The 72,089-nt window shown below is 46.0% G+C and overlaps 1 pseudogene; it reads left to right on the forward strand.

Moving 5' to 3' along the window:
- Positions 1-14,517: 14,517 nt before the first annotated feature.
- Positions 14,518-51,333, forward strand: LOC105739497 (annotated as a pseudogene).
- Positions 51,334-72,089: the final 20,756 nt, after the last annotated feature.

Consider the following 72,089-nt stretch of genomic DNA (forward strand, 5'->3'; position numbering starts at 1 on the left):
GCCACCACGCCCAGCCTCATCTTCTCTTATAAGAGCAGCAGTTATATTGGATTGGGGCCTACTGCAATGATCTCATTTAACTTTAATTACCTCTTTACAGACCCTATCTCCAAATAAAGCCATATCCTGTGGTATTATCCGGTAAGGCTTCAACATATGAATTTTGGGCAGATAGAGCACTCTGGCCAGGGCACCTGGAGACCCAGAGACTACAGAGTCATGCGACCTTTCGGGGCCTTCATTTCCTCATCTGCAAAATGGGAGAGGCAATCCCTGGTCTGCCTCCTTCAAAGGATTGGGTACGGATGGGATAAAAGAAGCAGAGTGGCATTGCTAGGGCCTGACAGGTGTGAGAAGGTTCACACTTCTTCTGGGGAATCTTTTGCAAGAAGGCCAAGATTTTGGGCGGTGACTGCTCCAGGCAGGCCAATCCCATGGGGCCTCTATGCACTGACAACCCTTAGGTTCTTACGCAACATGTATTCAGAGGAGAGTCTGATGTTGTGCACAGAATGAGTTGGTGGTGGTCCCACTCACCCCCATCTCATCCACCCTAGGCACATACTGCCCTCTGTGCTTACCGGAGTTTGTCCCTTCAAATGGCAAAAATACACCTTTTGGTTTTGAAGGGCAGAGGTTGCTACCTTCCAGCTGCGGTTTTCATTGTCTAGGGAGCAACCATTCCCATTGTTCACAATGAATGATGATGATTTGCTTAGAGTCAGCCTCCCGCAGTGGGAGTTGGGGAGACGGCCCTGTTCATGCTGCAGCTCCCCCGTCCAGGAGGGAGCCAGCGCTCGGGGTTCGTTAGGTGAAGGAATGAATTTCAATGAGACTGGCTCCATTTTGTCTGGGAGAGAGCTGGGAGCAGAAAGAAAGCGGTGAAAGCCCCTGGCCCCTGGGAGACCTGCCATGGGAGACGTGGGGCACGGGGCCTTTCCAGGGTGTGCAGGCAGAAGCTGCTTCCGGTCTGCCTGTGCGGTTTGTTGGGGTTCGTAGTGTTTTCTGTTGTGCTGTGCTTTGTCCGTAGTTGTTGGTTGTCTCTGGTTATCGTTGTCAAACCTGAAAGCCCTTAGGAACTCACTTCTCCTGATTCCATTGTGTTTTCTGGTCCTTCCTGTGGCTCCATTGAGCTCTAAAAGATCCAGGTCTCTTCTCAAGGGCTGGGGAGGAGGGTCCTCCAAGCTCAACAGTAGGGCTGGGTGGAAGGTTCAGTGAGTTGTCTGAGAATTTGGATCAGGACAAGGCCTTGGTCATCTGTTTTTCTTTTCTTTCTTTCTTTTTTTTTTTTTTGAGATGTAGTCTCGTACTGTCACCCGGGCTGGAGTTCAATGGCACGATCTCAGCTCACTGCAACCTCCACCTCCCAGGTTCATGTGATTCTCCTGCCTCAGCTTCCTGAGTAGCTGGGATTACAGGTGCACATCACCACATCTGGCTAATTTTTTGAATTTTTAGTAGAGATGGGGTTTCACTATGTTGTCCAGACTGGTCTCAAACTCCTGACGTCATGATCTACCCGCCTCAGCCTCTCAAAGTGCTGGGATTATAGGCGTGAGCCACCGCACCTGCCACCTTGGTCATCTTCAAGGCACCCCTCTGGACACAGGGCACCTGGCCACCCCCAGGCACCCCTGGCCCAGATGGGAGAATAGACCTGCCCTTAGGTTTGTGAGATTAGGAGCTGCCCTTAGGAGAAAAGTCTCCTCCGGGAGAAGGAGGCAAAACACATTTTAATTGAAACAGATTTCACTCAGTTGCTACATCGCTCCTTGTTTGGCTTCTAATGCTTAAGGATGTCTGTGATTTAATGAGGCCATTCTCCCATGGGACCGAGCTCCCTGGGTCTGTCGGATAGTGAAGTGGAGTAATTGTGGATTTTTGTTCTTTAGTCTTTTTATTGATGTTTCAAGTGCATGTAAGGAAAACGACTCCAAAGCGCTGACTTCAGTCCCTGGGACTCCCTCACTGCAGGATGAAGCTGGAGGAGGCTGCAGAGGAGGCAGCCTGACGTCAAGGTAACAGCCACAGTGGCAATAGTGGCTGCTAGGATTTTTGATGTGCCAGGAATTATGCTAAGTGCTTCAGGAATGTGAATGTCATTGAATTCTCCTAGTAGTCCCATGAAACAGAGACTATTATTATCATCCCTATTTTATCCATGAGGAAACCGAGGTACAGAGAAGTAGCTTGCCAGGGGGAGGAGCTGTCCCTTCAGCCAGGGTGAGGGGCTTCAGAAAAGACACAGACCTTTCAAGTCCACATCAGAGGCCCAGGTGGTCTGATGGTTCTAACTGTGCGACCCTGGGCCCTTGGAGGAGTCACTTCTTCCTCTGTCAGATGAGGACCCCGATTCCTCTCTGATCCAAGGCTGTGAGAGGATCACGTGAGATCCTGGTTATGAAGGTCTCACGCTGCACAGGCACTGTATCGCGACAGCTGCTGTGGTTGAGGATGAGTGGCATCAGGGCAGCACCTGGGTGTGGCCCCCCGCCTGTTCCTCCTGGTGGAACCCATTTCCCATGGGGGCCCCACAACCTGTTCCTCCTGGTGGAACTCGTCTACCACGGGGGGGCCCCCACCTGTTCCTCCTGGTGGAGCCGAGGCCCCCACCTGTTCCTCCTGGTGGAACTGTCTCCCATGGGGGGGCCCCCACCTGTTCCTCCTGGTGGAACTGTCTCCCATGGGATGGCCCCCTGTTCCTCCCAAGTGCCTGGGGCTGTATCATGTGTGCCAGTCACCATCATCCTGCAGCTGGGGCCCAGTGTCCTCACAGAGCTCTAGAGTCCCTGGGCTGCTCAGGGAGTGTGGGGAGAGCCGGGAGTGGTCAGAGCAGAAGAGCTGGCTGGGTGGGAGTCAGGAGCCCTGCACAGAGGTGTAGAAGGGGAGCAGGAGCTGCCAGGTAGCCTAGGGATGTGATTCTCAACTGGGGACAATTTTGCCTCCCAGAGGCAATGTTGGGGGACATCTTTGGTTGTCACAACTGGCATGGGGGGATGTGTTGTTACTGGCGTGAGTGGGTGAGGCCAGGAATACTGCTAAACATTTCACACTGGACAGGACAGTGCCCCATGGCAAATAATTATCTGGCCTCAAACGTCATTAGCGACAAGGTGGGAGGCCCTGGCCAGGGTGAGCACTGATCACTTGAAGGGCCTTGGCATGTGTGGAGGAGTGAACGTAGCAGGGACATATGGGACCCAATGACCAGACGGTGTGAGGGTCTCTCAGAAGATGTCGGCTGGACAGAGAACATCCGGGGCTCATCACCGCCCATTCTCAGGCCTTAGTACCACATCGAATTTCGAAGCAAACCCAGGGAGAATTGAGAGGATGGGGACCCATCTGGAAGTTTCAACTATCCAGTGAAAAGGGGGCTTGCAACAGAAATTAAGTTAAACAAAAGTTCAGTTCAGTTGTGGATCTGAGAAACAGATCTGTCATTGCAGTTAGCCCTGGTGAACTATGTGCATCACCCCATGTAATCTCATGAACTAAGTTGGAGTATTTTCCTCTTTTCGTCTGGGGGTGAACTGAGGCTCAGAGAAGGGAAGTAATGTGCCCAAGGTCTCAGCTGTTTAGCGGTGAAGCCGGGATTTGAACCCAGCTTTGTCTGAGTGCAGTGCCCCCATGCAGGTGTTTCCAGGCACAGATGAACCTGTGAAAGGCCTTTGACGGAAGTGCCAGCCTCAACCTCTGAGCCTGAGCGAATCCAGGCCCATCCCTGGGCCAGGCAGCCAGGCCCATTCACAGCTCACGGTCCTAGCTCGAACACTCTCCAGGGGGAAGTCACAGGGCAGCAGCAGTTTCCTAAACTCATCCTTTGCCTTGTTTCTGAGCCTGGCCCTTATCTCCTCCAAGGAGACACAAAAGCACAGCCTCATCACCAGGTATCGGTGCCTTCCCTTGCCTGAGACTTGGGTGTTTCTGGGGATGAGGCTATGGCTGGGGGCAGTAGCCTCAGATCCACTCTCTGGCCTGGGCTTCTCCCACAAGGCCCTGAGACATCCTCATACCCCTCCCTGGAGCCAAATGGGCACTGTGACATGGCCTGCAAAGAGGCAGCTGCCCCCGCTGCAGTGGGAGATAATAGGCTCCTGAGGCCTGGCTGGCCACATGTCCTTCAAGTTCCGTGGTGATGATGGCCCAAACTCTACCCCCTCTCTTGCCCTGGCCAGCTAGGGTCCCCCCTACCCTTTAACCAGGGTCCTCATCAGCTGCACCGTGCCCTGTTGACACCTCTCTTCCACTGTCCACCCTCCACCCTCCACCCTCACCAGGTCCATCTATTTGCCCACCCTTAATTCTGTAAGCCACATGGTGATGCTTCCAAAGAGCCTCCTGGCAGCTGGGATCAAAGTGCCCCAGGGCGGGCAGCATTGCATCGAGACACAGGAACAACCTCCCAAGCGGCATGCGCAGGAGCTCAGCACTTGCTGGGGGCCTCAGCAAGTCATTTCAGTACCAGCCGCAACAGGTGGTCTTGGCCCGAGTCGCCTGCTGCAGCTGGAAGGAGCCATCACTGCCCCTCCTGGCTCTGTCCTCTGAGGCTTTGCAGCCATCACCCAGCACGCCAGGGCATCTGCCTGACACCCAGTTCCAGAAAGTCTGGTTTTCTTCCCAAAGCCAGAGACCGTGTGCTTCATCCAGGAGGTGGCTAAAATGCCTTAGGGTGGGGGTGGGTGGGTCAAGAGGCTTGTAGGAGAATGAAAGTGAGGGCAGGGTTGCCAATGCTCACAGCTTCCTGCACAGCCCCGCCTTCCATGAACGACGGCCAGGTGGGTGACCTGCTCCAGGTCCCTGGGAGGGCTGGCTGGGGTGGGGCGAGGTGACTGGCCACTGGTCTTGCAGCCAGAGCCTAAGGCGTCTGGGGAGGCTGACCACTTGCAGCCTGGAGAGAGCACAGCTGTCTTCTGCTCGGGGGTTTGTGACACAAAGCAACGGGAGTGGCTGAATATGTAACAGCAAAGGAGACCGCAGCCATGGAGTCAGGGTCAGGGCACTGCGGTCCTCATTCTAACCAATGCCACTGACAAGCAGCGTGACCTTGGGCAAGTCACTCTACCTCTCTGAGCCTCAGTTTCCTTTCCTGCAAAATGTCGATAATAAAAATATAGTTCCTACCTGGAAGGTTGTTTCTGTGCATAAATGTTATCAGCTGTCAGAATAATAAAATTCATGGTGAGATCTCATCTCTGCAAAAATAAAGTAAAAAAATTAGCCGGGTGTGGTGGCATGTGCCTGTAGTCCCAGCAACTTGGGAAGCTGAGGTGGGAGGATTGCTTGAGCCCAGGAGGTCGAGGCTGCAATGTGCTGTGATTGCACCACTGCACTCCAGCCTGGATGACAGAGCAAGACTCTATCTCGAAAAATTAAAAAATAAGAAAATGAACAGTAACGCACTGCTATCTGCATTGGTTTGCCCTTATGACCTCTCTGACTTCCTCCCTGTTTGGCTCAGCAATTCCATTCCAGCAGTGTTTCCTGCATGAGGAGCACCTGCTGTGAGAGCCACAGTCACCCTCAAGCCTGGGTGAGCCTGGGTCAGGGCTGAGCTGAGCACAGCTTCCGCCTTGGGCTGGGAATTGAGCTCTTCCAGACAGGAGAACAAGGCCTCTGAGCACGGAGAGCCACCAGCATCACCTCACCTGGGTTTGGGGACTTTACAGACCCCTTTTTGGGGGGCGGTCCTTGGACTCCTCTGCAGGTTACAAACTTCCCACACACTCACCTGGCCAGACTTTTCCATCGGCTGGCCCTTTGGTGTCTGATTCTTCTTTTAGGACACAGATGGTGCTGGGGGTTCATGAGCACCATTGCAAGCCCAAAGGGAACCTCTCCTTTCTTCACGCCTTCCAATCTGGCACTGTATGCAGACCGTGGTCAGTGGGGACTGACCCAGGGGCTCAGTCCAAAATGGTTTTATTTTATTTTTAAATAAAAATAAATGAGAAGCTCTGGCTGAAATGCTGTTTTTCTCTTCTTGTTCTTTCCCTTCTCTTTTCCCCATCCTTCCAGGCTGCTCCATCCCAGATCAAGTGAATCAGAACCTCTGGGGGATGGGACCAGGTCTGTTTGGTGTGTTTTTTTTTTGTTTTTTTTTTGTTTTTGTTGTTGTTGTTGTTGTTGTTTGTTTGTTTTTAGGTATCCTGGGTAATTTTTTTTTCTGGTTGTAAATATGAAGACTTTAAAAAAATTTTATTTTACTTTAAGTTCTGGGACACATGTGCAGAACATGCAGGTTTATTACATAGGTAAACATGTGCCATGGTGGTTTGCTGCACTTATCAACCCGTCACCTAGGTATTAAGCCCCGCATGCATTAGCTATTTGTCCTGATGCTCTCCCTCCCCTCACCCCACCCCCAACAGGCCCAGGTGTGTGATGTTCCCCTCCCTGTATCTATGTGTTCTCATTGTTCAGCTCCTACTTATGAGTGAGAACATGCAGTGTTTGGTTTTCCGTACCTGTGTTAGTTTGTTGAGGATGATGGCTTCCAGCTTCATCCATGTCCCTGCAAAGGACATGATCTCATTCATTTTTATGGCTGTATAGTATTCCATGGTGTATATGTACCACATTTTTTCATCCAGTCTGTCATTGATATATCCCTGGTAATTATTATGGGCAGCCAGTGCTGAAACCGCTGCTTTGGGGAAATTGTTGTCATTAGGACCAGAAATGTCACAGAGGCCACAATGAAGGGGAACAGTAGTTAGCAACAGTGATATCACTAGGACATGGCATGGCTCTCTTCTACATTTGCTCCTACCTCAAGCCCTAACCTCAGAGTCACAGAATAGCTGCAGCAGCTCTATCCCTCATATCCCCTCAGCTTTGAGGCCTGGAAAGAGGGGGAGGTTCTCTCCTAGGATGTCCGGTGGATGACCCACTGCATCCCATTGGTGCTTGCCTTTCCTGTCTGTGGTTGGCTTGCCACTGCTTGTTTCCATTTGACACATAAGCTTTCTCCAGCAGGTGGACTGGTATGAATTCAATTTAATGGGGAGTGGTAATGGGGGATGTGTGAGGTGCTGTGAGAGTACTGAGTGGGGTTACTGGCGGGAGGAAGGGTCAGTGACAGCTAAAGGGAAGCCCAGTGGAGGAGCTAGGATGTATAACAGCTAGGGGTGAGAACTGGAAAGACTCAGGAGCCACACAGATCCCGTGGCCATCAGCAGAGCCTGGGGAGGGAATACATGCACAAGTTAAAAATTACATAGTGTCCTACAAGGGTTATAATGTAAAATCTGCAAGGCAATGTCCCCCAGCCCCCAATCCTGCTGCTCAGTGTTCAGCACTTTTCTGGAAATGTCTTCTGGTTTCTACTTACATATACCAATGTTGATGCTGCTTTTCCTTGAATTTTCTGTTGTAGGCATTGTCTGATGACTTCCTATTCTGAAAGATGGGGATTTCACATTCTTGTACCTCTCCACCCCAGTAGGTAGAATAATGGCTCCCCAAATTCATCCATGCCCAAACCCCCAAGACCTGTGAATATGTTACCTTCTGTGGCAAAAGAGACTTTGCAGATGTGATTAAAATTAAGGACCTTGAAAGGAGAGAGTAGCCTGGATTATCCAGGTGGGCCCGATCTAATCACATAAGTCCTTAAAAGCAAAAGGCAGATGAGGGAGCCAGAGATGCCAGAAAGAAGAGGGAGGAAAGAGTCTAAGTGTGAGAGGAACTCAACCCACTGTTAATGACTCTGAGGATGGAAGAAGAGGCTGTGAGTCAAGGACTGCAGGTGGCTTCCAGGAGTTGGAAACGGCCCCTGGCCAAGAGCCCACCAGGGAATGTGACTACAGTCAGTCCTACCCCTCCCTGCAAGGAACTGAATTCTGCCAATTCTGTGAATGAGCAAGCAAGTGGATCCATCTGCCCCAGGGCCTCCAGAAACGAACCCAGCCCTGCCGGCACCTCAATTTTAGCCCAGGGAGACCCTTGTCTGACTTCTGATCTGTAAGTGTAAGATTACAAATTTGCGTTAAGTAATCAAGTTTGTGCTAATTTGTGTTATTTATTTATTTTTTGAGACGGAGTCTCGCACTCTCACCCAGGCTGGAGTGCAGTGGCACCATCTCGGCTCACTGCAAGCTCTGCCTCTCAGGTTCACGCCATTCTCCTGCCTCAGCTTCCCGAGTAGCTGGGACTACAGGTGCCCGCCACCACGCCCGGCTAATTTTTTTTTTTTTTTTGTATTTTTAGTAGAGACGGGGTTTCACTGTGTTAGCCAGGATGGTCTTGATCTCCTGACCTCGTGATCTGCCTGCCTTGGCCTCCCAAAGTGCTGGGATTACAGGCATGAGCCACCGCGCCCGGCTGAGTTTGTGCTAATTTGTTATAGCAGACGTAAGAACCTGGGCTATACCTCCCACCACGACATACATACTTTCCCTGTGCCCTCTCCTTTTGATATATTTATAACTTTAAATCAAATTTCAATGTTTACATTAATAAGGTTAAACAAATATTGTTCCCAACTGATGCATGTAGTATATGTACTATGGTTACATTTCTTTTTTATACCTTTTATTTTCCCTCTTGGAGTTGATAATTGCCCTTTTGTTTGCTTCATCTTTTGGGTACTTATGAATTCAGCCCTAAGTGTTTGGTCAGACTCTATCCATCAGGTGCTTAGTTGCGCAAGAAAAAGAAAAAAAAATGCACTCTAGCTAGAAGGAGAATTCATTACAGAACGTTCACTAGCTCCAGAATCCCCAGGAGGAAGGAGAGGCAGCCTTGGAGACTGCACAACGAAAGACAGTCCTCAGACTGAACTACTGGCTGTCAGGGAGATGAATACTGCCACCCATGCTGTCCCTGAAGGTTAGATGCCTCCCCCTCTAAGTTTTCTTGAAAATGGCTTCCCATTGATACTTGCTTCTTTACATTGTTTTATCCACAAATGAAATCTTACATGGATGCAACTGATTGCTGGAGCTAAGGTCACATGTTCACACCTAGCTGCAAGGGAGGCTGGGAAACTTCAGTTTCATCTGAAAGTTGTTCTCTAGGTCTGCTGCACAGAAGTCATCTGGGTCTACTACACAGAAGTCATCTGGGATCTCCCTGCATCTCTCTGGATATTTTCTTTGCTTCTCTCCTGGGCTGGACCCTCTTCCTGGGTTCCATGTCTTCCTCTTCTTCATTTTGGTGTAACATCTCCTCCAATAACATTCTGAGACAGGGATAAGAGATAACATTTTGGATTTTTCAAGTCTGAAAATGTCCATACTATTCTTACAAGTAATTGATAATGCAATTTAGCTAGATACAAGGTTCTACATGGGAAATGCTTTTTCTTCCGAAATTTGAATTGTTCTATTGTCTTTTGGCTTCTAATGGGGAGAGACTCAATGCCGTTATAATCTCGGTCCTTTGCATGTAGATATTTCCCCTCTTTCCTGTGAGAAGCTTGTAGAATTTTGTCTCAGTCTGAAATTTAATCATCACATGCCTTCATGTAGGTGTGCTTTCATCCATTACGCTGGTACCTGGTAAGCCTTTTCAATCGGAAGCTCAAGGCCTTCGTCTTGAATTATTTCTTTGATGTTTTCTTCCTCTGTTTTTTCTGTTCTCTCTTTCCAGGGTGCCTATTATTTTCATGCTGGACTTCTTGAAGTTGTCCCCTCATTTTCTCTATTTTTCTTTACCTTTTGCTCTGCTTATCTTTAACTTCTAAGACTTCTATTGAGTTTATTTCTGCTATCTTAAGGTTATTTTTGGTTCACTAAACGTTTCTTTTTTAAAAAAACAGTGTCTTGTTCAGATTTCCTGGAGTTAATATTTTTGCTATTCTCTTTGAAAATCAAAAACTGAAAAATTAGTGGTTCCTCCTCCTCCAAAGATTTTCCCTCCCTGCAGTTTGTTTTCTTCAAGTTGTTTTTATATACTTGATTTCTTTTTTTGTCTGTCTTTTATGTACAAAGTTTTTGCTATCCTGGCAACCCTTGCCTATCCAGCCATATTTAAAATTATGTACTAAGATGCTGACTGGGCACTCTGATTGCAGGAGTGGGCTTATCAAGTGCAGGCCTCACTGGATGGCAGTGATGTTCAATTTTTGCTGCATGTTGTAATCACCTGGGGAGCTTCTATTTTTTTAGGAGAGGGAGCTTTTCAAACCAGGATGTCTGGGCCCTCCCCAGATTAATTAAATCAGAATCTCTGGAGGGTGGGGCACTGGGATTGGTAGTTTTTAAAGCTCCCCAGGTGGTTCTAATTGCAGTCAGTTGAGAACGTTGCTCCAGGGTGATTGAATTCAGCTGTTTTGAGAAACCACCATAGCAGCAGAAACATAAGTAGATTCTGGAAACTTGTAGTCGTACCTGTCAAGTATGGTATACTGATTCCCACCCTCTAAAATAAAAAATGTGGGAAATAATACAGAGTGGGTGTAAGAAATTGTGTTTTCTCTGACAGGAGTTAATTCCAGGTTAAAAGAAAAGCAGAGAAAACTTTTTTTTTGTCTTCACCTCTATCATTCATCCTTAGAAGACAAAAAACAAATGTCAGCACCCATAGCTCTTTTCTTTTGAGTTGGTCATATTCCCCCATGAAGAATTTTCCAGTCTCCTCCTTCCTTGGCCAGCATTCTGAGATCTGAGTGGGGGAAGGAGACGATGGGTCTTGATATCCAATATGTAAGCTTTAATTTAATTTCCTGTTTTCCGTGCAGTTCCTCCCTCCCCACGGGTCCCTGGTGTCCCCCATTTCAGAGACAGCTGCGTTACTTTCTCTAGAGAATCAGGATCCAGTCTCCCGCTGGGGCAGGAGTTGCGTTTGGCCAACCATGAGGAGTGGGAGAAGTAATTAGGGTCTGCCTGCTTGCACAGACTTTCAGCTACTCTTCCTGCTTTCAATCTCACTTTCACCCCTGCCACCATGGGCAGCCGGCACTGCCCATCTCTCCATCATGGTGGGATTTCTTGGTGTAAATCAAGCTGAGTCTCAGCTTCGCCACTCAGCTTTCTTGGTTCATCAGTTACCAGATTCCAAAACGTTGTTCCTGCTGTTTCTCATCCTTTTTGTTCTCATGTGTTTATTCCTTTAAAGAATCCCTTTATTGTGTTAACGGGACTCAGGGAGGATGGATGTGTTTCGGCCGTTATCTTTCATCACATGTGTTCACCATTACCATATAAAGAATTTGTCCTATCACTTTGTGTGGACACGTGAGTTATTTCAATTTTGGGAAAAGGCTCTTTAACAATTGCAGAGTTAACTGTTCAGATGTAATTTATTTTCTGTGAGGCACAGGTTTCACTGTGAACCTTCCAGGTCATGGCTGATGTCTGAAGACTGTATTGAACATTGATGGGACACACTTTTTTTTTTAATTTTAAGTTCTGGGATACATGTGCTGAACGTGCAAGTTTGTTACATGGTATATGTATGCCATGGTGGTTTGCTGCGCCCATCAACTCATCATCTAGGATTTAAGCTGCACATGCATTAGGTTTTCGGATGGGACACACTTTCTAAGAACCAACTTGGTTCTTGTTTAGCTCAGACGTGTAATGGAATGTATCAGAGACGCCGCTGAGTGGTGAGCTTGGGGATTTCTGTCACACTTCTTCCTCTGTGTTGGTTTCAAGTCAAAATGGCTGCTGGTATGTGTTTTACGGACTTTTTTTTTTTTTTTTTTTTTTTTGTCCCCCAGGAGAGCTAGAGTTATTTGGTTTTGTTTGGATGTAAACATTTCTTCCTCTATTGACCAGTGCCAGGATTTATAAAGTTGAACTCTGAACCATGGACTCAGAAATTTATTTAACTGAAATAAAAGAAGACAGAGTCTCCGGGCAGTGGATTTCCAGGGAGGTGTCTTGAAATAGGGATCTGTATGGTTCTATTTTCCACCAAGTGGTTCAGGCAGGAGGAGGGGTAACCGGAGGGGCCGGGGGTCCTTGGGGAAGCTGTTGCCTGTGTGGTTCCCTGGTCTGCCGGTCAAGGAGGGGGTAGGCACAGCTGTGGCCACGTTGAAGACCAGGTTTCTTGAGTAAGACCCCAGACAGCAGGTGGGGAGTGAGACGCCCAGAAATCCGGACTCTTGGCAGGTGGCCAAGCACAGTGAACTTTTCATGAACCGTTCCAGTGTCTCATCCTCCCTAAGGTAGAGGCAACTCTGAGGAAGGGGAAGGAGGCCATGTCACAAGAAAGAACCCAGACTTTGCTAGTTAAGAGGGCCCTTGTCTTACTAACTGGGCACACTTTCCTGTAAAGTACGATCTGTAAAGTACTATATGGCAAACATTTTTAGGTTTTGTGGGCCTTAAGGTCTGTGCTGCATTTTCCTTTCTTTCTTTTCTCTTCTCTTTGGTCTTCCTTTTCCTCCCTTTCTACAACATTTCCCCCCTCGCCCTCTCTCCTTTCATCAGAGACAGGGTCTTGCTATGTTGCCCAGGCTGGTTTCAAACTCCTGGGCTCAAGCAATCCTCCCGCCTTGGCCTCCCAAAGTGCTGGGATTACAGGTGTGAGCCACTGAGCCCGGCCTTTTCTTTTTGTTTTATACAACCCTTTAAAACCATTCTTGGCTTGCTGGCCATATAAAGAGGCTGCAGGCTGGATTTGGCCCGAGGGCTGTAGTTAGCCAATCCCTGTACCACACCACCCGGTTTATTTCCCTCCCAGCGCCTCTCACAGTCTGAAGTCTTACTCTGTTTATTTTCTGTTTCTTCTGCCATAATGTGAACTCCCTAAGGGCTGAGGACTGGGCTGCTTTATTCTCTGCTGTGTCCTTAGGCCTATGGCAGTGCGGGGCAGAGAGTGGCCACTCAAATATTGGCTGAATGAGTGGATATGTTATTAGTTCTACATGAAAATCTCTGGTAGCTCATCTGTGAAACAGGAGACCTTGAAGAAGTCATGTTCTGAGATTTTTTTTTTTTTTTTGAGACAGTCTCGCTCTGTCACCAGGCTGGAGTGCAGTGGTGCCATCTCAGTTCACTGCAACCTCCACCTCCTGGGTTCAAGTGATTCCCTTGCCTCAGCCTCCTGAGTAGCTGGGATTACAGGCACCTGCCACCACGCCTGGCTGACTTTTGTATTTGTAGTAGAGATGGGGTTTCACCGTGTTGGCCAGGGTGGTCTTGAACTCCTGACCTCAAGCGATCCTCCCGTCTCAGCCTCCCAAAATCCTGGGATTACAGGCGTGAACCACCACACCCAGCCTCGTGTGCTGAGATTCTAATTCCCAGAGCAATGTGGGGATTTGGTTCTTCTATAGTTGGGTGTGGATTTCTTAGCCCTCCCGGAGGGCTCCTGTGAGCAGGGGAGAGGAAGAGCAAACAGCCCAGGAGCTGTGGGCTGCCCCTCACCCCTTGCCCCTTCTTTCCACAGCCTCAGGCCCATTCTGCCCATGTGCAAAGAGGGATTTTTCTGTAAAAATGGGTCTTACCCTATCAATCTGCTGTTGATAATTTGCTGCCCCAACTGCTGTACAAACACACATGATAGTCCAATTATTTAAAATCAGGTACAAGCACAGTCACTGGCCAATCAAGGCAGGTGGTGGCTACAAGGCCTCTCCGCCAACTTCTCCAGCCTTGGCCTAGGCTCTCCCCTGCACCTGGGCCTTTGCCACGACAAATGTTTCCACCTTCTTTGAATATCCCATGTCTCTCTTCTTTGTTGATGCCCTTTCTTCCACCTGGAATGTCCTTCCACAAGCTTTTTTTTTTTTTTTTTCTTTTGCCTGGCAAACTCTTATGCATCCTTTGAAGCCCAGCTCAACTGTCAGCTCTTCTGTCCCCCAGGCACTTAGTTGCTCCCTTATCTGTGCTCCCATAGCACTTCAACCCTTCTTGGCCATATACTTCTGTGAGATTATTGTCACTGATTTGGGTTTGTCTCTCTTCTGGGTTTGGTCCTCAATGTCTGACTCCTAAATGTACTCTATAGATGTTTACAGAATGAAAGGGTTGTAGATCAAAAGTACAACAATCGCATGGTAGATTCCAGGGAGCAAGCGTCTGGGCCCAATTGGACACCTCCCTCCTGGGTTTTCTCCCTCCTGGGTTTTCGCATTTGGCTTCATTGCAGTTGCAAGTGGGCATTTTTGTGAGACTCTCACGAGTTGAGAGAATTGGATGGCAGAACCAGGCAGCTGGTCCTTTAAGAACTGGCACCCGTTCTGCCAGTGCCCCAGGCTCACTGCAGCCATCTGGAGGAGGTGGAGCTGCGAGGCTGAGGGCAGGAGGAGGGCTGAGTCCAAATCTGGAGACCCCACTCGGAGGCAGGGGACTCACTGGGGAGCCACCTCACCGCTGTGGGCCTGGCCCCTCCTGTTCCTGCTGAAGTGCCCCACTCTGAGGTTCCCTCTGAGGTCCCTTCCAGAGCAATAGCGTCGGGGACTCTGCAAAACACGTTTGGTTATCAAATCAGATCCTTTCTTGGCTGATTAAAACCCATCACCCATTCCTGAAATGCTGCCTCCCCTGGAAGTCCCCTCCAGCTCCGAGTCAGATTCCCTCTCTGGGACCTCCAAGCTCCGAGCCACATTGTGCACAGGGTATGGCTGTGACCCAGAATAACAGCAGCTGTGCCCAGAGTACGGCTGAGCATGGGCACAGCACTGAGGGTGCACCTGGCAACGTGTGCAGCTCGGTGCTCACAACAGCCTCCTCACCCCAGCGTACAGTGTGGTTCAGAGAGGGGAGGTGGCCAGCTGTCTGTGAGCTCCCCGGGCCACCCCTGAGGTCACCCACAAACAGTCCCTGCACACACTGGCAGCTTCCTATCTCTCTTCTGGGGGTGTCCTCTGGCTGAAGGAGTGTGCTGGCCTCAACAATGGCCTGGTCTGAAGTGCCAAGTGCCAGGGAGTTGACACCCTGGTGCATCCCCTAAATCCCCAACCACTGAGGGCAGGAGGTGGTAGATAAAAGCCACAGTCCCACCTCAGTGGGACAGCTCGGGGGCGCTCCAGCCTTTCTCCAAAGGGTTCCCTGTGGGGTGAGCCAGCCACGGTGGAGGACACTCATGGCTCCCTGCTGATGGTTGCCCCACTTTCCCAGCTGTGCTTCCCGGGGTTAATGTCCCAGAGAAGCCACCTGCACCCACATCCTTGTGCCAGGCTTGACTTTTGGGGAACTCAAACTGAGACCCTTGTCTGAGACCCCACAAGTGCAGGGGGCGATTCGATTTGAGCCAGGTCAGGCTGATGCTTAACCTCTCACATCTGGGTGGTGGCTGGGTCAGGAGAAGCTTGTCAGGTCTAGGTCAGAAGCCCCTGGTCAACAGGGCCACCCCAGCACCGGACTTCAGGGTGGCCTGGGTGGCCTTTCAGTAGGTGTTTGCTGACTGAGGGTGCTTTCCAGGAAGCCAGAGGAGGCCTGAGGATACTCCCTGCCTCTGGCTTCAGGTCAGGCTGTTGGCAGAAGGGGGAGAGATGGGGGTGGGTAGTGGGGAGGGGGCTTGAGGGGGATGCTGTCCCTTGGCCTTGCTTCTGGGCATTCAGGCCAGGTTCCTCTTTCCCAGGCCCACCTTCGGCTCCACCTAGCATTTAGCGACTGCCCTCAGGTTCCACGAACTTGGCCGGGAAAAGGGGGACTTCTGTGGAAGGTGTGACCAGCTCAACCTGCTTGGGAGGCACTGTGCAGATGGGAAGGGGATGTACATCCTGGTCCCTGCCCCGAAGGGCAGAAACTGGCTTGACAAACCAGATAGGCATCCTTGGAACAATTGCGAACCACTTGAGGCCGAGAACATTTCTGTTCTAAATTGAGGGACAGAGACTCTAGGTGTTGATGGCAGCTCAGGAAGGAGGCTGGGGTAGTCCAGGGAGCATTTCTCAAAGAGGGAAAGATTAGGCTCTGGCAGGAAACAGGGGACACCCAAGTAGGGTCTCTGAGGAGAGACTGGGAACCTTTTGCAAAGGCGAGGTGGGGACACAAGAAAACCCACCTAGGATGGGGCAGGACCTCATCGCTAGCAAAGGGAGTGAAGCTCCTATCACCCTGGCCAGAAGGTGCAGGGACATCAGAGCTGGTATCGGAACTGGTATCGGAGCCTGGAGCTGCAGCAGAGTGTCTCCTATTTTGAACTGCTGGCCGGAAGGCAAGGAAGCAGCCCCTGCCAATCTGCAGCCCATCCGGGAGGGAGCAGATTCCCCAGACACCCTCTCCTCCTACACTCCGGCCTCTGGCTGGCACCTTCACTGGACGAGCCCAACCAGGAACTGAGGCCTGGAGACATGTCAGCCCTGGGGCACAGAGCTGAGTAGGGACATGGGGGACTCCGCAGAGAATATCTAGGCAGTGGGGATCCTGGGGGTCTGGCCTGCATTTTCCCATGGCAATGTCTGGTACAGAGGGCAGCAGCCTGATATTGCAACCATATGACCTCCTGTTTAATCAGAAAATGTGCCAGGCCCAGAACTCGGTGTGTGGCTTTATTTTCAACTGGCTGCCTTCCTTTCTCTAATTCTAAGGCAACCGAACAGCCCTGCATTTGGAATAATTGCTCTGTTCGTGCCGTTGCTCATGTTTCCCTGACCTTGAAAGAGCCATTTTCCGGGACCGTTGCTAATGGACCTTCACGCAATTGCAATAAAATATCCTGGTGCTTGGAGGAGAAAGGAGAAGCTGCCTCGAGTGATGCTTCGCTTGCCCTAATGTCTTCCTATGAAATCGCTAACGTGACTCATTCCCAGCCTCCCTCCCCTGGCGCCTTGGCTCTTTTTGTTTTGGCCCCATCCAATGCTGCATTTATAAGTCCTTTGACATTTGTGCAAAGCCCACCTTCCCCCATTGAGTAACATAATGGCCCACATCTGACCCTTGTTTTAATGTCTTTTCCAACTGAACACAAAATGCCAAGAACCGAGGGTGAATTGGCCCCTTCAGTCTACGGAGTGGGAAGGATGCTGCCAGTGGATGCATCTGGAATGTTCAGTAAATTTTCGGAGACCTGAAAGATGCCTTTAGGAGGCTGGATCGCCGGGCTCTGAGATGTGTGCATTCCCTCCCTTTGCAGCACACAGCCCACCTCGGAGCTCTGCCTGTCCAGATGGCCTGATCCTCATGTCCCCACCTGGCCTGCTGACTCCCTCCTGGGTGAAGGGTGGAAATGAATCCTTGTACAGAATAAGCCTCTCCAACCCGACGTAAGAATGAGTAACAGCTTAGCTGGTGGCCTTTGCCCTGGGATGACAGCTCTGGACAGCTGCAGGAGGCTTCGTTGGGATGGGGGTGGCCCATTGTGGGGTGCCTGGCGGGAGTGTCTGAGCCAGGTCTTTAGAAGGTACGAGTGCAGGACACAGTTCTTGTGTGGTCTCAGATCTGTGCTTAGGCAGAGAACTGTGTCCAGAGAGTCGGGCTGTGAAGTGGGGAGCGTCCTGTGAGGGCTGCAGCATTCCCGTGCTGATCCCTCATTTCCAATCTGGACTCTAGAAGACCTTGGTTCTCTTCCTGGCTCTGGCCTTTGCTGGGACCCTGGAGGAGTCTCCTTTCTCCTTTAAGTTTTTCATCAGCAATGCCAGGAGTTAGTAATGACATGAGTCCCTCCTGGCTCAGATAGCCCAGCATCACTGTCACCCTGGGATCCCTTTGCTGACATCCCGGTCCCAGACCAGTAACTGCAGCTCAGAGTACCTGAGGCTCCCCAGCTGTTTCCAAGACTTCCCTGCGCCTCAACCCTTATGACCTTGTTATTCCCCAGAAATTCTGCAGCATGGCAGGCTGGGCTCCCCGCTCCCTGGGGGAGCCTTGTGCTGTGTCACTTCCTCAGACCCCTGCCTGAGCCTGTCCCCTTCTGGGGGACCAGAGTGTACACCTCACCTGAGCTAGCTTTCTGTTGCTGCTATACATATTACCATAAACTCAGTGGCTTAGAACCCCACACTGTATTATCTTACAGTTCTGGAGGGTCAGAAGTTTGACACAAGTCTCACTGGCCTAAAACCAAGGTGCTGGCAGGTCTAACTCCTTCTGGAGGCCCTAGGGGTATATTAGTCTATTCTCATGCTGCTTATAAAGACATACCCAAGACTGGGTAATTTATAAAGAAAAAGAGGTTTAATGGACTTGTAGTTCCATATGGCTGGGGAGGCCTCACAATTATGGTGGAAGGCAAAGGAAGAGCAAAGGGACGTCTTACATGGCAACAGGCAAGATAACTTGTGCAGGGGAAACTCCCATTTATAAAACCACCTCATCTATAAAACCATGAGAACAGCACGTGAAAGGCCCACCCCCATGATTCAATTACCTCCCACTGGGTCCTTCCCACAACATGTGGGGATTATGGGAGCTACAACTCAAGATGAGATTTGGGTGGGGACATAGCCAATCCATATCAAGGGGAGAATCCACTTCCTTGCCTTTTCCAACTTCTAGAGGCTGCCTGTATTCCTTGACTCATGGCCCCTTCCTCCATCTTCAAAGCCAGCTTTGGGTCTCTGTCATCCTTCCTGTATTGCATTTCTAGCTGACTCTGCCACCTCCTCCACTTCTAAGGACTCATGGGTTAGGCTGGGCCCATCTGGATAATGCCACATAATCTCCTCATCTCAAAGCCTTAACTTTCTTCACATCTGCAAGTCCTGTGATCATGTAAGGACACCTTTTCATGGGTTCTAGGGATTAGGCTGGGGATAGTTTTGCGGGGAGCATTCTTCTGCCTACTACCCCACCCAATCTGAGGCTTGGGGTTTGGCCAGGGCACCATGATAGTTTTCCTCTGGGGTCTCAGCTCAGGTGCTAGGAGGGCACCTCCTCTCTGGAACCCTCTGTGATTGTACCAGGCAGAGGCGACTGCCCTTCCTCTGGCAACCACCACCCCCAGCACACTTGTCATGCTTGTGTGACAGTGCCTGTGGGTAGGTCTCCCCTGTTAATTGGGGACAGGTGGGTAGTGTCAGGCCTCTGAGCCCAAGCTAAGCCATCATATCCCCTGTGACCAGCACGTATACATCCAGATGGCCTGAAGCAACTGAAGATCCACAACAAAAGAAGTGAAAATAGCCTTAACTGATGACATTCTACCATTTTAATTTATTTGTGCCCCACCCTAACTGATCAATGTAGTTTGTAATCTCCCCCACCCTTAAGAAGGTTCTTTGTAGTTCTCCCCACTCTTGAGAATGTACTTTGTGAGATCCACCCTCTGCCGGAAAAACATTGCTCCTAACTCCACCACCTATCCCACAACCTATAAGAACTAATGATAATCCCACCACCTTTTGCTGACTCCTTTTTTGAACTCAGCTCGCCTGCACCCAGGTGAAATAAACAGCCTTGTTGCTCACACAAAGCCTGTTTGTTGGTCTCTTCACACGGACACGTGAGACAGGTAGAGACCTTACCTTCTTTCCCTGGGGTGCCCAGTGTCTGCGGGTTGGCAGATGAGCAAGAGGCTGACCTGGGGAACAAGCTCAGAAGCTGTGGGGGAACCGAGAGCTTCTGGGGGTTCAGTGGGAGCAGAGAGGACCTGCCCTAAGCACACCGACATGGACCCTTTTCATGGGTTTGTGGACTGTCTTGGCAACAGTGAAACACAGATCACAGTCCCCATTTCACAGAAGAAAAATCAGCAGCGCGGAGAAGTTAAGGGGCTGCCCAGGCTCCTGGGAGGCGTTTCGGAGCAGAATTCAGACTTGGGCTCCTCACTTGCCTCTCTCCTACTCTCCCCCATTCTCACCCAGTTATTTTTTTTATTCCACAAATGGCCTGTTAAAGGTTGAACTGTGCTCCCCTACCCCACTCCAAATTTACATGTTTTGGTCTAATCCCCAGTACCTCAGAATGTGACTATTTGAAAACAGGGTCATTGCAGATGTAATTAAGATGAGGGCATTCTGCATTAGGGTGAACCTCATAAAAAGGGGAAATCTGGACAGAGACGCACACAGGGAGAAGGCCACACGAAGATGAAGGCAGAAATGAGGTGAATGCCACACATCGCCAGCTCCCCGCAGATGCTAGGAGGGAAGCCTGGAAGGAATTCTCCCCACAGCCCTCAGAAGGAGCCAGTCCTATTGTTAGAGGAAAGGGGGTCCCAATCCAGATCCCAAGAGAGGGTTCTGGGATCTCTCGCAAGAAAGAATTCAGGGCAAGTCTGTAATGTGAGAATAAGTTGATTAGGAAAGTAAAGGATTAAAAGAATGGCTACTCCATAGACAGAGTAGCCTCAAGGGCTGCTGGTTGCCTATTTTTATGGTTATTTCTTGGTGATATGCTGAACAAGGGGTAGATTATTCAGGCCTCCCATTTTTAGACCATATACGGTAACTTTCTGATGTTGCCATGGCATTCGTAAACTGTCATGGCGCTGGTGGGAGTACAGCAAGAACGACCAGAGGTCATCCTCTCGTGGCCGTCTAGGTTTGGGTGGGTTTTGGCCGGCTTCTTTACTGCAACCTGTTTTATCAGCAAGGTCTTTATGACCTGTTTCTTGGGCTGACCTTCTATTTCTTTCTGTGACTTAGAATGCCATACCTCCTGGGAATGCAGCCCAGCAGGTCTCAGCCATATTTTACCCAGCTCCTATTCAAGATGGAGTTACGCTGGTTCAAATGCCTCTGACACTATGACACTCTGCTTTTGGATTTCTCATCTCCTGAATGGAGACAATGAATTTCTGTCGCTTAAGCCACATGGTTTGTGGTCCCTGTCTTACTGCATCACTAGAAAACTGCAACACTGCTCATAAGCCTAGCCCCAGGGGTCTCTAAAGCACACTGAGCTGGTCCCTCCTGTTCTTCCGGCCTCATCTCTGACTATCCCCTCCCTTCTGTGAGCTCCAGCCACACCTGCCTTCCACATGATCAGTTTTTAAACAGCTTTACTGGGGTGTGATAGACTTCAATAAACTGCACATAAAGTGTGTAATTTGAGTTTTGGCACATGTACACAACCATGCAACTGTCACTGCTGTCCAGATAATGAACAGATCAGCCCCCCAAGAGGTTCCCCATGCCCCTGTGCTCACTACTGCCCCACCTCCCACCCCAGGCAACTGTTAGATTAATTTGCGTTTTCTAGACTTTTATATAAATGGAAACTTCCAGTAAGTACTCTTTTTGTTTTGTACAGTGGGCTTTTTCAGTTTGTTGGAACTACTCCCCTGCCCTCCATTCACAGGCTCCTGAGAGCCCTACAGGACCTGAGAACCGGGTGTGGCTTCCTGTCTGTCACCTTCCACTCGCCAGTGATCCTGTTGGGCCCCTGGAGCAGATGCCCTTGAATGCCAGTGTGAGGGCAGGCATTGTGGTGGTGAGTGTCCTTGCGCTTTGTAGGAATGAATCTCAGTGATGGATTAGAGGAGGGGCAGGGTGTCAGGTCGGGGCCATGAGGCAGATGGGAGGGGACTTGTCTTAGGGTCCCTCAAGGCCAAGCAGAGGCAAGGTGTAGGGCGGTGAATGAGGCAGGTGTTCAGTGAACTCTTTCAGAGCGGAATGGGACAGGAACAGCCCATGTTGGGGGGTCAGAGGTCAGAGTGAGGGGGTGCTTGGGGGTCCAGGCTTCAGGAACCTCAGTGGACATTTCTCACCTTTCTCCTCAGCATCCCCTCTCCTCTTCTGACAGGTGAGGCACAATTCCAAATCCTGGTGTTACTAAGGGGGGTTGGTGGCATTCATGAGTCAGTGAGTCATTTTATTTTTTTAAATAAATGAGATTAAAAAATTCTTTTGCAAAGTACAACATTTCTTCTGTACAATTTATTGTAACCAGGGGGCATTTTAAAGGATAGGTGCTCAGAAGCTGAAGCACCAGAGTGTTTTCTAAACCAGAATAAGGCACACTTCCTCCCCATGGCTGCTGCTGACCTGAAAGCTACCAGTCTGGAGAGCTGAGGGCACACCAAGATCAAGGGGCTGGAGCTGTTGCTTAACAACCTGAGGCCACGGGTGGTAAGTTCCCCCATCAGGTGCACTTCTCACTCAGGGTGGGGGTAATTGGCTCCAGATCCCTTTTTAAAGGGGTGCACCTGCTTAGGATAATCAAATGTCTACCTGAAAAGTGCCCTACCAAGTTTTCCATGAATCTTCATGGGGAGGCCTCGTGAGAAATGCTGCAGGTGCAGGTGGCCCAGCTTGGGGATCTGCCAGGATGGTTTTTACGGGTGGAATCACCTGCATCGCTTTCAGATCCCCAAGGCTTGGAGAGAGGATGCCCCTTGCCACAGGTCCTTCTGCCAACTCCCAATAAGAAATGATGTCCCCACGGCTGGGGAAGAGATGGGTTTCACGTCCACCTCCTGCCATCTTGCTCAGGACCACACCCGGCCCCAAGAAGAGGCAGGTGGGGTACTTTTCCAAACTAGTCTGCTTCATGGTGGGGATAAAATAAAGATGCTCTAGGTTTCCCCTCGTGCTCTGTGTGTGTGTGCACATGTGTGTGTGCACACGTGCATGCGTGTTTCCATTTAGAGACTGGGCGAAACTCAAAGTGAACTTTCTTGGAATTTCAGTGGAATTTCTTGGCAGGGCCTTACCTTGGGAAGGAGGAGGCAACCCGGAGGCCTGGGGCCAGGGCTGGGAGGGCGGATGTTCCTGTGGTCTCACCGGCTGCTTCTCCCCTTTCCTGGAAGCCCCAAGCCTGCCTTTGTACTTAGATGGACCTGCTCTGCAGGGCTGAATGTCACTTTGTGTAACTCTTGCTGAATTGCTGGAGGGCTTGGGCTGACTCCTACCCAGTGCTTCCTTGTGCATAGCCAAGTGCTTGATACACATCAGATCCCTTCACCCACACAACAGCCCTGTGTGGAAGGCACTGTTCCTTTCTGCATTTTCCAGATATGGAAGCTGAGGCCCAGAGAGGTTGTTTAACAGCCCAAGGTCACTCAGCTAGGAATAAATGGAGTCAGGATTCAAATCCAGACTTTCCAACTTACAGCTTGGCTGTGGGTCAGAGAGCTTCCTTGATGGCAGCTGGCTTTGGCTTCTTGCTCTGTTCCTCCCCAAGTTCCCGAAAAGGCCCTTGCTGTCTCCTGGCTTCTAAGTTTCTGCACAAGTGCATCCTTGGGCTGAAACAACCACTCCTGTATCCTCTCATGGGTATTCACAAGGCACACTAGCATGTTAAAGTTAGTTCACCTGGCTAACTCCCACTTGTTCTCAGAAATCCTGGCCTAGAGACTGCCTCCTCCAGGAAGCTCTCCCTGAGTACCACCACCTCCAAAGTCCAGGCAGGGTACCCCTACTGGCACTCCCATGGCATCGGGCCTCCTCTTAGCAGGTTGTTGCCAACTGCTGTTGCCGCAGGGGTGCTGCTTGTCCGTCTCCATCAGTGCAAGCTTCTCAAGGGTAGGGTCTGCTCCTGTGTTTGGGGAATGAGTGTCTGGTTAACTCGTGTCTTCTGCTGCAGTGTCTGGGATGATCCACCCTTTGTTTCTGGTTAGCGATGTGGCCGGGTTGCTGGGGCTCCATCCCCCCTCCCTTCCTTGTGCCTCAGTTTCCTATTTGGAATTTCAGGAGACTCACAGTTCCCCCTTGTAGCATTGTTGTGAGGCTTAAAAGAGTGGATACAGGTAGAGCCTGTAGAACAGCCCCGGCCATGTGTGAGCTGCCGTTACTGTGCTGGGTGCTTTTTATGCCAAGGAGGGGTGGGGAGGCTCGGCCCGGGCTGACCTACTTCTCCTCAGGCACTGCTCTCGTGGTGAATGACTCAGCATTTTGAAATCTGACTTCTTTCTTTAGGAGCCAGATCATTCTATTGCCATACCAAAGATATTTGGCAAGGTTAAATGCCAACTATGTGTATGGAGGGTGGCGGGGGGTGGCTGGGGAGGGGAACGGGGACACACGCAGTCCCTGGAATTCAGTGCAACACAGGACTGGAAGTCACACTCTTGCTGCAGATCTGTAAAGCACCAGCTTGCAGCCCCATGAACCTAAAGTGGCCCTGAGATTATCCCACAGGGAGGCAAATGCATCTTCCACGTGGGGAACTCTAGACTCCCTGAACACGGGGCCTTTTCCTCCGTTACCACTGGACTTGCTCTTGCTGGATTTTCCCAGCTCCACTCTGCAGGGGCAAATCCCACCAGAGGCTCTGAGAAGAGGCTTCTGTGGTTACGTACATTTAGGACGAAATAAAAAATCAAAACTAAAAAAACAAAAAAATAAAAGTAGGACAACCACTCCTGTATCCTCTCATGGGTATTCACAAGGCACACTAGCATGTTCAAGGCCCTGAGAAGTCCTGCAAGAAACTGTTTAACTGTTCCCTGATTACTTGACCACTGTATTAGTCTGTTCTTGAATTGCTACAAATACATACCTGAGACTAGGTCATTTATAAGAAAAGAGTTTTTCTTTTTTTTTTTTTTTTTTTCCTGAGAAGGAGTCTCACTGTGTCTCTCAGACTGGAGTGCAGTGGCGTGATCTCAGCTAACTGCAACCTCCACCTCCTGGGTTCAAGCGATTCTTGCCCCTCAGCCTCTCAAGTAGCTGGGATTACAGGTGTGCACCACCATGTCCGGCTAATTTTAGTATTTTTAGTAGAGACGATGTTTTGCCATGTTGGCCAGGCTGGTCTTGAACTCCTGACCTCAGGTGATCCACCCGCCTCAGCCTCCCAAAGTGCTGGGATATCAAGCGTGAGCCACCGCGCCCCGCCGAGAAAAGAGGTTAAATTGGCTCATGATTCTGCAGGCATGTATAGGAAGTGTGGCGGCATCTGCTTCTGGGGAGGCCTCAGGGAGCTTTTACCCACGGCAAAAGACACAATGGGAGCAGGCGTCTTACGTGGCGGGAGCAAAAGCAAGAGAAAGAGAGAGGGGAGGTCATGCACCCCTTTAAACAATCAGATCTTGTAAGAACTCACCATCACGAGAACTGCACTGAGGGGATGGTGCTAAACCATTCATAAGAAATCCTTGCCGGGCGCGGTGGCTCACGCTTGTAATCCCAGCACTTTGGGAGGCCGAGGCGGGCGGATCACGAGGTCAGGAGATCGAGACCATGGTGAAACCCCGTCTCTACTAAAAATACAAAAAATTAGCCGGGCGTGGTGGTGGGTGCCTGTAGTCCCAGCTACTCGGAGAGGCTGAGGCAGGAGAATGGCATGAACCCGGTAGGCGGAGCTAGCAGTGAGCCGAGATCACGCCACTGCACTCCAGCCTGGGTGACAGAGTGAGACTCCATCTCAAAAAAAAAAAAAAAAAAAAATCCACTCCCGTGATCCAGTCACCTCCCACCAGGCCCCACCTCCAACACTGGGGATTATAATTCGACATGAGATTTGGGTGGGGGCTCACATCCAAATCGTGTCGACCACAGAACCCCTTTTCACATATTTTTCCAGGTCAACCATCAACAACCGTCAACATCCTGCAGTTGCAGAACACACTTTGGGAAATCCCCCATAAAAGTGGCTGGCACGTGGTTTCCGTTCAAATGGTTAAATCTACCCTTTGAAACCTGAAAAGAAATCAGTGAAAATCTGTCTTAGTGTCCTAGAGCTAATACCAACCAAGTACTCCAAACTGGGTGGCTTAAAACAGCAGAACTTGATTGCCTCACAGTTCCAAGGGCTACAGGTCCAAAATCAAGGTGTCCGCAGGGCCGTGACCCCTCCGAACCCTGCAGGGGAGGATCCTTCCTGCTTTTCCAGCTTCTGGCGGCTGTGGGCAGTCCTGAGTGTTCCTTGGTGTGTGGAGGCGTCACACAATCTCTGCCTGTGTCTTCACCGGACTGTCTTGTCTCTGTGTGTCTGTCTGTCTTTGTGTGTCTTCTCCTCTTCTTATAAAGACACCAGTCATATTGGATTAGGGGCCCACCCTACTCCAGTGTGACCTCGTCTTAACCTCATTCCATCTGCAACGTCCTTATTTTCAAATAAGATCATATTTCAAGATAGTGGAGGTTAAGATGTATCTTTTTGGGAGACATAATTTGAACCATAACAAAAACCCATCCATAGCAGGTGGCTCTGGGTTGGGAGTTACTGTAATCATCCCAGGGGCTTTCTCTACTTTCCAAGACCTGGCAGTGATGCCACTGTGTCCAGTGAGTGTCTAACACATGCTGACTGCATTACAGACACCATCTGATGGAACCTTACTGCAGTCCTGAGCACTGGGGTCTATCATTCTCCCAGGTTAAATGGCCCAGCAAGTCGGGGTGAGCTGGGGTTTAACCCCAGGGTCTGTGTGCCTGCGCCATCCTGGTTTTTATGCTCTGTGCTGTGTGGCTTCAGATGGGTATGAGCAGTAGGGCTTCAGAGGAAGTCACCACGCTGCTGTCAGATGCCTTTTCCACTGACACCTGGATGTGCCACCCTGGAACTGGAGTTTCCAGCTGGGGTGGGGCCTGAGCTGCTGGAACAGGGAGTCCATATGAACAGTGTGTGCCATATCCACAGGGCATCGTCCCAGGTGACTGTCACAGGAGATCCAGGGTGTTGATGAGAAGGCAGAGCACAGGCCTGGGAATTGGGGAGGGGAACCAGAGGGACTCCCCAGAGGCTAGAGAGCCAAGCAGGGAACCAGGAGCCCAGGGTCCTTGATACGGTCCACAGGTGTCGCAGCAGCTGTTGGTCCCTGGCCATCTCACCTGTGCACTCACCTTTCCATTGTACGCAGGTGAGTCCTTCTTGGAAGCACCTGCTGCTCTGTTGGGCATGTGCTCTGAGACATTAACAGATGAACAATGCCTCCAGGAGCAGCCCTCAACCCAGGGTGGATGAAATTTGGTGTATAACCCTCCACCCCCACCATGTGCCCTTACCCCCAGGTTTCTTCCCTTCAGGCGGGTAACTGAGGAGTGGTCTGTGCCATCTCCTGGAGGTCCCCAGCAGGCTTGGGCCCCTCTTGCCGGGCGATAACCTGCTCCTTGCCTCAGCTGCGCTTCCTGGGAGTAGCTCCCAAATAAACTCCTGGCACTCACAGCCTTATCTTGGGGTCAGACCCCAGGAGGCTGACTGGAGCCTGTTCCTCCCTCCTGCTTCAGGCAGAGTCGGTCCCAGGGTCTGGGGAAGAAAGGAGTGGGAGCTGGTGAAGAAGGGAGGAGAGACTCACCGTTTGCCACCAGGGAAGGCTCAACATTGGAGGTTGTGAGCAACAGAAACTCAACTGGATTTTTGGTTTAAACCCAAAAGGGAAATACTGGCTTATGTAACGGGAAAGTTCTGATGAGGGTGCCAGCTTGAGGCACAGCTGGATCCTAGGGGCTCAAGCAAAGTCATTGCATCTCTTGCCATCACCCAGCTCTGCTTTCCTTGTGGCTGGCTTCACTCTCAGGCAGAGGGGTTGTTCTCCACCTGGTACCCCATACCCCAGCCCCAGGTTTATATTCCACCTGCTTAGCAACCCCAACAGAAAGACTATGCCTCTTTTCCGGTAATTTTAGCACAAGTTCCAGTCCTCACTCTCAAAGTCCTGAGTAAAGGACCCATCTCTGAACCAATCCCAAAGGCCAGGCTGCAGAGGTAGTGGGCTGACTGGCCAAGTGAGGTCCTGGACCTGCCCACCATGGGGGATGGGATCAGCTCCTAAGAACTGAACCCTGGAGTCTGAGAAGGGGGCATTGTCTCTTCCTGAAAGATGGGCTTTGTCGCCTGTGGAAGAGGGCATGGGAGGTGAAAGCAGCTGATGAGGATGGGCAGGTTGGATTGACAAGTGCCAAAGGAGCATAGGACAATCGAGATAGGAAGGCACAAGCCACAGGAAGAGGGGAGGGAAAGGTGCAGAAGGCTTTCTTGTGGGGCCCAGGTTGTTAGATGCCTGCCCTGATGCTCTGTTATGAGAAAGCAAGGCGTTTTTAAAAATTAAGGGGGAAAAAAAGGGTTCGCTTTGTTTTGGGGTTTGTTTTACAACTTTTAATTTTGAAATAATTTTAGATTTACCCAAGAGTTTCAAAGATTATGCAGAGAGTTCCTATTCACCCGCACCCAGTCTCATGTTACCATCTTACATAGTACGCTGCATTAATCAAAACTCAGAAGTGATCATCGGTATATCATTACTATTAACTGACTACAGACTTGATGCAGATTTCTCTAGTTTTCCCCACTAATGTCCATTTCTGTTCCAGGAGCTAATCTGCTAATCTAGGATTGCACATTGTTTTTAGTTGTCATGTCTCCTTAGCTTCTTTCCTTCCTTCCTTTCTTTCTCTTTTCTTTCTTTCCCTTTCTTTCTTTCTTTCTTTCTTTCTTTCTTTCTTTCTTTCTTTCTTTCTTTCTTTCTTTCTTTTTTTAGATGCTGGGAGTGCAGTGGTGCCATCTTGGCTCACTGCGGCCTCAACCTCCTGGCCTCAAGCAATTCTTCCATCTCAGCCTCCCAACGTGTTGGGATTACAGGTGTGAGCCACAACATCTGGCCCTTGTTTCTTAGTTTCCTCTGGTCTGTGATAGTTTCTCCATCTTTCCTTGCCTTTCATTACCTGGATAATTCTGAAGAGGAACAGTCAGGTGTTGAATAGAATGTTTCTCAATTTGAGTTGACCTAATGTTTTCTTTTTCTTTTTTTTTTGAGATGGCCTTGTTGCCAGGCTGGAGTGCAGTGGCGTGATCTTGGCTCACTGCAACCTCTGCCTCCAGGGTTCAAGCGATTCTCCTGCCTCAGCCTCCTGAGTAGTTGGGACTACAGGTGCGTGCCACCACACCCAGCTAATTTTTGTATTTTTAGTAGAGATGGGGTTTCACCATGTTGTCCAGGATGGTCTCCATCTCTTGACCTCATGATCCACCTGCCTTGGCCTCCCAAAGTGCTAGGATTACAGGCATGAGCCACCGTGCCCAGCTGATGTTTTCTGATATGTAGACTGAGGATTGGATTTGGGGAAGAAGCTCACAGAGGGGAAGTGTCTTCAGCTCATCGTATCACAGGGGTATGAGATATCAACATGCCTTATCACTAGTGATGTTAACCAGGGGCTCACCTGGTTCAGGGGCACCTGCCAGATTTCTCTGTGTTTTTCTCTGTCCATACTCTATTTGGAATGCTGGGATGTGGATGAGTTTTGTCCTCCCTAGGAAGGGAGCAGCCAACATTCTCTCTCCCCTCCCCCGTTCTTGCTCTTCTCAGGAACAGGGCTCCACTTACATCTGCCACCAGATGTTGGAGCAGACACTATCCTGTGTTCTCTGTCACTTTCCAGGAAGGCTGGCTGTGGCTTCTTGGCAATGAGGGGCTCTGAATCTCAGCTCTATCCTTCTCCCATGGTGGGGAGAATGGGCTGCACTGTCTGCCTTTTAACAGAGCTGGTGTGTTTCAAATGCAGCTGGTTGGGGCTTGAGCTGTGCACATCTGGCTACTAATTGGAAAACCTGACCCAAAACCAGATGTGGTCTCACCCCAACTTCCTAGCAAAAGTTTGTGTTTTCTCAGTGATGAAGAGGGTTTGCTCAAGGAGCTGGGAATAATGGAGTTACCTAGGAGGGCAGCTGGTGGCCTCTCACTTGCTGGGAGGAGATGGATGTCTCTATTGAAATGAAGGGATGGTGTGGGCGGGGGTACTTCAGGTGACCCCAGTGGAGGGCTCACAGTTAAGGGACAAAGATCAGGGCCCATGACACTAGCCCTGGCCCAACTTGGAAGCCATTTGTGACAGCCTGTTTGTCAGGTCATCCGCTGACCTGCGGCTGCTCTGGAAGTGATACAATTTGCAGATTTAGGTCTTGTTTGCAGTTGTGTTCTGAGGATAAGCAATTGTCAGGCTGAGTAAGACTCTGTGCTTTTAGAAGAAGCACAGCCTGTTACAATAACTGTGGTTGATGACCCTGAAAAATTGGAGGTTTGTGCGATTCAAACCTCTGATGGAATTCAGTCACTTTAGTTCATATCAGCATCGAAGGACAGGCTGAGAAGAGAACACTGGATTTGGGTTTGGGGTCAGCTCAGGTAAGTTCAGGCCTTGGCTGTACCCTTTATTAGTCTAGTGTGACCTCGAGCAAGCCACGTGACCTCCTGAGCCTCACATCTCCTCTGAGAAATGGGGATAACAGTAGCGCAGCCACATAGCCCTGCAGCTCAAGGGACATTTGGCTTTGAGGTAGGAAATTAAAAAAAATTATGCATGGAGGATATTTTCTGTTTGGTGGAAGGAAGAGAAACAAGGCTTCTTCTGAGGTGTGCCTGGGGCAGAGACGCACACTGGGGAGGGATTATGCTGTCTCCCCCAGCCTTTGGATGGAACAACTGGTTTTGAGCCCTTCTAGAAGGAGGAAACAGAGGTAGCTGCTTTGGTGAAACACTTTGAGATTTAAGGCTTAGGCATCCGCTTTGGGGGGGGGACCATGTGTGACCCCGACTGAGAGGGCCCCTATGCCACCGGAGCCTGGATACAGAGGGGCCAAGAGAGCAAGGGCTGGCCGGTGCCTGGCAGGTTCTGTGCGCTGGGCACATTGAGAGCTGACGTCTTGAGCACTGTCACAAGGGGCAGGTGAAGCCTGTCACCCGAGTGGCTTGTGGGCTGCAGTGAGGGGGCCAGAGTGGAGAAAGGTGACAGATTGTGCCTAAGCCCATGGGAGACACAAGAATGTCTGGGAGCACCCAGGACAGAGGTTCAAGGCGAGGCCGAGACCCTGAGGGTGGTGTCTGGACACTGAGACCATCCCCACCTGCAGGGCAGCCGAGGACACTTGGGCCACTCTATGACCTGCCCTGTTAGGCTGGGGGTCAAGTGCCAGCATCTGTGACAAGGCATTCTGACCTCTCAAAGGTACCATGACAAACTCCAGTGCACCCCACTCAGCCACCTCTTCGTGACTCCAAGCCTCAGTTTTCCCATGTGTAAAATGACCTCCTTCACCCAGGGTTGTTATTGAGAATCAAATGGTAAATATTATTTCTTCATAGAGATGAAATGACATGTGCAAAGTAACACAGCTAAGAGCATTGGTGGTGGCTCCCGACTGACCTTGTCCTATTCAGGGTTGCATTCCCGCAGAGCCAGTGCTCAGTAAATGTCTTGAAGGAATAAGCAAATGCTCTTTTCCATCATTCCATATTACCTCATTAGTGCTCAAAAGTACCAGTTGGTGAAGTCCTGATATGAACACACTGTCATGGAAATAGAAGACAGAACTTGAACTCTGAGCAATGAGTGGCTAATGGTCATGGGGGGCTGGCCCTGCCCGCTCGTCGGTATTGCTTCCTTCCATCTTTGCAATGATCCCATGAAGTGGGACCTATTACTCTCATTCCCATAGTGTAGACTAGGGACCTGGGTCTTGGAGGGGCTAGGTAATTTGCCCATAAGGAGGCTAGAGGAAAAGCTAGGATTTGAACCAGGTCATTTACTTCAGAGCCCAAACTCTCCAACTCTTCATTTTGTGGTTGCTAAGAGTGGGCCCAGTTAACCTGTGGGTGGACCACGCTTAGCCCCCACCTCTGGTTAACCAACCAGGACCCCCACTGCACCACACTGCTAATGAGAAGTTCCCAGGAGGTAGCTGCCAGGCTACGCTAGGCCCTAGGCTTCCTCCAGGAATTGCATTAGGGGATTAAGAAGCAGAGATTGTTTCAGAGTAGCTATTGGAGCCAACGATTATTATTTTTTGTACAATGGGTAAAATTTTCCTCTCTTTCTTTGCTCCCCTGCTAAAAGACTCAATTGAGTAAGAGAAACAGCAGCATGTGTTATTTGAAAACTGTTTAGTGCAATTACTGCTGCAGATTTTACTGAATTTGAAAATGATAGATGGCAAATCTTAATTTCCCAAGCTCTCCATCCCGGCAAGCAGTTTGTTAAAGACTAGCAGTGCAGCTAATCGCTGGTGCATAATGCCCACGAATACACGTTTTTCCTTTTTATATAACACATTATGCTAATCACCCTGTATTCCATTTTTCAATAAAAGGTCAGCAGAGCACTGTTTGTTCAGAATGTGCAATTTAAACTTCATGTCTGTCATTAGAGATAATCTAGGTTTGCTGTATCAAGTGGGGTTGTCATAGAAACCAGACCCGCAAGCTCTGTTTACGGCCTTTGGAGAATAAACACTTTGCATTTATTTCTCTGGAAAGGGAAAAAAAAAACCCCAAAATCATCGCACAATTAAGTAAGGTTTGAAAACAAAGCAGTCATAGCCCAGAAGAGAGAGCTGTATCATTCATCAAAAATCAATAACTGTCACACAGTTGGTATATGGGGCATTCAAGCAGGTGACTGACGGAAGTGATCAAATATTTCCCCTGGGAAAAACAAGCAGGGGAGAGAGGATGTGTTATTATGCCAAGTGAAGAATTAATTTAAGGATGCTAATGGGCTTTAAGCTATTATACCCTTGAAAAGTGTTTTGTGTAAATTGCATTGAGCACCTGATCAGGCTTTTTATGCCATGTGCTTGGACATTCATCTGTGAGTTCCATATAGCTCGGATGATTCCCATATTATGGTTTCTCTCATCTTGCTTCTGTCATCGATGAGGACTTTCCCTGGAAGCAGCTCAGGGGTCCTGGACTTCAGCATTTAAGATCCTGCCTGAGTAGCATGACTAAATTTATCAAATGCAAAATACAGGATGCCCGATTAAATTTGAATATTTTTTAGTGTAAGTATGTGCCAAATTTTACATGGGATATACTTATACTTGAAGTTAGCCATTGATTATCTGGAATTCTGATGTGCCCGAGCCCTGTATTTCCTCTGCCGCACTGTGCCTGAAGGGTCTGAGGAGATGGGAGGTAATTCTCTAACCTCTCCCGCCAGCCTCTGGCTTGTGCTTCCTTTAATAGGGGACTGAAGTGTGTGCACAGGATGTGTGTGCATGACTAATCCTGTTAAGTCACAGTGTAACTGTGGCTCTAATTTGCTGAAAGCACCCACAAAATCAAATTCAAAAAAGTTGCTCACTTGGAAATGGCCAAACACCCACTTGGCATGTCCACTGCATGGGGGAAAGCTTTTGTTTCTGGTTTTTGTTTTTTTTTTTTTCCCCACTGAAAGAGGGTTTGGACCTCCTTCTAGGGAAAGAACTCCCCATCCCCAGTTCTTTTGGGCAGTGGGCCAGAGGAAAGGCCTGAGGCTTATCTGTGTGGTGTGATGTTCAATCCAGAGCCAAAAAGGTGGGGTTCTGTGAACTTTGACCCTGGCTGAGGGCAACCTTACTATTGTAATCTCTACTGCAACACAACTCACAGAAATCTGGTAATTAGAAGAAGATGCATTCATTAGACAACTTTATTGGATTCAGGTTGATGGAGCTAGGTAAATACTGAGACACACATTCAATTCAACATATGGGAATTTAGCATTCAGGGCCGTGGGTCAAGTGTCTTGGGGGACCCAAAGGATGGTCAGTCCTCAAGGATGGCTTTGCCAGTTGGGAGAGTTGTGCACAGATGTTGTCTTAAAACCAGCAGACAGAGCCAAGGGCCGAGCAGAGGCAGAGACAAAATGCTATGGGAATGGAAAGCAAGAAGAGATGAATTTCATCTGGGGAGTCTGGGATGTCTTCTTGGAGGAGGGGGATTCTCAGCTGACCTTTGAGGTGTCTGTGAATTTAATCAGATTAGCTAACATTAGAAAAGCTGCCTGGAGGCTGACATGTTGGCCTGTCTGGAGTTGGACATAGCAGAAGCTTCCTTTCAGTTAAAATCAGAAAATCAGAGAAGTGGGGAAGTTCAACCCCATCCTGAGCAAGAAAGCAGAATGATTAAGAATGGACTCTGGGCCTGGCATGGTGGCTCACGCCTGTAATCCCAGCACTTTGGGAGGCTGAGGCGGGCAGATCACCTGAGGTCAGGAGTTCCAGACCAGCCTGGCCAACATGGCAAAAACCAATCTCTACTAAAAATACAAAAATTAGCTGGGCGTGGTGGCACATGCCTGTAATTCCAGTTACTTGGGAGGCTGAGACAGGAGAATCACTCGAACCTGGGAGGCGGAGGTTGCAGTGAGCCGAGATCACGCCACTGCACTCCAGCCTGGGTGGAAAAAAAAAAAAAAAAAAAAAAAAGAATGGGCTCTGGAGTTGAGGAGGCCTGGACTTGCATTTCAGTTGAGTGGCCCTGGGGAGCCATGCCACCTCTTTGTGCCTCAGTTTCCTCCCCTGTATAATGTGGATGTTGGTTGTATTTTGCCTCATAAAGTGGTTGTGAGAATTACAGAGATAATGTAATTTATTTCTTAACCCAGTACCTGGCATGCCCTAAGGGCTTGAAAAGTTGTGTCCTCATTATTTCTCTATTGCTTTAAATCCCTCAGATTCTGATCCTGCCTCCAAGCCTTTATCCAATGTGAGCTCGATGCCAGGAGTGCCTCTCCTTGCCAGCTGCCACCCCTGTCACTCCTGCCTTCTCTGTCTTGGCTTGTCTGCACCCCTGCAGCCTCTGCCCCACCCCTGAGCTGATCCTGGCAGGGGGCTGCGAGTCCTTGGACTTGCCCTCAGGTCTTAGCTCTTGTCACTGCTCCAGTTCCAGGTCCTAGATTCCGGCATGGACTACAGTGACCCCTTGCACAGCCTTGCCCTGTGCCCTGGGCCCTGTTCTTTGGCTGCTGGTTTGGCTCTGTGTTCTCTGCTAACCCCTTGTCTTCTCTCTCTTTGGGACTGGAGTCCTTCCTCAAGGAAGGATTAGAGCTGGATTTGCAGAGGGAGGGAGGGGGAAGGCCTTCCAGCTGGGAGGAGCAGTTGAGCAAAGGTAAACAGATACAAAAGCAGGTGGCAGGTTTGGGAAATGACAAGTAGTTAGAATGAGGGAATCCAAGATGCTTATGGAGGGAGATCCAGGGATAAGGCAGAGAGGCAGATAAGAGAGAAGGTTGGAGTGCAGTGGTGTGATCTCGGCTCACTGCCTCCCGGGTTCAAGTGATTCTCCTGCCTCAGCCCCCCGAGCAGCTGGGATTATAGGCGCCCACCACCACGCCTGGCTATTTTTTGTATTTTTAGTAAAGATGGGGTTTCACCATGTTGGCCAGGCTGGTCTTGAACTCCTGACCTTAGGTGATCTGACCGCCTTGGCCTCCCAAAGTGCTGGGATTATCGATGTGAGCCACTGTGCCCAGCCTCATACAGTTCTTATGAGGTTGTCAATCATGGTGACCCACACTCCTGGGACCCAGCATGTTCAACCAAACCTTGTGATCCTCTTGTTCAGCGTCTGGGCATGGGGTGCACGCAGAGCTAGTCGGTGCTTCCTGAGATTGCTATGTAGGCAAGGAGAGAAATTCTCTTTCCAATGACTTCACGAAATGTATCAGTTATTTGCTGCCACAATAATGCTGTGTAATGAGCAACCGCAGAACCTCAGTGACATACAACAATGAACATTTATTTAGCTCCCAAGTCTGTGTGGCTTGGTGGGGCTTGGCTGGGCTCACTCACATGGCTCAACATTGGCTGCATGTCTGCTGATCTGCGCTGGCTGTGGCTGGTTTGGCTGGAATAGCTCAGTGCAGCCCCACATGCACCATCCTCATTGCGCTAGCCCAGCATGTCCTGATGAAGCAAGTGGAAAGGCACAAGTGCTTTTTCTTTTCTTTTCTTTTTTTTCTTTTCTTTTCTTCTTTTCTTTTCCTCTCTCTCTCTCTCTCTTTCTTTCTCTCTTTCTCCCTTTCTCTCTTTCTTTCTTTCTTTTGAGATGGAGTCTTGCTCTGTCACCCAGGCTGGAGTGCAGTGGTGCGATCTCGGCTCACTGCAAGCTCCGCCTCCCGGGTCCACACCATTCTCCTGCCTCAGCCTCCTGAGTAGCTGGGACCACAGGTGCCCGCAACTACGCCTGGCTAATTTTTTGTATTTTCATAGAGACGAGGTTTCACTGTGTTAGCCAGGATGGTCTTGATCTCCTGACCACGTGATCCGCCCGCCTTGGCCTCCCAAAGTATTGGGATTACAGGCGTGAGCCACCAGGCCCAGCCCACACAAGTGCTTTTTCAAGGCTCTCTTACTAACATCTCATTGGCCAAAGAAAGTTACATGACCAAACGCAGACTCAAGGAATGAGGAAATAGACTCCATGTCCTCAGTAAGAGGAACTGCAAAGTCACATAGACAAGGCATGACTTTAGGAGGGTTGAAAGATTGGGAAGATGAAGGCAATTTACTCTGTCACACTATACTGAGCTAGGAGGATGTGATTCAAGGGCAGCTGCTGGCCATTTTGCCTCCCATAGGGAGAGAATGATACCAGAGAATGAAACCAGGCAAAAAGAGGATAAGCCAAGTAGTGGGGAACAAGCCAGAGACCTGATCCAGCTTTACCTGCAGTCTCACTCCCCTTGGGCTTCTATGAATTAGCAGGTTCACTTTTTGATTCAGCTTGGCGAATTGGGTTCTTGCCAGTTGCAATGGAAAGAAGCCTAACTATCATTGCTCTGATTGCCAGGCAAAGAAGTTTGGATGCTAAAAATGCTTGAGGAGAGAACCAGTATAATCTAACTCCCTGTTGGAGGAATATAATTGAGGGTAGAGTGAAAATTATGAAACCGTTGTAGTAATTCAAACACAAGAGTGATGAGACCCGAATTAGGAGGAGCAGGGCAGTGAAAGCAGAGAGAAGTTGACACAGGTAATGCTTTGCAGAGAGAGAATTAATGGGATTTGCTGGCTGGGTGTGAGGTATAATGAGAGAGTGTGAAATAAAATAGAAGTGGCCTTTCTCACCTGGAAGATGGGGTGGAAGTTCCGGTGGTTTGCTGGTGAACTGGTTTTCCCCAAAAACGGAGCCCCTGATTGTAGTGTTTGCCAATTTTTGTGGCATAAATATTGACACCATGGCAGGTTTCAAGGGACCAACAGTTTAGCAACCAGCAGGGAAAATTCCTGAATATTTCACAGTCGACTCTTGGGAGCCAGCACAACCTGCTCCAGCACACCAGTGGTCCAAAGTGGTGGCGATTTCACACAGTAAGGAAGGCAGCTGGATTTTGGATACCTTAAGTTGGAGTTGCCTGCAGGTCCTGCAAATGAAGATGTCCAGGGGATGTAGAAATATGGCTCCGGGACTCAGGAGAGGTTTAGTCTACACAGAGTTGTTGGGGAGGCAGCAGCATCATTTTTGGAGAAAATAATGATGAGAGAATGATGACATGGCATGAGTGTCCTTTGACTCTAACCGGGGTGAGGATGACTGGTCCTAATCTGCCTCACAGGTTGATTTTGCTGGCTCAAGTGGTATTACTAAAAATTAAAGTTCATTGCTCTATTACTTTCCTGGGGTTGTAAAAAATTACCATAAGCCAGATGGCTTGAAACAACAGAAATGTATTCTCTCATAGTTCTGGAGGCCAAACATCCAATAATCTGAAAGGAAGTTGTGGATTCCTTCTGATTCCAGCAGGGTTGGTTCCTTCTGGAAGCTCTGAGAGACCACCCCATGCCTCTCTCCTGACTTGTGGTGGCTGCTGGCATCCTCGGGGTCCTTGGCTTGTACATGCATTGATCTCATCTCGATCCTTAATTAGTTTAGCAAAGACTCTATTTCCAAATAAGGCCACTTTCCGAGTTTCCAAGTGGACATGAATTTTTGGAGGATACTGTTCAACCCGCTACAGTTGCTGGTGGTTACAACTTGATGGATTTCACAAAAAATAGAGATTCCTAACTTCTCTTGAACAACGCATCTGGCCCATGGGTCTGCAATCGTCTGGGGTGGAAAGGCAGCTGCCCCCTTTCCCTGGGTACTTTGCTCAGTTCTTCACCTGCCCAGCCCCTGCCTTAGTTCAGGTGGAGCCAAGTCCCGGGGCCTCTGAGAGGCTGGAATCCTCCTCCTGTTCTTTCATCTTCCCGATGTCTCCTTAGCAACAGACACTTATTTATTCTGTGCACAAGCCACTGTTTAACAGTATTTATTTCCAGAGTCAGAAATATTTGATTCCAATTAGGGACACCAAATTGAAACCCATGCAGCGTCAAAGATGCAGGTCAGGCAATAGTTGAGAGCCCTGTGACAGCGGAGAGGGAGGGAGAGCGCAGGCCCCTGGAGGGAAGCCGTGTGAGCCGTGCAACCACTGCCCTGATCCCTGTGTGCTCTTGGATTAGTAACTCAGTCTTAGCTGACCTCAGTTTCCTTCCTGTGCAATGGGTATAATAACAGTTCCTTTCAGGACTGTGAGGGCTTGAAATACTATGTGTAAAGTGGCTAGCATGGTCCTGTCATGTGGTAGAGATTTAGTAAGTGTATGGTGCACAAATGAGTGAGCTAGTGATTGGAACTTTGTTTCACTTCCAGCTGAAACAGGAGATACAGTTCAAATGCAAATAACATTCCCCATGCCACAAGGATGTAATCAGAAAAGAAGGTGATGCAATGTTTCCAGGTCTTCCCTGGCCCTGCTGTGGAATAAACTATGCATTTTTCAGTCAGAAGGAAATCTACTCTGAAATGAAGTAGTAATTCCAAATGTAGTAATAATGACAGACATAAAAATTTCAGATCCCAACAGATACGAAATTTATCTAATTAGGGAACAAAATAAGATATTTTTCAAGCATCTAGGATAGCATTTCTAATTGGATGTGTTCTAAAAGAAGTTAATAGATGCTCTATGAAAAAAAGGGTTCCTGGTTACATAAGTCAGGAAAATATTCAAGTATGAATGTTGTCTTTACTGTGGGACTTTTCATAGCCTTTATTATGTTAGTGTACAGTGTAATTTCCTAAGTGGAGATAGAACATGGAGTCTTTCTTTTTTTTTTTTGAGACGGAGTTTCCACTCTTGTTGCCCAGGCTGGAGTGCAATGGCACGATCTCGGCTCACTGCAACCTCCACCTCCCGCGTTCAAGCAATTCTCCTGCCTCAGCCTCTTGAGTAGCTGGTATTACAGGCATGCACCACCACACACGGCTAATTTTGTATTTTTAGTAGAGATGGGGTTTCTCCATGTTGGTCAGGCTGATCTCAAACTCCCGACCTCAGGTGATCCGCCCACCCAAAGTGCTGGGATTACAAGCGCGAGCCACCATGCCTGGCCACTGGAGTCTTTTACAAATATATTTGGCCATAACAACCCTCCCATGCCTCTTTTAGGGGGAACTAACATTGCATGAACACAGCACTGAGTAACACAGCATGACTGTTGATGAATATGGTCCCCCACCAAAAGCCAGACATTCTTTTAGGTTTCAGGGGGCTCTGATCCTGGATAAGATGTCAGACCGCTCAGACTTGTGATTTGGATTATTAAATGACAGGTTGATCAAGGCATTTGATATGGAAGGCAAGACAGTAGGCATTGCGCCTATCTGGGAGATGGCACCTAATTTAAGGCAACTGATGAGATTCCTGTAGGCAGCCTGGGGACTGCCTGGAGAGGAGGGGTTGGGAAAGCCCCAGGGAGGCGGAGCTGCCCATTCAGGCTCTCATCTCCCTCTGCTTCCAGGTCCTCCAGGGCCAAATCTGATCTGCAGAGGAGCTTCCATCACACCTTCCCAGGTACTTGAGCTCAGCTGGGCTCCTGGGGCCTAGGGCTGGGAGTTGCCTGTTCCTGGAGCCATCACCTTTAATCTCCTTACCTTTCTGCCACCAAAACCCACTGGCTAACTCTGCCCAGCAACCACCCTCCCACTCAGACCCAAGGACTCAGGCAAAACTCATCATCTTTTTTTTTTTTTTAGACGGAGTCTCGCTCTGTCGCGCAGGCTGGAGTAAGGTGGCGTTATCTCGGCTCATTGCAACCTCCTCCTCCTGGATTCAAGAGATTCTCCTGCCTCAGCTTTCCAAGTAGCTGGGACTACAGGTGTGTGCCACCATGCCCGGCTAATTTTTGTATTTTTAGTAGAGACAGGATTTCACCATGTTGGCCAGGCTAGCCTTGAACTCCTGACCTCAAGCGATCCACCTGCCTCAGCCTCCCAAAGTGCTTAGATTACAGGCATAAGCCACCGTGCCTGGCCCCCATCAGCTTTAAACCCCTTTACCTATAAGGCTCATACATCTTGGCAATTCAGTCACATGAGTCTCCCAGCTGCAAGGGAGGCAGTGTGGTAAGTCTTCTAGCTGGGTGTTCTTGAGCTCACCTGAACATCAGGCTCTCTTCTGAAGGAAGAAGGGGAGAATGGGGACAGGGTACTGAGAGGTCACCAGCAGTCTGCCACAGTGCCTCTTACTTTTTCACTGTATATTTTTGCATGTCATTGAAAATCTTCATAAATATATATATAAAATTTATTTATTTATTTATTTATTTATTTATTTATTTATTTATTGAGACAGAGTCTCGCTCTGTCTCCCAGGCTGGAGTGCAGTGGTGCGATCTCCACTCACTGCAACCTCCGCCTCCCAGGTTCACACCATTCTTCTGCCTCAGCCTCCTGAGTAGCTGGGACTATAGGCGCCCGCCATCATGTCCGGCTAATTTTTTGTATTTTTAGTAGAGATGGGGTTTCACCATGTTAGCCAGGATGGTCTCGATCTCCTAACCTTGTGATTCTCCCACCTTGGCTTCCCAAAGTGCTGGGATTACAGGCGTGAGCCACTGTGCCCAGCCCATGAATATTTTTAATGATGACATAAGATTCTGTCATAGCTATAAGTATATGTACCATAATTTACTTAGTCATTCATCTCTAGTGAATATTTAAATTGTTAACAGTTTTTCATTATTAACAATAAAGAACATTTCCTGGGCTTTGACCTCATTTTGGATTATTTCCTCAGGTTTTGTTCCTAGCAGTGAAACTACTGGTTTACATGAGCTGAAATATTAACATTTCTTGCTATACAATGCTGAATTCCTTTTCTAAAAGTAGATTCACCTCACTCTCTCCTGGATTAAGAAGAAATAGAGATTTAAAAAACATCATGGGCTGGGCGTGGTGGCTGATGCTTGTAATCCCAGCACTTTGGGAGGCCGAGGCAGGCAGATCACCTGAGATCAGGAGTTCGAGACCAGCCTGGCCAACATGGTGAAACTCTGTCTTTCTTAAAAATATAAAAATTAGTTGGGTGTGGTGGCACACACCTGTAATCCCAGCTACTCAGGAGGCTGAGGTAGGAGAATTGCTTAATCCTGGGAGGCAGAGGTTGCAATGAGCTGAGATTGCACCACTGCACTCCAGCCTGGGAGACAGAGCAAGACTCCATCTCAAAAAAACCAACTAACCAACCAATCAACCAATCAACCATCCAACCAAACAACATAACGTCATGTCTGCTTTCACTTTGATGGTGGTAGAATGGTTTATTGAAACAATCTCCTCGAGCCTCTTGGCTAACCAATGTTTGACCACTTGGCTGATGTCACGTGCTGTTGAGAGGATGGGGCCATGGGCATCGTAGCCCACAGATTGGGCACAGCACCACCCCTGCCATCTTATTGTTTCAGAGAAGATCTTCAGCCAAAGCTCTGTGCCTCATGTGATGAGGGTGATGCTGACTGTCTTGTCAATAGTAACATTTCTACCTTCTCAATATTTTCCTGCTTCTCTCTGTCACTGGATGCTTCCTTGAAGGCTCTGAGAATCAGAAAAGAGTCCTGCTTATCCAATTCTGAAGAGTTAACTTCATGGCTGTTCTAATGAGAACTCATGGACACAGGAAGGGGAACATCACACTCCGGGGACTGTTGTGGGGTGGGGGGAGGGGGAGGGACAGCATTAGGAGATACACCTAATGCTAAATGACGAGTTAATGGGTGCAGGAAATCAACATGGCACATGGATACATATGTAACAAACCTGCACATTGTGCACATCTACGCTAAAACCCTAAAGTACAATTAAAAAAAAAAATAAAAAAGAAATAAAAAAAAAAATAAAAAAAAAACCGTAGCCATCCTAATGGATATGAAAAAAAAAAAAAAAAAAAAAGAAGTCATGGAGATTAGAAGTGTGGCCTTTAGAAATCAGTGAACCTGGGGTTCAAGGCCCAGCACTACTATTCACGACTGTGTCATCATGACTAAATTAATCAACTTTATATAAAATGGAAATAATAGTTACTTTTTGAGATAGGTGGTTGAGATGATTAACTGATAAAACTCAAAAGTTGTCACATAGTAAGTGGTCAATTTGCACTAATCTCTTTTTTCTCATCCCATAGCAGCTAATTCAAACTCATATAAACGTTTTGCCTAAACTACTAGGACATTCATTCACTCCTCCCACCCCCTGCACAGAATCCAAATCTATTTGTATACCATTACCAATGTAAGTTTCAGACAACTTTCATAAGATTATTTTTTGATCAAAATGCCTTTCATAGATTTCCATTGCTTATGAAAAAAGGTCTAAATTTCTTAGCCTTGTATTGTACTTCTTATTACTGTTTTATTTCCCACTTTTATTCTATACTTTCATTCATATGTTTAGTTCTACAAACAGGCTCTACTATTTCTTTCTAGTAGTTTCTTATATTATTCCTTTCAATTAAAATGATCTTGTTAACAAAAAAAAAAAAAAAAAAAAAAAAAAAAAAAAAAAAAAAAACTTCATGGCTGTTCTTACTATCTTACTTTTCTATCATCAGTTGCCTTGGTGATGTCACCAACCTTTTTTGGAGTAGAAGTAGGAGGTACAATCTTTGGAGCCAGGACAAACATGGGATCAATTCCCTATGAATGGCAGCAGCAGCTGGTGTCAAATTAACCTGGATATGGGCCGACTTCTATGAACTGAAAGTTTGTGTCCCCCAGAATTTGTTGAATTTATGTTGAAACCATAATCTCTAATGTGATGGTATTTGGAGATGAAGTCTTTGGAAGGTCACTGGGTCATAAGGGTACAGTCCTTATGATGGGATCAGTGACTTTATAAGAAGAGATAGGACAGAACCCCCCCATCACCCCTGCCACGTGAAGACATAACCAGGAACCGAATCTGCTGGTGCTTTGATCTTGGACTTCCCAGCCTCCAGAACTGTGAGGAATAAATGTTTGTTGTTTAAGCCACCCATTCTGTGGCAATTTGTTATAGTATCCTGACCTGACTAACACAGATCACCAAAGAAAGTTGAAACTTTGCCTTCTGTGAGGCTAAAGAGGAGAGCTCTCTGTGTTTTCTTTTTTTGTAAAAAAGGATATTTTATTTGAAAACAGTTTAAGATAATACAGACAAATTTCAAATGTAGTATAGAGAGTTCTCATATACTTTACACCCAGTTTTCCCTGTTACAAACGTCTTACATTAGGATGGTACATTTGTCACAATTAATGATCAAATATTAGTATGTTATTGTTAACTAAAGCTCATACTTTATTCAGATCTCCTTAGTTTTTTCTTGATACCTTTTTTCTGTTCCGAGATCCCATATAGGATCCTATGTTACATTAGTTGTCATATATCCTTAGCCTCCTCTTGGATATGATAATTTCTCAGATTTTTCCTTTTTTTGATGAGCTTTACAGTTTTGAGGAACACTGGTCAGATATTTTGTAGACTGTCTCTCAACTGGGAATTGTCTATTTTTTTCATAATTAGACTGAGGTTATGCATTTTTGGGAAGAAGACCACAGAGATAAACTATTGTTCTCACTATATCAAGGGTACATGCTATCAGCATGATGTTGACCTTGATCACTTGGTTGAGGTTCTATTTGTCAGATTTCTCCACCATAAGGTTACTTTTTCCTCCTCCTTTCTATACATACTCTTTGGATAGAAGTCACTATGTACAGCCCATGCTTAAGGAGTGGAGCATTATACTCCACTTCCTTGAGGGCAAGTATCTACATAAATTATTTGGAATTGTTCTGCACAGAATATTTGCCTACTTTCCCCTATTTATTCATTCATTTGCTCATTTGTTTATGTCAGTATGAACTCATATGTTTTTAGGCACAAATTCTACATACATATTTTTATAACAGTTTTATTGAAATATAATTTGCATACCATGGCCAGATGCAGTGGCTCACGCCTGTAGTCTCAGCACTTCGGGAGGCCGAGGTGGGTAGATTGTCTGAGCTCAGGAGTTCTAGTCCAACCTGGGCAACATGGCAAAACCCGATCTCTACAAAAAGTACAAAAATTAGCCAGGCATGGTGGTGCATACCTGTGGTCCCAGCTACTTGGAGGGCTAAGGTGGGAGGATCCTTTGAGCCAGGGAGGTCAAGGCTGCAGTAAGCTGAGATTTTGCCACTACACTTCAGCCTAAGTAACACAGTGAGACCCCACATCTAAATAATAATAATAACAATAATAATTTGCCTACTATACAGCTTACCCATTTAAAGTTTACAATTCACTCGTATTTAGCATATTCATGGAGTTGCACAACCATCACCGCAATGAATTTTGGAATATTATCATTACCCTGAAGAGACTGCTCATGAGCAGTCACTCCCCATTTCCTCCTCATCTCACCAGCCTTAGGCAACCACGGATCTACTTTCTGTTTCAATAGAGTTGCCTACTTTGCACATTTCGTATGATACATACAGTATGTGGTCTTTTGTGATTGGCTTCTTTCATTAAGCATAATGTTTTTAAGGTTCATCCAAATTGTAGCATGTATCACTACTTCATTTCCTTTTATTGCCAAATATCCCGTTAAATCGGTATACCACATTTTATCTATTCATCAGTTGATAGATATTTGTATTGTTGCCACTTTTTGGCTATTTTGAATAATACTGCTATGAATTACCATGTACAAGGTTTTGTGTGGACATATGCTTTTAATTTCTCTTGAATATATACCTAGGAGTGGAATTGCCAAGTATATGCTCGGCATGGTCATAGTCTTATGACTCTATGCTTAACTTTTTGAGAAACTGCCAGACTAACTTCCAAAGTGATTGCACCATTTGCATTCTCACTAGCAGTGTATAAAGACTGTAATTTCTCCACATCCTCACCCACACTTGTTATTTTCTGTTTTTTTTTTTAGTAGCCATCCTAATGGGTATGAGATGATATTTCATTATGGTTTTGATTTGCATTTTCTTGATCACTTAAGATGTTATCTTTTCATTTGCTTATTGGCCACTTGGATATCTCTGAAGAAATGTCTGTTCAAATCTTTTGCCTATTTCTAGTTGGGTTACTTGTCTTTTTATTATTGAATTGTAGAAGTTCTTTATATATTTTGGATACAAATACCTTATCAGAGATATGATTCAAAAGTATCTGTTCCTACTCTGTGAGCTATCTTCTCACTTTCTTGATGGTATGCTTTAAAACACAAAAGTTTAAAACTTTGATGAAGCCCAGTTTACTTATTTTTTCTTTTGTAGCTTGTGCTTTTGATGTCAAACTCAAGAAATCATTGTGTAATCCAAGGTTCTGAAGATTTATGCCCATGTCTTCTCCTACGATCTTTATAATTTTAGCATTTACACTTAGGTCTTTAATCCATTTTGAGTTCATTTTTGTATGTGGGTTGGGGTAGGGGTCCAACTTCATTCTTTTTTACATGGATATGCAGTTGTCCCAGCAGTATTTGTTGAAGAGACTATTCTTTCCCCATGGAATAGTCTTGATCAAAGATCAACTGACCATAAACATGGGGATTTATTTCTGAGCTTTTAATTCTATTTCATTGATCTGGATGTCTGTTCTTATGCCAGTACTACACTGTCTTGGTTACTGTAGCTTTGCTTTAAGTTTTGAAATCAGGAGGTGTGAATCTTTCAAATGCATTATTTGTTATTTTTCAAAGTTATTTTGGCTATTTAGATATTTTCCATATGAATTTTAGGATCAGCTTGTCAATTTCTGCAAAGAAGTCAGCTGAGATTTTGATAAAGATTGTGTTAAATCTGTAGATAACTTTGGGGAATATTGTCATCTGAACAATAATAAGTCTGATTCACAAACATAGGATGTTTTTCCATACAAATTATATTTTAATTAAAATACGCTTTCATACTAAATAAATAATAGTATGCAAAGCAGTATATAGTTCAGTGTCCAATGATTGTTTCCATTGACATGATATCCAAAACAGCTTTCTTTGATATGAATTGAGAATGTAGCATGTCATGTCACTATAATTATGAACATCTGCTTATTTTTTTTGAGACAGAGTCTTGCTCTGTCACCCAGTCTGGAGTGCAGTGGCTCGATCTCGGCTCACTGCAAGCTCCGCCTCCCAGGTTCAAGTGATTCTCCTGCCTCAGCCTCCCGAGTAGCTGGGACTACAGGCGCGTGCCACCATGCCTGGCTAATTTTGGTATTTTTAGTAGAGACGGAGTTTCACCATGTTGGCCAGACTTGTCTCGAACTCCTGACCTTGGTCTGCTGAGATTACCGGTGTGAGCCACTGTGCCTGGCCCATCTGTCTATTTATCCCTTGATACCATCTTAGGCTGGGAAATATCACAAAAAGAGCATATGACAACATCTGTATATTCTTGGACTTTACTTGTATCATTGAAAATGACGTAACATAAAAGTTAGAAGTTATCTTTTGTGTCAAGATTCTTCATGGAAATAGGGAGTCAAAGAAGCTAAGATAGTTCCTTATGTCCTGAAAATACATGGTCTGTCTCTTTCGTCTGAGTAAAAGTTCAACTGAAAAAATCTGGATCTTTACCAAAATTGGATTTTCTCTAATATAGGAGTATTGTCTTGAGCCATTCTACAAGATTGCTTGTTGCGTCAGACAAAAAACCTTGGTAAAGCAATATGCTCTTGAAATTCTTAAGCTGTTTTTTGCCTCGGAGGAAAACTTAAAAATGAAAGCAAATGCCTCTGTCAAATGTTCTCATCCATCCCAGAATCACTAAACTCTACTGCAATGTTTGAAGCAGATCATGGAGAAACTACCATTTCCCTTCATTGGAATGAAAGTATTGACAGCCCTTAGCTGAGCAAACTCTTGGTTTCCATTTGTTATTTGCACAAGGGCAGCATCAGATTTTATTTTTTGAGCCCTTTTGGAAAGTGCAAAGACCTTCTATGGTTTTGTTTTATTATATATATTTTTATTTTGAGACAATTGTATATTCACTTGTAAGAATTGATACAGCCTGATCTCACATATCCTTTATCCAGTTTCCCCAGACAGTAACATCTTGTAAAACTATAGTTTTACATTACCAGGATATTAACATTAATACAGTCAAGATACAGAACATTTCCATCCCCACAAGGATCCCTCATGTGCCCTTTTATAATCACATCTGCTTCCCTCTTGTCTCCACCCCTCCCTTGACCCCTAGCAGCCACTAATCTGTTCTCCATTTATGTACATTTTTTCATTTTAAGAATGTTATATAAATGGAACCATATAGTATATAACCTTTGAGATTGGTTTTTTTCAACTAAAATAGTTCTCTGGAGATTCATCCATGCTGTTGTGTATATCAATGGTTTATTCCTTTTTATTACTAATTAGTATTCCATGGTATGCATCACAGTTTATTTACCTGTATATCCATTGGAGGAAATCTGGGTTGTTTCCAACTTTTAGCTATTATAAATAAAGCTGCTATAAACCTTCATGTATGGTGGTGTGAACATAAGTCTTTCTCTGGGATAAATGTCCAGGAGTGCAATTGCTAGGTCTTATGGTAATTGCATGTTTAGTTTTAAAAATAAACCATAATGGTGTTTTCCAGAGTGACTCTGCCATTTTATATTGACAGCAACAATGTATGAATGATCCAGTTTCTCTGCATCCTTGTAAGCATTTGGTGTTGTCACTATTTTTTATCGTAGCCATTTGATATGTCCTAGTGATATCTCATCATAATTTCAATTTGCCTTTCCATAATGTCTAATGATGTTGAATATCTTTTCATGTGCTTGTTTGCCATTGTGTATCCTCTTAGTGAAATGTCTGTTTATATCTTTTGCTCATTTTCTAATTGGATTTTTTTCACCCTTGGTTCTTTGTATCTTCTAGATGCTACTAGATCCTACTCTTTAGCTTGTATTTTTTTTTCTCTTAACAGGATATTTTTGCAGAGCAGAAGTTTTTAATTTTGATGAACTCCAACCTATCAATTTTTCCTATTAGTGTTAAACCTGAGAACTATTTGCCTCCTCCTAAATACTGAAGATTTTGTTTTTTCTTAAAAGTTTTATAGTTTTTATATTTTATGCTTAAGTCCATAATCCATTTTGAGTTAATTTTTATATAAGATGCGAGACTTATCTTGAGGTTCTCCTTAACAACCCCCCCTTTTTTTTTACCTATGGGTGTACAACTGTTTTAGCATGATTTGCTTAAAAGACTGTCTTTCCTCCATTAAATTGCTTTTGCACTTTTGTAAAAAATCAGCTGGACATTCTTGTGTGAGTCTATTTCTGAGTTTTCTATTATATCGCATTGATCTATGCATCTATTTATCCACCAACAAACACAGTCTTGATTATAGTAGCTTTGTTCTTTTTCAAAACTGTTTTTAGCTCTTCTAGTTCCTTTGCTTTTCCGTATAGATTTTATAATAACCTTGTCTATGTCTATAAAATTCTTGCTAGGGTTTAGAAAGGAAACTGTACATAAATTTGAGGAGAATTGACATCTTTATTGTGTAGTTTTCCAATCCATTTACATAGTATATCTCTCCATTTATTTAGACATCCTTAGATTTCTTTCATCAGTATTTTGTAGTTTTCAGTATGGAAGTTCTGTTTATGTTTTGTTAAATTTACACTGAAGTATTTTACTTTCTGAGCAATTTTAAATGGTACTGTATTTTAAATTTCCAGGTCTACATGTTTATTGCTAATATATAGAAATACACTTGATTCCTGTATGTTTATCTCATGTCCAGTAACACTGCTGGCCTCATTTATTAGTTCTAGGAATTTTTCGTAGATTTGTTTGGAATCTGTTTAGACAATCACACCTGCAAATAGAGACAGTTCTAGATCCTTTTCCCTCTGTATGCCTTTTGTTTCCTTTTTGTTTTGTTTTGTTTTGTTGCACTGGCTAGAACTTCTTGCATTATGTTGAATAAAAGTTGTGAGAGTGAATACCTTTGCTTTGTTCCCAGTCTTAGTGAGAAAGCATCCAGTCTCTCACCATTAAGTATAATGTTAGCTGTAGGTTTTTGTAGGTGTTTTTAGCAAGCAGGAGAAGTTCCCACTATTCCTATCTTTCTGAGAGTTTTTATCATGAATGCATTTTGAATTTTGCAAAATGCATTTTTTTGCATCATTTGATAAGATCATATGATGTTCTTCTTTAGCCTGTTATGATGGTGAATTAGATTGATTGATTGATTTTAGAATATTGAATCAGCCTCATATCCATGGAACAAATCACACTTGATCATGAAGTATAATTCTTTTTATATATTGCTGAGTTCTATTTGCCAATATTTTGTTAAAAATTTTTGTGTCTATATTCATAAGGGATATTGGTCTGTGGTTTTCTTTTTTGGTACTGTCTTTGTTCTTGTATCAAGGTAATAATAGTTTCATAAAATGAGTTGGAAAGTGTTCTTTCTTCTTGTATTTTCTTGAAGAGATTGTATAGAATCAGTGTCAGTTCCTCTTTTTTTTTTTTTTTTTTTTTTGAGACGGAGTCTCGCTCTGTCGCCCAGGCTAGAGTGCAGTGGCACAATCTTGGCTCATTGCAAGCTCCGCCTCCCGGGTTCACGCCATTCTCCTGCCTCAGCCTCTCCGAGTAGCTGGGACTACAGGCGCCCGCCACCGCGACTGCTAGTTTTTTTGTATTTTTAGTAGAGACGGGGTTTCACCGTGGTCTCGATCTCCTGACCTCGTGATCCGCCCGCCTCGGCCTCCCAAAGTGCTGGGATTACAAGCGTGAGCCACCGCGCCCGGCCTCTCTTTAATAATTTTGTAGAATTCTCCAGTGAAATCATCGGTTCTAGATAGCTCTGTTTTTTTTTTGTTGTTGTTGTTGGGGTGGGAGTGGTGATTTAAAATTATACATTAATTTTCCCTAATAGTTAGAGGGCTATTCACTCATCTGCTTCATATTGGATGGGTTGTGGTAGTTTGTGGTTTTTGAAGAAGTGGCCCATTTCATTTAAGTTGTTAAGTTTATGTGTTTAGAGTTGTTCTTAGCATTCCCTTTTTATTCTTTTGATGTCTTCAGGGTCTGTAGTGATGTCCCCTCTTTCATTCCTGACACTGATAATTTGTGCCTTCTCCCTTTTCTTTGTCAGTCTTGTCAGTGGTTTGTTAACTCTATTGATTTTTTTTTCAAAGAATTAGCTCTTTGTTTTATTGTTTTTTTCATTGTTTTCCTGTTCTCAATTTTATTGATTTTTTTCTCTTAGCTTTATTATTTCCTCCATTCTGCTTGCTTTGTGTTAATTTTGCTCTTTTTTAACCTGGGTTATTGAGGTGGGAGTTTAGATTATTTATTTGAGAACTTTCCTCTTTTCTAACGTATGCATTTAGTACTATAAATTTCCTTCTCAACACAGCTGTGTCCCACAAATTTCGTTTCTATTTTTTTTTTTTTGAGATGGGGTCTTACTGTGTTGCCCAGGCTGGTCTCAAACTCCTGGGCTCAAGTGATCCTTCCACCTTGGCCTCTCAAAGTGCTGAGATTACAGGTGTGAGTTCCCATGCCTGGCCACAAATTTTGATATGCTGTATCTTCATTTTCATTACATTCAATCTATTTGTTTATTTTTCTTGAGGCTTCCTCTTCAACCCGTGAGTTATTTAGAAGCATATTGTTTAGTTTTCAATTGTTTAGATATTTTGTTGTAATCTTTTTTTGCTAGTGATTTCTAGTTTGGTTCTATTGTGGTTGGAGAACATGCCCTGGATGGATTTCAATTCTTTTAAATTTGTTGAGGTTTGTTTTATGGCCGAAAATATGGGCTACTTTGGTATATGTTCTGTGAGTATTTGAAAAGAATATATATTCTGCTATTTTATGTGGAGGCTTCTATAAATGTCAATTAGATCCTGTTGTTGAGTTAATCTATAACCTTGCTGATTTTCTATTTAGTTGTTTTATCAGTTGTTGAGAGAGGGGTGTTAAAGTCTGTGATTAAAATTGTGGATTTGCACAGCCCAAACTGCAAGTTGCTTACTGTTTCAAATCCAGTGGATATCTTGACCTACGTGGCTTGGAAGATAAATGGCCTTCCCAAAAACTGTATTATTAGAAGTGGTTGCAATCTGGATTCAGCCCGATTCCATTACCTGATGGGGAAAGACTGGGAGTTCACCTATTAAGCTGTCATGGGTGGGTCCTTGGGGAACATGGAGATTCCAGTGTGCATGTATGGAGTGGAGTGAATGTTGCTGGTGCCTTCCTGAAGACTCTGCACCCAGATTTAGGCACTGATACAGATAAGAAACAGTGGAAAGAGGTTCACAAGCAGGTGGTTGAGAATGCTTACGAGGCGATCAAACTCAAAGGCTACACATCCTGGGCCATTGGACTCTGTAGCAGATTTGGTAGAGAGTATAATGAAGAATCCTAGACGGGTGCACCCAATTTCCACCATGATTAAGGGTCTCTATGGAATAAAGGATGATGTCTTCCTTAGTGTTCCTTGCATTTTGGGACAGAATGGAATCTCAGACCTTGTGAAGGTGACTCTGACTCCTGAGGAAGAGGCTCGTTTGAAGAAGAGTGCAGATACACTTTGGGGGATCCAAAAAGAGCTGCAATTTTAAAGTCTTCTGATGTCATAGCATTTCACTGTCTATGCTACAACAGGATTTTAGTTGGAGGTTGTGCGTGTTGTCCTTTTTATCTGATCTGTGATTAAAGCAGTAATATTTTAAGATGGACTGGGAAAAACATCAATTCCTGAAGTTAGAAATAGAAATGGTTTGTAAAATCCACAGCTATATCCTGATGCTGGATGATACTAATCTTGTGTAGTCCTAAACTGGTTTGTGTGAAATAGTTCTGCCACCTCTGAGGCACCACTGCCAATGCTGTACATGCAGCATTGAGCCAGGTGGATGTTTACCATGTGATATATAACTTCCTGGCTCCTTCACTGAACATGCTCAGTCCAACATTTTTTCCCAGTCAGTCACATCCTGGGATCTAGTGTACAAATCCAATATTGCATGTCTTGTGCATAAATGTTCCAAAGGATCTTATTTTGTGAACTATATATATCAGTAGCGCACATTACCATATAATGTAAAAAGATCTACATATAAACAATGCAACCAACTATCCAAGTGTTATACCAACTAAAACCCCCAATAAACCTTGAACAGTGAAAAAAATTGTGGATTTACCTATTTTTCCTTCCAGTTTATCAGGTTTTTATTTTTATTTATTTATTTATTTATTTTTTTTGTTTATCAGGTTTTTAAAATTAAAGTTTTTTGAGATAGGGTTCTGCTGTGTTGCCCAGGCTGGTCTCAAACTCCTGGGCTCAAGTGATCTGCCTGCCTTGGCCTCCCAAAGTACTGGGATTACAGGCATGAGCCATCATGCCCAGCCTAATTTATCAGTTTTTGCTTCACATATTTTGCAGTCTGTTGTTTGGTGCACACAATTTAGGATTGCTATGTCTTCTTGGTCATCATATAATATTCCTTTCTGTTTCTGCTAATTTTGTTGGATCCAAAGTCTACTTTATCTCATAGTAATGTAGTTACCCTTACTTTCTTTTGACTAATGTTTTCATGATATATTTTTTCCATCCTTTTCTTTTAATCTGCCTATATTTTTATATTTGAAGTGATTTTTATGTAGACAGCACATTGTTGGGTAATGTTTTTAATCTACCTTACCAATCTCTGTCTTTTAATTGGTATATTTAGATCATTTATATTTAATGTGCTTACTTATTTGTTATGGCTAAGACTGTTATTTTATTTTTTAATTTTCTGGGGTTATTTTCTTTTTTGTTTCTCTGTTTTCTTGTTTCAGCCTTCCTGTGAGTTACTTGAACATTCTTTAGAATTCCACTATAGATACTTACTTATCTATAGTGTTGAGTGTATCTCTTTGTTTAGCATTTTTAGTTGTTGCTGTAGGTATTACATTACACAAACATAACTTATCATAATCTATTGGTATTGTTCCTTTACCAGTTTTAGGTAAGAAAACCTCACTTCCCTCTATGTTTGTTTTTTACCCTTTCTCATTTATAATACATCTGCCTTAAATTTTTCTTCCACATGCATTTAGAAACACATCAGAAATGGTTATAACTTTTTCTTTAATCTCCAAAAGGAATTTAGATAACTCAAGAGAAGGAAAATCCATTGTATTTCTCATGTTTTTGCTTATCATTTCCTTCCCTCCTTCCCAATGCTCTAAGGCTTCTTCTTTTCTTGTTTACTTTTTCTTCTTTTTCAAGAATGGTTAATGTTCTTTAACTATTCATTTAGTATAGGTCTGCTGGGGACAAATTATCTTAGTTTTCCTTTATCTGAGAATGTCTTGATTTCCCCTTTATTCTGGAAGAATATTTTTGCTGGGTATGAGATTCTGGGTTAACAATTTTCTCTTTCACCACCTGAAAAATATTATGCCACTTCCTTCTGGTCTCCATGGTTTCTGATGAGAAACCCACTCTCATTCTAATTGTTTCCTCCCTAAAGGTAAGATGTCATTTATCTCTGGCTGCTTTCGAGATTTTTTTCTTTGTCTGTAGTTTTGAGAAGTTTAATTATGACATATCTTCATGTGGATTTCTTTGGGCTTATTCTGTTTGGAGTTCACTCAGCTTCTTAGATCTGTAGGTTTATGCCTCTTGCTAAATTTGGAAAGCTTTCGTCTATTATTTCTTTGAGTACTTTTTTAGCTCCCTGTCTTTTCTCCTCAGGGACTCTGATGACATAAATGTTAGACCTTTTATTTATAGTACCACAAGTCCCTGAGGCTCTGTTCCTTCTTTTAAAAAATTATATTTTCATTGTTAAAGTTGGGTATTTTCTATTGTTCTATTATCCAGTTCACAGATTCTTTCCTCTGTTTGCTCCATTCTGCTATTGATCCCAACCATTGAGCTTTTAATTTCAGTTATTGTATTTTTTAGTTCTAAGGTTTTTGTTTGGTTCTCCTTTATACATTCTGGTTATTTGCTGAGACTTTGTTTCTCCTTTCCCCCCCCAGCTTTATTGAGGCATAATTAACAAATAAAAATTATTTATTTGTATATAATGTGATGTTTTGATATATGTATACATTGTGAAATGATAATCACCATCAGAGACTTACTAGTTTTTTTACTTGCTTCAAGCACATTTGTAGTTTCTTGCTTATGCATTTTTATCATGGCTACTTTAACAAATTTTAAACATAATTCTAATATCTCTGTCATCTTGGTGTTGGCATCTTTTGACTCTTTTTTTTTTTTTGATAGGGTCTTGCTCTGTCACCTGGGCTGGAGTGCAGTGGTGCAATCATGGCTCACTGCAGCCTTGACCTCCTGGGCTTAAGTAGTTCTCCTGCTGCAGCCTCCCAAGTAGCTGGGACTATAGACACGTGCTCCCATACCCAGCTAATTAAAAAATTTTTTTTGTAGAAATGGAGCCTTACTTTGTGACCCAGGCTGGTCTTGAACTCCTAGACCCAAGCAGTCCTCTCACTTTAGCCTCCCAAAGTGCTGGGATTAGAGGCATGAGCCACTGTGCCCAGCCTTGACTGTCTTTTATTTTATTTAATTAATTTTATTTTTTGAGATGAAGTCCTTGCCTTCCTGTGTCACCAGGGCTGGAGAGTGCAGGCGGGCGGCCAATCTCGGCCTCCACTGGCAACCCTCTGCCCTCCCTGGGTTCAAGTGATTCTCCTGCCTCAGCCTCCCGAGTAGCTGAGACTACAGGTGCCCGCCACCACGCCCAGCTAATTTTTGTATTTTTAGTAGAGGTGGGGTTTCACCACGTTGGCCAGGATGGTCTCGATCTCTTGACCTCATGAGCTGCCCACCTCAGCCTCCCAAAGTGTTAGGATTACAGGCGTGAGCCACTGCGCCCAGCTCCGACTGTCTTTTAAATTTAGTTTGAGCTCTTTATGGTTCTTGGCATGTTGAGTAATTTTTGACTGAAAACTGGACATTTTTGCACTATTATGAGATTCTATACCTTATTTAAACTTTTTGTTTTAGCTGGATTTCTCTGATGCTGCTTCAGTAGGGGAAATTGCAGCACTGCCTTACTGACAGATGGGGGTGGAAATCCAGGTTTTCCAGTTAGCATCCATTGACATCTGAGGTGGAGGGTTCCTTATTACTGATGGATGGGAGATCTGGTACCCCATCTGGTCGTCACCGGTGGGCAGACGTGAGGGCTCATTACCACCTGGTAGGGATAGATAAAAGTCTCAGCTCCCTAGTTGGCCTCCTGTGGTACCACTTGGGCTGGGGTAATGGGACACCTCATTACAGCCTAATGAAAGTGGAAATTCAGGTTCCCCGGTTGGCCTTTGCTGATATTATAGGGGTGGGACCATCATTTTTACTATGGTATGGAGTAGTGTGGCTATTGGCCACAAGTTTTTTGTCTTGCTAGATGGGTTCTTTCATGGCCTTTGGCTAGAGAGGGTAGGCTTTTGTTGGGACTTTTTGTTTGTTTGCATTTGTTGGCACTTCTGTGTTGCTGGTTGCTTCCACTTCAAGGATGGAATGTATGAGGCAAAAAGAAAACCCAAGAAACTCACCACTGTGTAATTTGTTGGATCCTGGGGTCCCTAGCTAATCTCCCTTCCTCTCTTCACTTTTCAAATTCTTCTTATATGTGCTTTATACATAATGTTTAGGAGTTTTAGTTGTATTTAGTGGAAGAAGTTGGGAAAATTATGTCTACTTCATCTTCCCCAGTGTGGAAGTCTCCTCTGGACTCATGGACATTTATTCATACTTTGGGTTCTAATCCAATACTACATTTTTTTTTGCTAAAAAGTTTTCAGCTATGGTCATTAGAAATGTCTATTCTTTTCATGTTAGAATCCCCTTGAGTTGCTTCAAGGGCCAGGGAAGGAAGGGACCTCATGAAAGGGCCAGGCATCCACTTCAATGTGGAAGGAAAGATTTGACTTCCTTCATTGGGCTTCTGAGCCCTTCTTCCACCTGACAGCTTGAGTAAAAGTCTAACTTGAAGCCATTTCTGTAGCTCCCCCAGTAACTGTCAGACATGAATTGGAGGTGGGCTAATTAACTGATTGCAGGGAAAAGGTCTCAAACCTCTGCCTCTCCTCCCTTGCACCTTGATCTTGCCTATTAGATTGTGACAATTCTTCCTCCCGCCTTAGCTAGTGAGGAAATGGGATATAGCCAAGGCGATCACTTATCTGGGGTGACAGCAAGTAAACATGAAAAATGTGCTGGGGAACACAAAAGGACAGTGATCAGAAAGGCTTTTTCTTTTAGCCTAAATCATGATGTTTTGGGCGTCGGCTAGAGTTTTACAAGTTATTTATAACTGTCCATCCCTGTTAGGACATATATGTTTTATCTAAAAATAGGTAATCTTTCCTAATCAAATGATAAATGTGTGTGTCCCAAATGGAACCCTCATAGTTAGCCACCTCATTAACAGAAGTTCAGGTGAATAATGGAAATATTACCAGGATGACACTGGATCAGATGCCTCAAGATGCTCAGTGCTTAGACATTAGGGCTCTTTGAATTTTCTTGGTGGAAGACCCTTCACGTTAGCAGAGGTAGCCTTCACAAGCCATGTCTTTTAGAATGATGTTCAAGGTACTTCTTAATCCTAGCAGCTAATTATTGTGCATGTAGGGGGTTTTAGGGTGTGTGTCTTCTTGGAGTTTATGTTGTGTAATGTCAGCATCTGGCTCTTTCTCTCCAATTCTTTTTGAGGGATCCCAACGGGGCATCTAGGCCCCAGCCTTAGTGGGTATTCAATACTCATTTGCTCTTCCCACTTAAGGAAATTCCCAGCATGTTAGAGCCAACAGGAACCTACTTACTGTTTCTCAATCCTGGCTGCTCATTAGTAACGTCTGGAAACAAAACAAAACAAAACAAAACAAAAAAACCTAAAGCCTGGGTCCCATTTTGAGAGAAAAAAAAAACTTTTTTTTTCTTAACACCAATTCAATAAAGGATGTAGTGTTTTTATCTCCATTTAACAGATAGAGACCCTGAGGCCCAGGTTAAGTTTCTCCCAGACCCCATGTTTGCCTGAGGTTAGAGTCCTGAACCTTAATCAACCTGGAGATGGGCCTTTGTTGGTTTCCTTCTTTTACACCAGTGTTTCTCCAGCCTGACTGAATGTTCAAATCACCTGGGGAGAATTTTTTACAAACATAGACACCTGGGCCCCAACCCTGTGCTTACAGCTTAATTGGCCTGGGAGGGGGTCAGTGCACTGATGAGCTTTTTTAATATCTCCAGGTGATTCAAATGTGCACCCAGGATCTAGAACCACTGTTTAAGAGCAAACAAATATGGACAACCACTCATTTTCTAGAAATGGGCCTCGACGCCCAGGGTTAGGAGGTGAGCTGGAGGTAATGCCCAGAATCCTCCCAGGCTGCCCAGTTTTTGATAAAGCAGGGGCATCTGGCTGAATACGACCCTCAATCTTTTAATTAATTAATTTCAATATATATTGTGTTTAAAATATTTTTCAATTGGGTGAGAAATTTAGAAACTGGGAGATTTCACAAAAAAGTCCAGATTTCAGAATTCCCTAAGTACATCATAGTATCTGGTAATACTTGGCTGGACTGAGCTGGGGACAGAGTTGTCCCTTCCAGTTAGCCACATCCTCACCGCCTTCCCGGCGTTCCCATCGCTGGCCTCTGACGCCACAGGAGTTTGCAGCCAGCACATTTCCTTCATTACTGCCCCATGATGTCCTCCACCACAAGCACACAAAAATTGTGTACTTGTCTTAGTTGCTTTTCCAGATTGCAAACACCTTAAGGCAGCGATTTTTAACCTGAGAGTAATTCTGTCCCCCCGGGATATTTGGCAATGTCTACAGATAAGTTCAATTGTCACATCTTGGGGTGGGAGAGGGGTGAGGGACAGTGCTCCTGGCATCTAGTGGGTAGGGGCTAGAGATGCTGCTAAACATCCTGCCATGCACAGGACAGCCCCACAAATAGGAATGATCCTGCCTTGAAGGTCAATGGTGCTGATGCTGAGAAACTGCCTTAAGTGTAGCATCTGTGCCTCTTGCTCGTTTCTGTATCCCTTGGCTGGTTTGTGATACATAGTAAGTTGTCAATCAAACGCCAGTTGGCTGCCTGACTCAGGTTCAGGCACGTTGGCTTTTCCCCATGTCCCTGCTGAGTTCAGGTCTAACACACCATTGCTTGGCTCTGAGTGCACCATACGGCCCCACAATAAATAAGAGAGTCAATAAAGAGCCTGCCATATTTTAAGTGATCTTATGAATGAAATCCAGAGCAGGGGCACAATTATTTCATCTGAAGAAAGAGACTAATTAAACACAAGATTGAAGCAAGTGCATTTGTTGGGAGAACCAGCGGCATTCTGCTGTGGGAAGACTCATTGCTCATTCCTAGAGTAGGATAATAGGGAGGGAGTCTTAATCATGCTTTTAATGATCAAAGGTGTTCTTAAGATCAATCCTTTCATTAACTGGGTGAAGAGCGATACTGACCTAGTGGGACATTTCAGGCGGCATAAATTAATTATGAACTGCTGCACACAATCTGCTGGGTATTGAGTTCATAGGCCTTTGCAGGAAAAGGCCAGAGGAAATTCTGTTAACACTCTGAGGAGCGGATGTTAAGGAAAGAAAGCCGGGGCTTGCTGAACTAAGGCTCCATGTCACCCTTTCAGTGACTGCTTGGGAATGAGACCATAGAGTGTGCTTGACTTAATCTGGCCTTTCAGCTATGTCCAGGATGAGGTTGAAAAACTTACAGTGACCAACCATCCAGGTTTGCCTGGGACTGTCCCATTGTAGTACTGAAAATCCTGTGTCCTGGGATGTGAAAAATCCTGATTTCCAGTGATGGGTAGGATATAGACAGTTCTGGCGAAAGTACAAAACCCGTACTACAGCCCAAAATAAAGGGCTGAATTCAACACTGATTTAGTGTTAAGTGGATATCAAATAGGTCATTTACCCTCTATAGCGGCAGTTGCTCTTTTTAACCCTGTTGACTTTGGGTGGGCTTTTGGAGGTGCCCCTTGTTACCCTTGTTCTGTATCTTGTCTGAAATGAATATGAGCAAGGCATGGCTTCTGGAGTCAGGTGTCTCCCCCTGGATCTTAATAACCTAGATTTAAATCAGGTGTCCCATATGAGCTTGCATTAGCCATGCGGCTTGGGAAAAGCCATCTAACCTCTGAGACTTGTTTTCCCATAATAAGAGCACCCCTAGAGATTTGTAATGAGGAGCAAATGGGAAAATGCTGCAAAATGCCTATAGAAGGGCTTGGTTCAGGGTAAGAAATTAATACATGTCACTGCCATTAATAAATAATGTCACAGCTCTGATTATTACCATCATTGTTGGTGCAGGCAGCCCAGCGGGTGTGACCAGGCTGGATGGGACAGCACAGGGCTGTGCTCTGAGCAGCTTTCCTGCAAGCACTGTGAAAGCACAGAGGTGACAGGGACTTCTCTTGTGCACGGCAGAGAGACATGGTATGGTTGTCTTGGACCCTGTTCTCTGGCGGGCCTGGACCCTAGTCATCTGGGGAGGGTCTTGGGAGTGGTGATGGGAGGTGGAAAGGAGACCAGCTGGGGTTTCAAAAGCCTGTTTAGAAACACAGGTGTTTCGCCTGCCCCTCTCCCTAGAGGGCTCCTTTCTATGCAGAATGGCATCAGATGGGAGAGGTGGACCGTGTGGACCCCTAAACATTTGGGGTACTATCTTCTGGGCCACTGTCACATCAATGAGGCACTCAACAGGTCTGTGGGGCCTGAAGTCTTAGAGAACACAGGCTCCACACCGCCCAATTCTAGCCCTCTCTGTTCTTCACAACCCCTTCCAAGTTCCTTCCTGGCAACTCCCCCAGCCCCCACCTTCTGGGTGGGGCCAGCCAGGTCCCTGTGACCATTTTTTTACATTTTCATGAGCTTTTTTCCCCCATTAAAACATGAACATAGGAAGAGGTACCTAGGGCAGTTTAGTCTCAGTCAAACCTTTTTTTTTTTTTTAAACAAACACAAGTTTGGCCAGGTGCAGTGGCTCACATCTGTAATTTCAGCACTTTAGGAGGCTGAGGCGAGTGGGTCACCTGAGGTCAAGAGTTCGAGACCAGCCTGGCCAATATGGTGAAACCCCATCTCTACTAAAAATACAAAAACTAGCCAGGAGTGGTAGCACACACCTGTAATCCCAGCTACTCAGGAGGCTGAGGCATGGGAATTGCTTCAACTCGAGAGGGGAAGGTTGCAGTGAGTTGAGATGGCACCACTGCATTCCAGCCTGGGCAACAAGAGTGAAACTCCATCTCAAAAAAAAAAAGCACAAACTCTGCTCAGCTGCCCTCTGCCAACATAAATGTCTTCTTACAGTGCTGAACCAGGGCCTGGGAGGAGAGCAAAAGCTTCATCCTCCTGAGCTCAAGTGATCTCCTGCCTCAGCCTCCTGAGCTGTCAAGTAATTGGAACTGGCTCACCCTTTTAAGGTTGAGGAAGTTCCCTATATTCCTAGGGAGTTTTCTTTTAATTAAGAATGGATGTTAGATTTTTTCTTTTTTTTCCTTGAAATATGTGGCACAGAGAAGGATGTTAGATTTTGTCAAATACTTTTTCTGAGTCTATTGAGGTTTTTCAATTTTTACTTTATAATATGATGAATTATATTGATTGACTTTTGAATGTTAAGCCAATCTTGGATATTAAGCCAATTTCTAGGATAAATCCCGCTTGATCAGGATGCATATCCTCTTTATATATTGTTGTAATTGATTGGTTAAATTTTGTTTAGGATATTCGTGTCTATGTTCATGAATGGCTGTTGCTCTTTGGTATATTTTCTTGTCATATCTGTTAAGCTTTGGTATCAAGATAATGCTGGCCTTGGAAAATTAATTGGGAAGTGTTTTCTCCTCTGTAATTTTCTGAAAGAGTTTGTATAGAATAAGTGTTATTTCTTCCTTGAATTATTGGTGGAATTCACCAGTGAAACCACCTGAGCCAGGAATTATTCTTTGACTTTTCATCTTTTCTTTTTTCTACTTACTTTAGGTTTAGTTTGCTCTTTTTCATCTACTTTCTTCAGGTGAAAGGTGAGGTCATCAATTTGAGACTTTTTTTCTTTTTCTAATATAGGCATTTAGTTCTGTAAATTTTTTCCCTAAATACTGCTACTTTAGTGGCACCTAACACATTTTTACATGTTATATTTCATTTTATTTTTATTATTTATTTTTTGGAGACAAAGTCTCACTCTGTCACCCTGGCTGGAGTACAGTGGCGTGATCTTGGCTCACTGCAACCTCCGCCTCCTGGGTTCAAGCAATTCTCGTGCCTCAGCCTCCCGAGTAGCTGGGATTACAGGTGCACACCACCATGCCTGGCTAAGTTTTGTATTTTTAGTAGAGACGGGGTTTCGCCATGTTGGCCAGGCTTGTCTTGAACTCCTGACCTTAGATGATCCACCTACCTCGACCTCCCAAAGTACTGGGATTACAGGCGTGAGCCACCACGCCTGGCCTATATTTCATTTTAAATAACTACAAAATACTTTCTATTTCCCTTATGATTTCTTCTTAGACCTAGGAGTTATTCAGGAATGTATCATTTCGTCTCTAAACATTTGAGGACTTTTCAGAAATCTGGAGTTTACTGTCCTCTCTCCTTTCTGGTACATTGTCCTGTGAATTCCAACTGCTGTGACCTCCCTGGACTCTCAGCTCTGTCCCCTCAAACTCGGAAATTCTCCCAGGTGCTGCCTGATTCTCCCTCTTTGTGCTGCAATCTGGAAACTGTCCCAAGGCAACAAGCCAGGGCAATTGTAAGGTTCGTCTGGTCTGGTTTATGACTCTCTGGGATCACAATCTTTTATTGCCTAGTGTTCAGCCTCTTGACAACTGTAGTTTCAAATATTTTTGTCCAGCTTTTAGTAGTTTCAGGCAAGAGGGTTTTATGTGGTCAGATTCCACCTACTTTCTGCTTTAAACTCACTGTTGTGAATTGCAAAAATCAGAACATATTGCCATCTTTCTCTCCTTATCCACTTTTCCACAATGTTTTGATTACCTCCATGTTCTCTCTAAATTCTGTGACTTCATGCATCCTTTTACTCACTAATCTTGATTGGCATTTATCCTCCAATGCAATAGATTTCTCTTTGATCAGTGCTATGCGATATGCACACAATGCATTTCTTCTTCACGCTCCCACCCGTTAGCCAAAGGACAAGGAACACTGCTCTGCCATCTTCATGCACACATTTGCTCTGTCTTCCTACCCAGAGTGCTATTGTGAGTGTTTCTGCCCTTCAAGCTCTTCTATAACCTTCACTCCAGAGTATTCCTTCATCGCCTTCTTTCCCTGCACTATCCTAGACCAAATTTTCCTCAACACTGGCTTATAATAGCCTTGTTCTTTCTAGGCCCGCTATTCTACACATGATGTCATCATAGGTATTTCTGTAAAGCACAATTTTGATCATAGCACACGTCATACATCTTCTGTGACTCCTGCTGTACTCAGAAATTATGCCCAAGGTTTTTGAGTTCCTTCCTTCATAAAGCCTTCATCCATCTTCCAGGTGAACGTTTTCTCTCCTCTGGGCCCCTGTGGCGGGTTTGTTTTCTCCTCTAATCACTGTACCCATCACTTTCTTCCTTGAAATGAGCTGTGGACTGCTGACTCCTTCCCAGCCCATAATCTCCGTGAAAGTGCACTGGAATCAGGGCACCTCGGAGAGCCTTGTATGTATTGGGTGTGCACAAAATATCCCACGTGCCATCTTGTCTCTGGCTGGCACATTCTCTCCAGCTGAAACAGGCCCTTTTCTCCATGTTTCAGGGCAGGTGGCTATGGACAGACTCGCCAGTGTTCTTCTAGCACCAGGTTCTTTAGCTCCAAATTAGTAAGTCTAGGGGTTGGGTGCGGGGACTTATTGGTCCAGCCTGGGCATCATGGCTTCCTTTGGACCAACCCTACCCAGTTTTTAAGAGAACTAAATACTATAATGGGTCACAAGTCCCAGGTGTGGAGGTAAATAACAGAAGAAGGAAGACTGAGAAACTCGCATGTCAGACAAACAACTGTGTTCTACACAGTGGGGGCCACTCCTTCCTGCATCCAGGAAATGGCTGCTTATGTGGGTAACTCGGTTTTGAATTGGTGCTTCTCTGGCCTTCACTCACAATTGTAGGTCATTAAAGCCCATTCACCTCTCTTAAGCTCAGGTGTCTAAACATTTTATGCTTTCTTCTGGAAATCATATTGAAATAAACATGATTGTATGATCCATCAAATACTAACACAAATTGAAAGTAGCACATTTCTACTTCCTTGTGTAAATAGTATTAAATCTCTAGGTATCCATTTCACACAATACCCCTGTATATGATCAAACATGTCTAATCTGAACTGCTTGTGCATGGAGCAGTCTGGATTAGAGAAATAGCTGAATCCTGATATTTATTTTATATCATTCATGTTTCCTTATTACTGATTAGAGTTCTCATCTTAGGCCATTCTCACATTGCTATAAAGAAATACCAGAGGCTGGGTAATTTAACAAGAAAAGAGGTTTAATTGGCTATGGTTCTGCAGGCTGTATAGGAAGTACGGCCCTGGCACCTGCTTGGCTTCCGGGGAGGCCTCAGGGAGCTTCCAATCATGGCAGAAGGCAAAGGGGAAGCAGGTACATCGCATGGCCAGAGCAGGAATGAGAGAGAGTGTCTGGGAGCATCACACACTTTTAAACAACCGGATCTTGCATGAACTCACTCATCATCAAGGAGATGGTGCTAAGCCATTCGCAAGGGATTTGCTCCCATGATCCAAACACCTTCTACCAGGCCCCACCTCCAACACTGGGGATTACATTTCAACATGAGATTTGGTGGGGATACAGATGCAAACCATATCAGTTCTTCTATAGACAAACATAATTTAATCTGGTTTAAGTAGAAATACTCTATTAAGGAATTTAGGGCCCAGCGCCGTGGCTCACGCCTGTAATCCCAGCACTTTGGGAGGACAAGGTGGGTGGAATGCCTGAGGTTGGGAGTTCGAGACCAGCCTGGCCAGCATGGTGAAACCCCACCTCTACTAAAAATACAAAAATTAGCCGGGCATAGTGGCAGGTGCCTGTAATCCCAGCTACTCGGGAAGCTGAGGCAGGAGAATCGCTTGAACCTGGGAGGCGGAGGTTGCAGTGAGCCAAGATCGTGCCATTGCATTCCAGCCTGGGCAATAGAGCAAGACTCCATCTCAAAAAAAAAAAAAAAAAAAAAAAGAAATCTAACCAGTCTACAGAACGGAGAATGGTTGGGGTAGCTGAAGAGACAGACTCTGCCAGGATCCATCCCAGTACCCTTCTCTCTCATGTAATTTCTTCCCACAAGTCAGAACCTTGTGAAAGCACCTCTCTATGCAAAGAGTGTTGTAGGCCAGGTGCAGTGGCTCATGCCTGTAATTCTAGCACTTTGGTGAGGCTGATGTGGGTGGATCACTGGAGCCCAGGAGTTCAAGACCAGCCTGGGCAACATAGTGAGACCCCATCTCTACAAAAAAAATTTGAAAATTAGCCAGGCATAGTGTTGCATACCTGTAGTCCCAGCTACTTCAGAGGCTGAGGTGGGAAGATTGCTTGAACCTGGGAGGTGGAGGCCACAGTGAGTCATGATCACGCCATTGAACTCCAGCCTGGGCAACAGAGTGAGACCCCGTCTCAAAAAAAAAAAAAATTAAAAAAATTATCCAGGTGTGGTGGCACACACCTGTAGTCCAAGCTACTCAGAAGGTTGAGGCAGGAGGATCACTTGAGCCTAGGAGTTTGAGGCTGCAGGGAGCTACTATGATCATGGCTCTGTATCCCAGCCTGGGCGACAGGGTGAGAGCCATTTTGAGCGAAAGAGAGACAGAGTGTATGTGTACACACGCACATGCATGTGTGGGTGATATCATGACCAGTGGGTAATTCTGAGTAAGTCCCCTCCTCTATCTAGGCATCACTTTGTTCATCTGTCGGGTTATGGGGTTTGACTAAGATTTTTTTTTTTTTTGAGACAGGATCCTCACTCTGTGAATGCAGTGGCACAGTCACTGCTCACTGCAGCCTTGACCTCCTGGGTGCAAGTGATCCTCCCACCCCAGCCCCCTGAGTAGCTGGGACTATAGGTATACACTACCACCCCTGGCTAATTGTTTTTTTTTGTTTGTTTGTTTGTTTTGTTTTTTTGTATTTTTGTAGGAACAGAGTTTCACCATGTTGTCCAGCCTGGTCTCAAACTCCTGAGCTCAAGCAATCTGACCATCTCGGCCTCCCAAGTGTTGAGATTGCAGGGGGCGTGCCACCGTGCTTGGGTGACTAAGGGTCTTAAAAGTCCCTTCCAGTTTGAATAGTTCATGACCCTCTGAATTTTTGCACAGTAGCAGATTCAGAGAAGGAAATCAATGAGTCAATAGAAGAAGCTTTTATTTTTGATTTACTGATGGCTGCCTGTTTCCCTAAAAGGATCTGAGGAGATGAGTGCTCTAGATATTCCATATGCATCCATACGTGTTTTCCCTAAGGGAGATTGGTTGTTCTTTTCAACATATAAACTCATTAGTGCCTTAGAAAAGCCAGGGAAATCCCCTTCTGTCACTGCTGCTACCTATTGCAAAACAGTTCTGGTTTTGGGGCTCAGAATATCTTATGCCCTTAAGCTGGATAAAATATGTAAAGAAAATAAGATTTAGGGGCACAGTGCAACACGTGCCCTGAATGATCTCATGGTAGAAATCTAATTTTGCTTCTAGTTATTTGGGGTTATAGATAGGATTATATCTCTCAGGCAGAGAAAGTCATTAATCAAGAAAGGGGCCTCTTAATCCTTCTCCCTATTTTAATGAGACACTTTAAAATGCCTTGCATTGGTGAATGGCAAGTGTCAGCTGGGTGTGATTAGCAGGCTTTTGTGGCAGGTTTGCTGTGGTACTGTGTGCTCAGGTATTCACCGGCCTAATCCTGCCTGACTATCACGGGGGCAGAAATGGACAAAGATGGCTTTATGGCCTCCCTCAAGTTGCAGGCTGGTGAGTGGGCATTTGAGAGCTTTGGTGCCACAGCCTGGAAAATGGCATATGGGATACGTTCTTAGAAATCAGCCCCCCAGTATTAGCGTAGCCCCTAAGCAGAATCTCCAAAGTAAATAATATGTACCAGCAACAGAGTTTCACCATCAGTGTATGGGTGGGTCCCTCCTTAACTGAAATCAGAACGTCAAACCTGGTAGAAAGGTGCCAGAGAACTGGGAGTCCCCCTCTTCCCTCTGTCCCCTCTCTTCCCTCCCTCCTTCTTTGCTTTCATGGCCAGCAGCTGTGCTTATCACTGGGGAGATAGCAATGTGTAAGACACTGGTTCCTGCCTTCAAGGAGCCCAAAGGGTAGGAGTGACAGATACGTTGCGTTGATCAGTTATGCGGCACAGTAAACAACCTCAAGAAGAGGTTCAAGAGTAAGTGCTGGCGGGCTAGGTACGGTGGCTCATACCTGGAATTCCAGCACTTTGGGAGGCCGAGGCGGGTGGATCACTTGAGGTCAGGAGTTCAAGACCAGCCTGGCCAACATGGTGAAACCCCGTCTCTACTAAAAATATAAAAATTAGCTGGACTTGGTGGCGCATGCCAGTAATCCCAGCTACTCAGGAGGCTGAGGCATCAGAATAACTAGAACCTGGGAGGTGGAGGAGGCAGTGAGCTGAGATCACACCATCGCACTCCAGCTTGGGTGACAGAGCGAGACTCCATCTCAAAAAAAAAAAAAAAAAAGTTAAGTGCTGGCCAAGTACAGTATCTCCCACCTGTAATCCCAGCACTTTGGGAGGCCAAGGTGGGAGAATCACTTGAGTCCAGGAATTCAAGACAAAGCTGGGCAACATAGCAAGACTCCATCTCTAAAATACATATATATAAAATATATATTTATAATATATAATATATACATATATATATGTAAAATATATTAGCCTAGCATGGTGGCATGTGCCTACAGTCCTAGCTACTCTGGAGGCTGAGGAAGGAGGATCGCTGGAGCCCAGGAGTTCAAGGCTGCAACGAGCTATGCTGATGCCACTGTACTCCAGCCTGGGCAACGGAGTGAGACCTTGTCTCCAAAAAAAAAAAAAAAAAGAAAAAAAAAGGAAAAAAAAAAGAATAAGTGCTTATTTTGTTCATGCTCCTGAGAATTGGCTGGAGGTTGGTTGATCTAGGCTGGGCACAGATGGGGTGGCTTGGCTGGGGCAGGTCTTCTCCGTGTGCCTTTCATTCTCCTAGACTGGCAGGCCAGCCAGAGCATGTCCTCCTCATGAGCAGAAGTTCACCAGCACGGGCAGAATCAAGCCAGGCTGCTTAAGGCCTAGGCCTGGACTGGGCATGCTGTGGCTTCTGCATTATTCTATTGGCCAAAGTAAGTTACATGACTCAGCTGGAAAATCAAAGGGCAGGTAAATATGCTCCTCCTTAATGGGAAAAATCCCAAAATTACATGACAAAGTGTGTTGATATAGGAAAAGGGTAAAGAATTGGCACCAGTAATGCAACTGATCCCCTATGTTAACCAATTAGAGCAATAAAGCATTGTATTAGCACTCTTTTAGTTGCAAGCATCAGAAACACTTCTCAAACAAGCCCAAGCTAAAAAGGAATTGTTGGGCTCACATAGCTGGGAAGCCTCAGAGCTGTCTGACTATGCACAGCTGGATTCAGAACTCAGATGATGATTTCATGGCTGTGATTCTCTTTTGTCCTCTTGGCCTGGCTTTTCAGTGTGTTGGCTTCATCCTGCAGTTGACTTTTTTAATGCATTTAGGTAAGATGGCTTCAGCAGGCTGGGCAAGGTGGTTCACGCCTGTAATCCCAGCACTTTGGGAGGCTGAGGCGGGCAGATCACCTGAGATCAGGAGTTTGAGACCAGCCTGGTCAACATAGTGAAACCCTGTCTCTACTAAAAATACAAAAATTAGCTGGGCATGGTGGTGTGTGTCTGTAGACCCAGCTACTCAGGAGGCTGAGGCAGGAGAATTACTTGAACCTGGGAGGCAGAGGTTGGAGTGAGCCAAGATTGAGCCACTGCACTCCAGCCTGGGCGATAAGAGTGAAAACTCCATCTCAAAAAAAAAAAAAAAAAGAGAAGGTGGCTTCAGCAGTTCCAGGCTTCTCCAGTCTTTATTGCTGTCACTGGAGGAAGAAAGACCCTCTTTCACACTAGGAAGCATACACCAAAGTCTTAGAGAAGTCTTTGGCCCTGGTTAGGCCACGTGTGCATCTCTGAGATGGAGTATTGTGACTGGCTGGTCTGTGTCATGTGTCCAGCCCTGTGTTGAAGGGACAGAAGGACCTGAAATACACAAACCAGGCACAAATAAAGTGGGGGAAGGTCGTTCTCTCAAAGGAGCAGCAGTGTGTTTTTACCAGATGGCAGAGGTTAGGGTGCTAGGCACACAGAAGTACCAGGTGTCACTTCAGTAAAGGGTCCTGTGGGGGCAAAAAGGAAGGCGTAGAAAGATCCTACTATTTGTTCCTCTATGGCAGACACATCCCATTTCTGGTCCCAGACAGCCTTTAGTGCTGTTTAGTGACAACATAAGAGCCAGTGATGTTTGGAGCAATATGCCACCACCAAGAAAGACCACTGGTCTGGCAGGCAAAGGGGTTCGTGACCCAGCTCTGCCACCCAAATTAGGATGAATGGACTATGCCGGCCAGAACGAGGCAGACACCAAACTGGGTCACTAGATGATCTGTAAGCTCCCTTCCAGCTCTCATGCTTTGTAATTCTGACTTTGACCTTGATCACAGGTTGAGCCGGAGCATCTCAAAGGTGACTTTTCCACCCCAACCATGGCTTGGTGCTAAGACCCTTACGTGTGGTTGAGGTCAGGCAGAGAGCTGCCAAGGCTGCCAATGGCATTCGTATTGATGCATTTTCTGATGCAGCGTTTTGGCTTTCAGAGAAGGCAGCAAAGTTTGCTGGGGGAGTGTGGGAGGTGAATGCTTTAACTCCACATCCTATTGAGCACACACACCTCTGTGTGCCTGCCCTGGGCAGGCAGTGGCATTACAAGCACATAAGCTGGACATGGCCCTGCTCTCAGAAAGAAGTCCTGGGATTTAATCTTGGGCAAGTCACTTAGCCTCTTCCAGCCTGTTTTCCCATCTGTAAAATGGGAATGATATATACCCTGCTAACATCACAGGGTTGGTTACGGGAGTCAGTTTACAGAAGAGCAAGTGCATGAGGGTATTTTGTAAAAATGTCATACACCGGCAAGGGATTATATTCAGAGAGAATCCCTATCTAATTGGAGCAGTGATTGCATCTGTTTTGTAGTGACAGCTGTGCACTCTAGGGATTCCCAGAAGGCACCCACCAAGTGACGGACTTTTATACGGGCAGCTGGGCTACAGAGGAGCAGCATAGCAGAGGCGGGCTGTAGGGCATGCTGGAGACAGCCTCGTGATCTCATCCCTGAGACAGAGTTGCTCACAACCCGGTTTGGATGTTTGTCCCTGCTCACGTCTCATGTTGAATTGTAATCCCTGATGCTGGAGGTGGGGCCTGGGGGGAGGTGTTTGGATTATGGGGGTGGATCTCTCATGGTGCTGTCTTCATGATAGTGAGTGAGCTCTCGAGAGATCTGGGTATTTAAAAGTGTGTGGCACCTCCCCAACCCTTTCTCTTGCTCCTGCTTTCGCCACATGAACTGCCTGCTCCCCCTTCACCTTCTGCCATCGTTGTCAGCTTCCCGAGGCCTCCCCAGAAGCCCAGCAGATGCCGGGGCCATGGTTCCTGTACAGCCAGCAGAACTGTGAGCCAGTTAAACCTCTTTCCTTTATAAATTACCCAGTCTCAGGTATTTCTTTATAGCAGTGCAAAAACTGCCTAATACACTCTGTTTGTGTAAAACTGTTTGTCTGAGGGTCAGACTAGGTCCCTAGTCTTAGATGCATCAGAAGGCATTCCTGACATCTCTTGGGCATCAGCTCCTTCAGCCCCTCTGCTTCAAGCAGTGATGAAGGGAAGAGCGGCTTGACGCTGAGTCTCACCTAGAAGCTCCCTGCCCTGACCTAGGCTTACCCCTGCCCCCAGCCTATCCCTTATATGATGTTTCCTTCTCTCATTCTGCTTTTTGTTAAGGCTCTGGAGGTCTGGCCTCTTTAAATAGCACATCTACCACCCCGGAGGAGGGAGGTACAGCCAGGGCTGCTCATGTCCTTGAACTCTGTGGCTGGCTAGGGGTGGGGGCAGGAGGAGGCCTCAGACTGCAGAGTGGGTGCCGCTCTGGAGGCACTGCGCTGGGACAAGGGTGCCATCTCCTGCTGGGGCCAGTCTGGAAGGGGTCACTGCATGTCGAGCCTCTGTTCCACCTGCTTCCATGAGGGATTGGCAGGTAGGGGTTAAGGTAAAAACACATTTGTGTATACAGGGGTATATACAGGTATACAGGGATATACAAATTAAAGATAAAAGAGACCAGGCATAGTGGCTTACTCCTATCATCCTAGTGTTTTGGGAGGGCGAGGCAGGAGGATAGCTTGAGGCCAGGAGTTCAAGCCCAGCCTGGCCAACATAGTGAAACTCTGTCTCTAAAAAGTAAAATAAAATAAAATAAAAAATTAGCTGGGCGTGGTGGCATGCACCTGTAGTCCCAACAACTTGGGAGGCTGGGGTGGAAGGATCTGTTGAGTCTAGGAATTTGAAGCTGTAGTGAGCCATGATTGCACCATTGCAATCCAGCCTGGGTGACAGAGGAAGAACCCCACTCAAAAAAAAAAAAAAAAAAAAAGATGAAAGAGAAACTAGCTGGATAAGGAGAGATGGTGACAGAAGCCAGAAATTACATACTTCCTTGTGACTGAGGTCTAAATTTGGCCCTGAACTTTTTGGCAGACAAGACAAAAAGAGCAATATGACAGCTTTCTTAGTCTCTTTGTTTAATTGAAAGAAACAAGTGTTCAGCGAGGGCAAAGTTTCCCCCTCTGGCACAAAGTTGTAGAAGGAATTTATCACCTAGGGCCTTATCTAAAGAATATTGGGTAACATAAATTCATTCATTCCGCAAATAGAGGAAGTATACAAGATGTTGGTCTCATCAGCTGATGCCTTGTGAGCAGAAGCATTTGTGCTCTTTGCTGTTTCTGTTTTTTTCTTTTATATTTCTCCTCCCATTCCTACCTCTCCCTCCTCCTGCCCCCTCTTTGGTCTTTGTTGTTTTAATGTCTGTGTTTCCTGCTTGACTCTATGCCCTGTGTAGACAGGGGTCTGGTTTCTCTTGCTATTGTTGGCTTTCCACATATCAGGGAGGTTTCCGAAAATGTTTGTAGAGAGAATTTAATAAGTAGTGGTTTAAGGGGAAAACAAGTTATTTTGTGGGTAATTGGAAGGACATCTAACCCAGAACTGGGGACAGTTGAGGGGGGAGATAGTTTCCTAGGGAAAGTGACACTCAGCCAAGATTTGAAACACTCATAGAAATTGGGTAGAGGTCAGCCGGGTGCAGTGGCTCACGCCTGTAATCCCAGCGCTTTAGGAGGCTGACATAGGCAGATCACTTGAGACCAGGAGTTCGAGACCAGCCCGGCCAACATGGTGAAAGCCCATCTCTACTAAAAATACAAAACATTAGCCAGGCATGGTGGCGGGCACCTGTAATCCCAGTTACTCGGGAGGCTGAGGTGGGAGAATCACTTGAACCCAGGAAGTGGGGGTTGCAGTGAGCCGAGATCATGCCACTGCACTCCACCCTGGGTGACAGAGCGAGACCCCATTTCAAAAACAAAAAAAGAAATTAGGTGGAAGGTGAGGGGTGAAGACTGTTCGGGGACAGAGGATGTCACATCAGCCATGGCCTCTGTGCAGAGGGCCGGGGTGAATGGGGAGGGAGAAGGCTGGAGAGAGAAGTGGGAGCCTCTGAAGAGCAGTTACACTTTGGCCTGAAGACAGTGGGAGCCCTTGAAGGGCTGGATATGATCAACTGGGCTTTGGAAAGATGACTTTAGCTTGAACTGGAGGGGAGACCAAAACTACAAGCGGTGAGACCCAGGAACCTGGGTGAAGAATGATGGTGACATAGACTAGAGTGGGCCTCTGCTTGGAGAAAAGTGGGCAGGTTGGGGGAAAAGAGAGAGAGAGAGAAAACAGAGTGTGTCTTCAGCTTCTAGAATTGATGGGATGTGGGGGGTAAAGGAGGCATGAGTCTAGAGTCATGCCCAGGCTCCATGCTTGGGTGACTCAGGGTGGTTGATGGGCATTCATTAGATGGGGAACCCAGGAGGAGGGGCAGGTTTTATTAGGGGAAAATAAAGAGTTCGGTGTGGAAAGGTTGTTCTTGAGAT

The sequence above is a fragment of the Nomascus leucogenys genome, chromosome 3 (assembly GCF_006542625.1).
Source record: "Nomascus leucogenys isolate Asia chromosome 3, Asia_NLE_v1, whole genome shotgun sequence".
NCBI lineage: Eukaryota > Metazoa > Chordata > Mammalia > Primates > Hylobatidae > Nomascus > Nomascus leucogenys.